The following is a 72,089-nucleotide window of genomic DNA, read 5'->3' as shown; positions in this document are numbered from 1 at the left end:
CATGGCTGACAAACCACCTGGAAAACACTGCAGAAATTAATTGTTTAATCATTATCTGCCACTCACATGAATTTTCTTTTCAAAGTATGTAATAACATTTTCACTGTAGGCAACAATGTCATTTATATTCTCAACAAAAAAGGTTGAATCTTCCTTGTCTGAATTCTAAATTCCAATTCACTGGTGGTTCAAGGTGGTACAACTAATTGTGTTTCCTTGCACTGCTTTTACTTTGTGTCCCCAATAAAAGGGTTGTCTGCTCCATATCTCTATCAGCTATGTTTAGAAAATGACATAGAGACTTCTTTTTTCTTTTTCTTTTTTTTTTTTGCTGATTTGTACAGGAGGGTTCAGACTACTTCTGGCTGGTGTCATTACTTGTTATAAACTGAACCGGGATTTCCCAGTCCTAGAAAGGAAGCCCCATAAACAATCAGGTATAAAAAAAGGTTTTCTTTACATGGAATGTATGTGCTTATTCTATATATGCACAAAGGTTCAGGCAATTCTCTTACCTGCTTTTCTTTCAGGTGAGAAATACAATTCCTTATCTGTATTTTTTCTCAGGTTCAAAAATCTGGAGAGACATTGCCCTGAATGAAAGCAGGGAGCTTTAAGCAGAAAGCTACCAGAGGTAGGTTTTCTCCCTCCAAATGCTGGCCATGGTCCATTCCAACCCAGATACAAGAAAGGAAGCAAAATATATTAAAATTACACACACACACACACACACACACACACACCCTTAGAAATCCTGCTTTTATTTAATAAGTGCCACTAACCAAGTTCTAAAATAATAAGAAAAGTTGTATGAGTCATGTGATGTAGTGGAGGTGTTTGGGCTTTTAAATTAGACACAATTATTTTTTTTGTACTGGGAATTGAACCCAGGGGCACTTAACCACTGAGACACATTCTGAGAACTTTTAAAATTTTATTTAGTGACAGGTTCTTGCTAAGTTGCTGAGTTCGACTTTGAACTTGAAATCCACCTACCTGAGCCTTACAATTTCCTGGGATTATAGGTGTGTGCCACCATGCCTGGCAACAAAATTTATCTTGATTCCAAGTTCACTTGCTCATTTAGGGCTTTCACCATAGGAAGAAAAATATTATAGACTGGTGGTTAGGTTTAATGCCAAATTGCAAAATAAGGAGTTGATCTTTAATCGTGAATCCTCATTTGCCACTCAAGTGGGGCATATGTCAGCAGTAGGCTGTCATCTTTCTGCAGAATATTTTCAGCCACTATCTGAACTTCTATCTGAGCACATATATGCCAGCATTCCAGCACATTCCCAGATTGTGTGGTGGATTGTGGAGAGAGAAGATCATCAGAATCACAACTCCATGTATTGTTTTCCTGCATGAGGAGAGTTGTGATCTGTAGTCTGTATATTTATCAGTTCTTCTTCTTCCTGAGCTAATTCTTCTGTTTTGGTGGGATGATGATACTGTGCTTTGAACCCAGAGGTCCTTTACCACTGAGATACACCCATGGAACTTCTTATTTTTAATTTGAAACAGATGCTGAGTCTGGCCTTAAACTTCTGACCAGACTCATAAAGTTGCTAGGATTACAGGTGTGTGCCAACCTGGTTGAATCCTCCTGAATATTCTAAATGTATGGGAAGCAAAATGTGAAATTCAGAACCCTGTCTCACAGCTTCAACCATTATATATATGTCAATAAAATCCTAAAATTTCAGCTCCCTGTTCATATTTTCAATGACAACTTCCCCTATCAATATTATCAATTATTTTTCCATATTCTATTTCAAATTAGCAGATTATTTTTAAATTATTATTATTTTTTTATCAAGAACTGGATAGGGGCTGGGGAGATAGCTCAGCTGGTAGAGTGCTTACCTTGCAAGCACAAGGCCCTGAGTTCGATCCCCAGTACCACAAAAAAAATAAAATAAAATAAAAAGAACTGGATAGAACTTTCTATAGGATTTGTTTTCTGGCTGGGTGCAATGCCAAATGTGTAAAATCCCAGGACTCAGGTGGCTAAGATTGTAGTTCCAAGGTCAACATCAGAAATTTAGGTTGAGCAGAGGCAACTTAGAAACACCTGTCTCAAATTTTTAAAACACAGACTGGGTATGTAGCTCATATTTCACATGCCCCTGTGTTAAATCCCCAGTATCATAGAAAAAAGACAAAAGCAAAGGCTTTTGTTGTTGTTATTATTTATGAGAATTTCTTATGATAGAAAAGTAGAGAAAAATCACTTGACCTTTGTAAAACTATGTGCTTGTATTCTCCTTTTGTTTCTCCAAGGCCAGATACCTTGTCAAAATATCTTTGTGCTGAAAGTTCCCCTGATGGCAATTATGTAAGAAAGTTCTCCTTTTCTCTCTGATATTTTCCTGGTATTGTGTTTCAGAACTATTTGATATGAGGATCCCACAGCTGGCACATCTAATGTCTCTTAAGAGTCTAGTGAATATCAGTTATGTGGTCCTTATCTTGTTAGACAGCAGACTTAATTTAAGGAGTATAGATTTTCAGGGAAGTAGCTGAGTGCCCTAAAGATGGAATAAATCTCCTAGGGTACCCTTTATCCAAAATGTACTTCAGTTGCTTCCTGACCTTGGCTACTGTGAATACTGTTACAGTAAAGATGAGAATGCAACCATTTATTTAATATACTGATTTCAAATACTTTGGAAATGCATCCAGAATTATTATTCTGTTAGTTTTTAAAGAACTTTCAACTTTCAAGACTTTTTAAAGATTGGTTTTACTAAATTCATTTCTAGCAGTTTAAAGTGTTTCTTTCTTCCATATCCATATAATTGGGGTACTTTTTATTCTTCCATTTTTTGATAGTAGCCATTCTAACAGTTGCACTCAAGTCACAGAAACTCTTATAGTTGAATGGTGCACTATATTTATGATGCAAGTTTGTTAGAATCGAGGCTGTCTTATCCTCATTGAAAGAAGGTGAATGTGATCCTATTTTAGAAATAAACAGGGATCTGTCCTTTTAACCCTTTTTCTTAGCTCCTTGTGGGGATTTTAGCTCATGGAAATGCTTGCATACCAATATGGGGTCTCTTCTTTGTGATATACTGAGATATGCACATGTGCATTTGTCATTGCTCCCAAAGCCTGGAGGTGTATGATGTAGTCCATTGAATGGAAAAATTAGAATTTCAGACAAATTCCTTACAGAAAGAATTGCTTAGTCCTGGAGTTATTAGTGAGGTGAGCTGAGGGAGAGGGCTCATGAAGTACTTCACTTCTACTTGGGCTGCCAGTCATGGTCTGTATTTCCCTTGTTAACTCTTTGGTGCTGAATAGAAAGAAGCTCAACTGTTAGCAACAGCCTTTTGCAGATTATGCTGACAAATGTCTTAGGAAAAATTGGGACCCTTGAGTTTTAACTCCTCTTCCCTGGTCCCATGAAATAAAACCCAGGACTCTTACATTTTCCTAGAAAACCACTCCTTTTCTCTGATCTTTATACTCATGTATATCTAGTCTCTTTCTCTGTGTGCACCAGTTAAATTAAAATTCAAACTACAGGAAATTTAGAATTAAATGTGCTATATTTATGATGCAAACTGTCTTCCTCTACTCAGAGGAACAGTGAATTTAAATATCCTGTCCCAGTTATAAGGGTCATTGCCCAAGAAATGCTAATATACTAGAATAACCCAACCTTTCCTACTTGTCTGATGGTAGATTTTTTTGCTTTATATGCCTCTAATTAATTTATAAATTTAAGACAGATTCAAAACAGGAGTAAATATTCATTTGTCATATCTGTGAGTGGATCAAGAGTCAGAAGGTTCATATTTTGCTATATTTTTATAATCATTCCTCTTAATATCTGCTTTCTGGTGGGTGGTGCTGGGGTATAATTCCAGTGTTGCACACATTCTGCACACAATCCCAACCAGTGGTCTGAGCCTCTAGTTCTAATATCTATCTTTTGGTTGGAATGTATTATTCATTCACATTAAATAATTTTCTTGATATGATTGTATTTATATGGGCCTTTTTATTGCACTTAATAATAAAACAATATTTAGATACATATGGATTTACCTATCTAATTTTCTCTATTATGCTTTCTTAGTCTTTATATTACTACAATATTATTTTTATAACATACATTAGTATCAGGTAATGATAGTTGGTACTTTGCTTTTATATTTCTGAGAGTTCTTGGCTAATTATTTATATGTAAAAACTTCCTGGAGAATTTTGGATGCTTTTGCATTGTTCCCTTCTTTAATTTCATTGAGGTATTATTATAGTTGACTTGGAGTAATGGTCTTCCTTATGATAGTTTTACCATCTATACATAAGTTGAGCAATTGATTCTTGATGTACTTCTGTGTATTTTTATTTTCTCATTCTGCACATTTTTAAATATTCTTACATATGAAATACAACATTCATGTGACAACTTTATAAAATATACATGGTGTTTTTTAGTATTTTTCAAACTGAATATAACAAAAAAGTGTCTAACTTCTAGAACCATTATTTTTCACAGCTTATTATTTATTTCTTCCTAACTATACATCCCCTTTAACCATGAACCTGGGTTTCAGCTCAGGAGGAATATGTTTATGTCTTCATATGTCCAGTTGTAATTTCAGTCTCTGTTTCTGGTGGTGGTGTATCATGTATGTTGGATTAAAAAAAAATTCTGCACATGGATAATAGCAGTTTAAACTATATCTTCCCTTTATGAGAATGCCTTTCTTCCACATGTTCATCAATACTATTTAATTTTATGTATATGATGTGATTTTATTTTACATTACCTAGTTTCTAAAGATTTTTAGTTTTTCATGATTATGGAACACTTATATATGGCCTATTTAAAGTGAATATTCAAGTCTCTTGCCTGCTTTTCTTTTTGCAGTTTGTAGTTTTCTTCTTATAAGTGTTTGATTATATATGAGGTAATTAGGTCATTTGTCCTTGTACCATTTCATGGAATCATTTGATGAATGAAATTTTTATTTTAATATTATACAATTTATGAACTTAAAAATATTATTTTGTGTAATTTGAAAATAATTAACTTTTTTGTTGTTCTTTTTCTCTTTTTGATATTGGGGATTGAAACTGGTGTTCTATTACTGAGCTATATCCTCAGACCTTTTTTAAATTTTATTTTCAGACACATTTTGATAAGTTTCTTGTGTTGGTCATAGACTTGTGATCCTCCTGCCTTAGCCTCTAAAGTACTGGATATTTCAATTGTGTACCACCATATGCATCCTATCTCACTTTTTATGTCAACTTCTGGCAGCTTCATATTTTCTTTTATAGTTCACTTTTCATAATTCTCATGTTTATATTTAGAATGTGAAGTGGGTTATGTGGTATGAGTAAAGCATACAATAGCATTTTTACTATCATACAAATATCCCATATCCTAGCATTTTTCTTTGGAAAGAGTGCCATTTTTTCTCTTTACTACACTACAATCTCTATGATTTGAAACTGTCTAAATAGCAAGACTTATTAAGAGATTTGTCTTGAGTTCCACCATGTATTAATTTTATCATGTTGTCTACACCAATTGCTTTAACTTTATAACATCAGTCTATTGTGGCATTATGGTGTTTTGGTCAGTGGTATACTTCATGTACAACAGTGGAATGAATATATCAAATGGCCTCACCATGTAGTAATCTGTCCCAACTAGATACTTGTCATTATACTCAGGTACTTGGAAAATAGCAGAATCATCTTACAATAAATTTCACAGAATATATTCACTTCAAATGAGACATCATTATATATATACATATGTATGCAATAACATAGTATATAATTGATATAATTTTTAATTATTGAATTATTGAATTTACCAGCATCTCTCTGAGTTACTAAGTGTTTCACTAAGTTACTGAGGCTGTCTTTGAACTCTTGATCCTCCTGCCTAATCCTCCTGAGTTGTTTGGAATACACGCTTACTGCACTACATTTGGCTCATTTGCTTTTCAAAAGCACCACCATTGACTTTGGTGATTCTTTGTTATGTTTATTTTCAATATCTTCTAATTTTACTCTTTTGCTTAGGACTTTCTTTACTCTTTTATAAATTTATTTGTTTCAAACTATTGAGATGGATGATTTGCTAATAAATTCCTAGTCATTTTATGGTTTACTAATTTATTGAGATATGATTTGTATTCCCAGTCATTTGGGTTTGTTTTTGGTTTTTAACTTGAGTTCATATCTCCTTTGATTGGTCTTTCCTTTAAGATAGTTCCTCCCTTTGCTGATCTACCTTGCTGTTTTCCATTTCCTCCACATGGAATATTTTGTTGAGAATGTTCTGTAGCACAGGATTTCTATTTGTAAATTCTTTTAACTTTTGTTTATCATGAAAGGATTTCATTTCATCTTTAAATCTGAAGGTTACTTTTTGGGTATAAGATTCTTTGTTGGCAACCACTTTCTTTTAGAGCTTGACACATGTTGTTCCAGGCCCTTCTAACTATTAGAGTCTGGGCTGAGAAATCTGCTGATATCCATATTGGTTTCCCCCTATATGTAATCTGATGATTTTCTCTTGTAGCCTTCAAAATTCTATCTTTATTTTATATATGAGGCATATTCATTATAATGTACCTTGGTGTGGATCTGTTGTAATTTTGTACAGTTGGTGTTCTGTAACCCTCTTGCATTTGATTTTCCATTTTGTTCATCAGGTTTGGGGAATTTTTTAATATCAAGTCATTGAATAGGTTGTTCATTCCTTTGGTTTGTATGTCTGTGCCTTCCTCAGTCCCAATAATTCTTAAATTTGGTCTTTTCATGTTGTCCCAGAGTTCTTGGAGGATTTGTTCATGATTTCTTACCATCTTCTCTGTTTGGTCAACTTTTTTTCAAGATTAAATATTTTGTCTTCATTATCTGAGGTTTTTTCTTCCTAGTGATCTAGTCTGTTGGTGATGCTTTCCATTGAATTTTTACTTAGTTTATTGTTTTCTTCATTTCAAGGATTTCCATTTTTTTTGAGAATCTCTATGTCTTTGTTGAAATGATCTTTTCCTTCCTGCAGTTGCTCTTTCAACTGCTTATTGGAGTGATCATTCCATTACCTGCATTTGCTCTTTTATTACATCCTTTGCTTTATAAATCATTTTAATTATGTATATTCTGAAATCTTTTTCTGACATTTCTTCTACCATGCTGTCACTGGGTGCTCTGAATGTAGAATCCAGGTTTGTTTGGAACATTTTCTTCCCTTGTTTTTTCATGTTGTTCATGTATCTTCCTCTCTAGCAGTGCAGATCTTTGGTGTTGCAGTTTCCCCCCTATAGGCTTATAGTGACCCTATAGGTTTCCAAAACCTCTTCTTTAAGGGGGAGATCAATATTAGCAGCACCCAGTACACATAGTGTGCAGCCCTAAAACAAATAGACCCTTTGAATTTATTAACAATATTGTCATAACAAACAGAGAGGATGAGTTCAATTATTATGTACAGTATAACAGATAGATTTGCAATAAGGTCTGCAGTTTCTAATGGAGGATAAAGAGGAAGGAAATTGATGTAGGATGTAACTGTTAATGGGATAAGAAAAGAGTATATAGAAGTTCTAGATTGTAGAAAGTGTGAAAGTGTAATCAAAAGAAGTTGGTTTTTAGTATGACAAAAGTGAGAGAAAGACTCTGAGGAAACAGGTAAACAAAAGGAAAATAGAACAAGAAAAGTAAGGAAACAAAAACTTATAATTATTCAAAAAGGAAAAAAAAAACCTGCACTATAACAGTTATGTATTATTCAAACTTCCCATTCTTTGGTAGCCTGCTGCATGAGAGGTACATGACAATGAGTTTCCAGTTTCCAGCAAGCTTCTCAGGATGGGATTTGTCCCACCTAAAGATGGAAGCTTCCACTTCTGAGATAATCCAAGATGGCCACACTGGCTTACAAGTATGTTGACAAATGGGGAGCTGCTGCTCAGGGCATGGGTGTGGTTGGCTGGGTGTCCTAGGGACAGGGTATCATTGGTTGGGAAGTGGTCCTGGAGCACAGCATGGTCTGTGTAGTTCAGGGGTCCTGTAGGTGGAGTGTGGTCAGTTGGTCTGGGAGTCCTGGTGGCAGGGTGCATTCAATTGGGCTGAGTGGTCTTGGAGATGGGGCTTTGTCAGTCCATCCACAGGTCCTACAGGTACTGGCTATTGTCTCAAAATTGTGGCAGCCATGTGTAATGAATCCTGTGGGTACTGTGGCAGTGAAATTCCAGGCAACAGCAGACAACTGGCATTCCCTTGGCGGTCTGCAGTTGGTCTGCAGGCTAACAGTAGACAATCACCTCTTCAACAGAGGTTCTCTGGGCAATCCAAGGCCTGATGCTTTGAAAGCCTCCTCCAGTTGATCCATGGTCTGCAGCCACTGTCAGATGAAATTCAGGCTGCTTCCTTCTCCTCTGTACTATTTATTTACCTATTCTTATTTCAGGAACTGTTGACATTCAGGGATGTGGCCATTGATTTCACTGAAGAGGAGTGGAAATACCTTCAGCCAGCTCAACAAAACTTGTATAGAGATGTGATGTTAGAGAATTACAGCAACTTGGTCTTCCTGGGTATGCATAACTTCCCTTCACAATTTTTAATTATGATTATTTAATTTTCTTCATTGATGAATATCTTCTGGGAACTTCTCTATGCAATGTGTTTCAGATTTGTGCTTTCAAGAAAAACAGGGCAATTTGGTATAAATAAAATGTTAATGACATTCCTGTTAGTCTTTAATCTCTCCTTTTCTTGGTATGTTATTTATCCTTCACTTTAGAAAACTGATACTGAGAAGAATTCAATGATATAAAATATTGTGACCTACACTTATAGGAAGACACAGTTGAGAGGCCCAAAATTTAAGAAAGAAGCCAAACTTTAAAATAGTGATGGAGAACTTATCTAGCAGAAAAAATTTTCAGAAGCTTAGGTTTATTTCTCCCATTACCATTGAATATGTACTGCCCTATGTTTATCATGTTTTAAATTTCTTTAAAATCTTCTGTGTGTTACAGTGATGTCCCAGTTCATTTAAATTAACCACCCAACTCCCCTTTGCTAGTGAGTGACAGCATGATCTAAAATATTTTCTATTATTTGTGGGTCTCCAGGTGAAAATGTGCACATATTTGGAGAATTCTATGTCAAGCCATTTTAATAAATTAATATCCTAAAGCAGTTTAGTATTATTCATATATTTATTCATTAAAATTCACTTACATGTGCTCTTCATAAATAAATACTTATTATGGATTTTCTGTGAAATGAAAGTCAAGTTTCACCATAAATGCTCTTTTTTGGTATGTAGTAAGAGTTGCAGATTGTAGTTATATAAAAGGGTTTGTAAATAATATATCTATGGTTGGTTAAATTTTTCTTTCCTTTATTCTTTCATTTTATAGACTACATTTCATTTTGTAGAAGAGGTTTCCTCACTTCACATAACACTGTTTTATTTTTGTCCATATTTAATGAATGTATGACAATTTCCATTACTTCACAAACTAGGACATTGTTGGAATTAAGATATGCATGATTCTTGTTTCTATTGTCAATAAAATTTTATATGCTTTTACTTGTTTGTATAAATAGTATACCTTTTTAAAATGAATTTTATATTTTATCCAGATTGATTTTTTATCCTGTGTATGTACATAGTAATGTAATTTTTTATATGTAAATGTAATAGGGATAGAATCCAAGGGTACTGTAATAATGGGCTATATCCCCAGCCACTTTCTATTTGTATTTGGAGAGAGGTTCTCACAAAGTTAGTGAGGATGGCATTGAAATTACCACCTCCCTACCTCAGAATTACAATAGTAATTCTGGATTATATGCATGCCCTTTATATATAATTCATGAATTTGTTTTTATTTATTCGATGAAGACCATAGTATTTTAAATGTACCTTTCAAACATTTTACAATTCTTTTTATTTTTATATGTTGTTTGAAATTTTAATTGTGATCAAAACCACAAAATGATACTTGCTCTCCCACTATATTATGCATACTGTTCAGCAATATTAATTCAAATTGTCACAAAATATATCTATAGAATGCTTACACCTCAAAAATCAATAAATATATTTCCATGTAAACAAGTGCTTATTTCTGTCTTCTATCATTAATGGCATTCTCATTTCTGTTCAGAAGGTTTTTTGAATGTTTGCTTTTTTTCTTTGTTTTTAGTTGTCTTATATATGTAGAGTTCTCCCATATTTTTCTTTGTGGTAGTGACATATTTCTGTTAACATAATGTACTGAAGATTTATCCTGATTATAGATTTTACAAAAATTTATTACTATTTAACTTGAAAAATATTCTGTGGTTTCTATATTCCAAATTGCTCCATCCACTCATTCCAAGTGATATTTGGTTTGCTTCCTCATAGTAGCTCTGTTGATTAATGCTGTCATAAAATTTTGTGTTGAAATGTCTTAATTTGTTGTATATGCGAGGCCTTTTTACACTCAGAATTCACTATGTCCATCTGTCTTAATTGATGTCACTATTACCAATCAAATTTTATAGTTTTTATTGTTCTCAAATCATGAAACAACATTCTCCCAATTTTGTTTTTATTTTGAATATTTTTGATATATCCATAAAATTTTGAGATTCCATAAAATTTCTAGAATAAGTTTTTTCTGTCTTTGCAAAAAATATCACTGGGAGTTTGAGGGATATTTACATGGAGTCTCAAGATAACTTTGAGAAGTACAAAGGTCTTTTAATTTCATTTTTCAGTTCTGGAAAAAGATTATGTTCAAGACTGTTCAATCAATTGCCACATATGTGTGGATTTTTGAACATCTTTTCCACTTTTGATTTCTAACATTATTCTCTGATGATCAGAAAATAATTGGAATCATCTAAGTAATATTGTCATCGGCTGTGCAAGGGTTTTATTGTCTCTCAAATTTGTTTCCATGTAAAATCTTCTAGACACATATATATATTTTCCTCTTTAAAATTTTGTCTATATTTCTTCTTAAGATTCCCTAACCTCTTAAAACTTGTTGACTATCCATTGTATTATCATCCAAAATCTACCTGTTATTTCCAGATCTCTGTGTCTTCGGAGACAGATACCAGTTTTCACACAATCTTCAAGGAAGCCAGAATTATTGTTTTATGTTTTATATTTCCCTTATTCTACTGAGAGTGAAGGCAGCTTATAGATTTTTTCCCTAATTGCACAGTGGTGTATAAGAAAGGAGGAAAGGCTTTGGTTGATAAAAGTAAGATACATTCATTCTCTATACTATATTGCTCTCCATAGAAATATAATCATCTTTGATATTGTGCTCTCTACAATAATTTGTGTAATTTTTATAACATATTTGTGACTGTACATATTTATGTAACATGTTTCTGAATTAATGATTACCTTGGTTTACTAATCTGCTACACTGCTGATGTCCTGACATTGCTAACTCTGCTATAATTTCTTGTTGTATATACAAAATATATTCATCCCAGTCTACTAAGTAATTTTCTTAAACTTTCATTTATTTCAGCAATGATGTCTCAAAATACCAAAGAATTTTCACCAGACCAGGGCATAAGACATATATTTCAAATAGTGATTAATGGAAAATGTGGAAAGTGCGACCTTGACTATTTACAACACAGGACAATATGGAAAACTTTAAGTGAGAGTGAAGAACAGAAATTATGTTATCAAAAACCATGCCTCATTCATCCAGCAGAGAATTCATACTGGAGAGAAGTTGTGCAAATGTAAAGAAGGTGGCAAAACTTTTAATGCAAAATCAGACTGTATTCACCATCAGAGAATTGATAATGGAAAGAAACCTGACCAATTTACAGAATGTGGCAAATCTTTATATCAAAGATCATACCTTACTCAACACCAGAGAATTCACACTGGAGAGAAGCCCTATCAATGTAAAGAATGTGGCAAAACTTTCTATCAAAGATCATACCTTACTCTACACCAGAGAATTCATACTGGAGAGAAGCCCAACCAATGTAAAGAATGTGGCAAAGCTTTCTGTCAAAGATCACAACTTACTCGACACCAGAGAAATCATACAGGAGAGAAGCCCTTCAAATGTACAACATGCAACAAAGCTTTTAAGGACAAATCATACCTTATTTGTCATCAGAGAATTCATACTGGAGAGAAACCCTACCAATGTGAAGAATGTGGCAAAGCTTTCTGTGAAAGATCACAACTTAATAAACACCAGAGAATTCATACTGGAAAGAAGCCCTACCAATGTAAGGAATGTGGCAAAGCTTTCTGTCACAGATCACAACTTACTAAACACCAGAGAAATCATACAGGAGAGAAGCCCTTCAAATGTACAACATGCAACAAAGCTTTTAATGACAAATCGTACCTCTTTTGTCATCAGAGAATGCATACTGGAGAGAAGCCCTACCAATGTAAAGAATGTGGCAAAGCTTTCATTGCAAAATCAAACTTTATGTGCCATCAAAGAATTCATACAGGAGAGAAGCCTTACAAATGTACAGCATGCAACAAAGCCTTTAATGAAAAATCATACCTTAGTCACCACCAGAGAATTCATACTGGAGAGAAACCCTACCAATGTAAAGAATGTGGCAAAGCTTTCTATCGAAGAGCAAGCCTTACTCAACACCAGAGAATTCATACTGGATAGAAGCCTTACCAATGTAAAGAATGCAGCAAAGCTTTTAATGTAAAATCAAACCTTATTTGACACCAGGGAATTCATACTGGTGAGAAGCCTTAGGAATGTTCAGATTGTTGCAAAACTTTTAATGAAAAAATATGACTAATTAACCACCCAGGAAATCATACAAATGTAAAGAATATGATGAAGCTTTTAATGGAAAAGTTTACATTTCTCACTAGCAGAGAAATCATACTGAAAAGAAGTCCTATAAATAAAAAGAATGTGACAAACATTTATTTGTCAATAATTATTTTTAATTGTTTCCAATTAGTTATATATGACAGTAGAATGCATTCAGAAAAATTGTACACAGAAGGAGAACAAATTCTTCCACAGACTACAAGTGTTGCAGACACAAAGGTAGTGTAATCACATATTTATTCAGGATAATGATGTCCAGATCATTTTACTGTTATTCCCCTCCTTACACTGATTACTTTCCCCTCACTACCCTCTACACAATCCAGACTCTTCATTCCACCTACCCCCCATTATGAATCACCATTTGCTTGCCAGAGAAAATATGTGGCCTTTAGTTTTTTGGGTTTCACTCATTTCACTTATTGTGGTAATCTCTAGATCCATACATTTACTAGAAAATGCCATAACTTTCTTTTTCTTTAAGTGTGAATAGAATTCCATTGTCTGCATATACTACATTTTCTTTATCCATGCATATGTTGAAGGCCATCTAGGTTGGTTCCCTAGTTTAGTTATTGTGAACTGAGCTGCTATAAACAATGATGTGGCTGAGTCACTGTAGTATGCTGGTTTTAAATCCTTTGTGTGTTTATATCAAGGAGTGGGATAACTGGGTAAAATGGTAGTTTCATTCTGTGTTTTCTCAGAAATCTCAATAAAATTTCCAGAATGGTTAAATCAATTTTTAGACCAAGAAGCAATGTATGAGTGTACATTTTTCCATATATCCTCAGCAAAACATTTTTTATGTTTTATTTTTAAAAAATTATCATTGTAATAGGAGTGGGATAAAATCATAAAGTGGTTTTGAGCTGCATATCTCTAATTGCTAGAGATGATGAGCAATTTTTCATGTTAGTTGATCATTTGTAATTTTTCTTCTGTGAAGTGTTGGTTCAGTTCATTACCCCATTTATTGATTGAGTTTGTTTGTTTGTTTGTTTTGTGGTGCTGGGGATTGAACCCAGGGTCCTGTGCTTGCAAGGCAAGCACTCTACCATCTGGGCTACATCCCCAGCCCTGATCTGGTTATTTTTGGTGTTAAGTTTTTTGAGTTCCTTATATATTCTGTAGATTATCGCTTTATCTAAGGTGTATATGGTAGATTTTCTTCCATTCCATAGGCACTCTCTTCATGTTACAGATTGTTTACTTTGCTGAGAAGATTTTTATTTGAGTCCATCCTTTTGGATTACTTGAATCTACTTCTTGTGCTTTTGGAGACTTGTTAAGGAGGTCAGTTTCTAAGTTGACTAGGTGGAGATTTGGTTCTACTTTTTCTTCTATTATTAGCAGGATCTCTGTTTTAGTGCCTAACTTTACTCACGTTTGCATTGATTTGTCCACAGGGTTAGAGATAGAGTTATGATTTAATTTTATTATATATGAATTTCCATTTTTCCCAGCACCATTTGTTCAATAGGCTATCTTTTTTTCAATGTATGTTTTTGGTGCCTTAATTTAGTATGAGAAAACCCTATTTATTTGGTTTTGTCTCTGTGTGTTCTGTACCATTGTACTACATGTCTATTTTGATGCCAGTGCCATGCCATTTTGTTACCATTACTCTCTAGGTCTGCATTGTGATCCTCCTTCTTTACTCTTCTTACTATGTATCACTTTGGATAGTCTGGTTCTCTTGTTTTGCAAATAAATTTCACAATTGCTTTTTTCAGTTCTGCAAAGAATGTCATTGGTATTTTAGTAGGAATCACATTAAATCTGTAACAGTCTTGGTAGTATGATCACTTTGACTATATTAATTCTGCCTATTTAAGAGCATAGGTGATCTTTCCATCTTCTAATGATTTCCTCCATTCTCTTATGTAGGATTCTGTAGTTTCCATGGTAGAGGTCTATCCCCTCTTTCATTAGGTTGATTTCCATTTTTTGAAGTTATTGTGAATGGACTAGTTTTAATAATTTCTCCTCCAGTTGATTCATCACTGATGTATAGAAATGCATTTGATTTATGGTATTGGTTTTATATCTTGCTATTTTTCTGAATTTCTTTATTAGGTGTAGAAATTTTCTGATGGAGTTTTTGGGTCTTTTAAATGTAGAATTGTGTCTTGGAAAATAATGATATGTTATTTTATTATTTTTCTATTCATATCCCTTTAATTTCTTTCATGTGTCCAATTGCTCTGGCTAAAATTTCAAGGACTATGTCAAAAAAAAGTGAAAGAGGGCATTCATTTACTCTTCCAGATTTTATGGGGAAGGCTTCATTTTTTTCTCTATTCAGAATAATGTTATCCTTTGACTTAGCATAGAAAACTTTCACAATGTTGAGCTATGTTCCTACTATCCCTTGTTCTTCTAGTGTTTTAAACATGAGTGGATCTGCATTTTGTCAAATGTATTTTCTCCATCTATTGAGATGACCATATGATTCTCAACTTTAAGTCTATTGATGTGATTAATTATGTTTATTGATTTCCTTATGTTGAACTAACCTTGCATCTCTGGGAGGAACCCCATTAGATTGTGGAGCACCATATTTTAATGCGTTTTTGTATGTGATTTGACAGAATCTTTTAAAAGAATTTTTGGGTCTGGCTCATCATGGATATTGATCTGAAGTTTTCACTCCTTCATGTGTCTTTGTCTGTTTTTTTTTTTTTGTATCAGCACAATACTCATAGAATGAGTTAGAAAGGTTTCTCTTCTTTTCTATGTAGTGGTATAATTTGAGGAGTATTGTGTTAATTCTTCTTTGAAGGCATTGTGGAACTCAGCTGAAAATTCATCTCTGGTACATGGCTTTTCTTGGTTTGTAGAATTTTGATAGCATCTTCAATTTTATTGTTTTTATTGGTTTGTTTACATTGTGCATGTCCTCTTGATTCAGTTTGGGTAGTTTATTTGTCTTGAAATTTGTCAAGGTCTTCATAATTTTCTATTTCATTGATGTATACATTTTCAAAATAATTTTATTTTCTTCTGTACTTAAGTAGTGTCCATCATGATATTCCCTTTACATCATAATTTTAGTAATTTGGGTTTTCTCTCTCTTTCACTTCAATGTGTAGCTAAGGATTTATCAATTTATCTTCTCAAAGAACCAACTTTTAATTTTCTGAATCTTTTCAATTGTTTCTTTTGTTTCAATTTCATTAATTTCAGCTCTGGTTTTAATTACTTCCTGTCTTCTACTACTTTTGGTGTTCATTTGTTCTTCTTTTTCTAGTGATTTGAGATGTAAAGTTAGGTCATTTATTTGTTGACCTTTAATTTTTTTAATGAATGAGTTCAATGCAGTGATCTTTACTTTTAGGCCTCCCTTCATAGTGTCCCAGACATTTTGATATGTTTTATAGGTGTTGTCACTTACCTCTAAGTACATTTTTAAATTTTCTTCCTGATTTCTGTTGCAGTCCATTTGTTATTTAGGCTCCAGGTGTTGGAGCAGCTTTTATTTTCATTTTATTATTGATTTCTACTTTCATTCTGTAATGATCTGATAGAATGTAGGGTAGTATTTCTTTTTTTTGTATTGGATAATTGTTGCTTTGTTTTGTAACATATGGTCTGTTTTAGAAAAGAATCCATGTGCTGCTTTTGTGTATTTGTTCGATGAATGAAATATTCTATATATGTCTGTTAGGTCTAAATTATTGATTGTATTATTTAGTTCTATGGTTTCTTTGCTTAGTTTTTGTTTGGAGGTTCAATCCAGGGGAAAGAAAGGTGTACTAAAGTAAGTGAGTATTATTGTTTTGTATTCTACTTGATTCTTGAAGTTGAGAAGAGTTTGTATGTAGATGCTCCATTTTGGGGGGAATATATATTTAGGATTGTTATGTCTTCTTGATGTATGATTCCCTTAAGCAGTATGAAATGTCCTTCTTTATCCCTTCTAAGTTTGACTGGAAGTTCACTTGATTGGATATGAGGATGGAAACCCCAACTTGTTTATGAAGGTCATATATATGATTTTTTTTTTTCCCAAACCTTCACCTTCAGTCTGTGAGTGTCTTTGAGTGTCTTGGTTGAAAAATCAGTTGAAATCCAAATTGGCTTTTCCCTATATGAAATTTGATTTGTTTTTCTCACAGATTTTAAAGTCTTATCTTTATTCTCTATGTCAGTTATTCTTATAATTTGCTTTGGTGTGAATCTATTGTAATTGTGTACACTTGTGGTCCTGTAAGTCTCTTGTATTTGATTTCCTGTATCATTCTTTAGATTTGGGAAATTATCTATTATGTCATTTAAAAGACTGTTCATTCCTTAGGTTTTTATCTCCATGCCTTCGTCTATTCTGATAAATCTTAAATTTGGTATTTTTATGTTATTCCATATTTCTCAGAAGTTCTGTCCATGTTTTTTTTCCATTTCTCTGGGTGATTTTTTAAGGGTATATATTTTGTCTTCTTTGTCTGTGGTTCCAACTTCCAATTGGTCTAGGCTGTTGGTGATGCTTTCTATTGAATTTGTAATTTGGTTTATTGATTCCTTCATTTCAAGAATTTGTGCTTGGTGTTTTTTCACAATTTCTAATTCTTTATTGATGTGATCTTTCATTTCCTGTATTTTTCTTTGATTTTACTCCCTACTCTATACTTTACTTCACAGATCAGTTTGACTATGTACATTCTAAACTCCTTCTCTTGCATTTCTTCTAATGTGTTGTCAGTTGGTTAAGCAAATAGTGTCCAGCCTGCTAACTCAGTTTCCTGTCCTATGATTTACACAGGATCCCCCTGTGCATAGTGAAAGCCTCAATGGCCAAGATTATTATAAGAATTTTATATTTTCTTAGACATTGTCAGGAGGCATGAGAAAGGCTGTCTCACAGGCAGTGTTAGACCAGGTTATGGCCACTGCTTGGCAGTAGATGAATGGTTAAGATTGAGGTCTGCATCATTCACTGGTGCAGTTGAAGTAACAGGTCTTTAGTATCTTCTCTTGGTGTCTGCAGTTAGCTGAAGCTGTGCTGCTATTGAAGGTGTGTGTGCGGTCAGGAATTATTTCTTTGCAAACTGAACAGCCATAGAATGGTGGACTCTAAGAAAGACTTCATTCCACTTCAGTTGACAATGTAGTGTTTAATGGCAACAGTTTAATATTCTGTGTACCAATTTTTCATTTGAAATAAAATGACAGATCTAGTGACATTAGGCATTTTTAAAGAAATATTAGCATTACATATCTTAAGTCAGTTGCTCATAATTGCATTTCACCAACTCTACTAAATGCTTTCATTAAAACTAGGATAATTAAAGTAGAGTTTTAATGAGCAATAAATTCTGAGGTTATCAATCCTGGAATGTTAGTTGAATCATACCTTTCTCTTTTTGAACTCTTAAATTTGTGTCCATGTAATGTTTTGAAATGGCAACAGTCATAAGCAAGAAGCATTTTAAGTGCTTTTATTATGTACTATAAAACAGTGCTTCTTTATTGCTGCCCTATCTATGTATACATGTTGCAATTCTGGGTTAACTGTACTAACTAATCCCTGGAGGCAAAGAAATGTCTCAGAAACTTAACCACAGTGATTGCCCATACTGAGCAGTGATTAATTATCAGATGAAAGATAAGTATTTCTTGAATTAATTAATAAATAAACAAGATAGCACATGACATCTGGAAATGTGGTGTTGAATGAAGTACACTGGAATGAAGGAATCTGTCTCAAACTTGAAAATAGTGACTTTGTGACCTTGGGCAAGTCAGATAACTATCCTCAACAAAGCTGAGATAATGGGATATCTCAGATGAAGGTAGTAGTAGCTGCCCTCCTAAGTTCTTGGAGTAATGATTGCAAGTATTTATTTGTTGAATAAAATTGTAGGTGGGAAAACATACTTTCACCTGTAAAGTAAACATCATGTGGTGACATTATTATTTCCATGACCATCTCTGCTGATTACACTCTAATTAGACACATGAATATAAATTAATATTCAGAGTCACTTGCTTCTTATGTCCTTCAGAACTGTTTTTAGGTAGATTTTGCAAAATAAATTTTCAGGCTTTTCTAAGTGCTGCCTACCTCTGCAGACTGTTAGAAATTGCGCTCCATTGGCCCTCCCCTTCCCTTCTCCCACTGTGACGATGTTCTTGGGAAACTGAAGCCATTCTAATATTGACTGGGTAATTAGGGAGGCATCACAACTGTGCATCTCATGTGCAGTTCATTACCTATTCAAATATGAGTGACTTTTATTAGTTTATTTGTTGGACCTTCAGTGTCAGATACAGGTCATTTCATCATTTGTTCACTCACTCATTTAAGAATTAGCTAATTATGCTCATGTAATCTATAGAATTTAACTCTTAAAACTCCAAATTTCCTAAATGGCAAATGTGTTTTGATTCTGGCCAGGGACATGTTGTAACAGGGAGTTGGGAAGATTTTGCAAGGCTATGTAGTTGAATCCAGACCTAGGCATGGCCCTTATGCACAACTTCTGATAATGCTCCAGGATGCCTGTCACATCTAAGGGAGAACTAAGGATCACTGGGATTCAATCTGTACTGGCACTTAAAAGAGTGTTCATCATGATGATCTGATCATATCTCTTCTTATCCCAGGTGTTTGGGGAGAAATATTGGACATCAATGTTTCAATCTCATACATAAAGAATGTGAGGAGAGGTTATTTCCCATCCCTGGAAAAGAAACCCAAGAGAAGAGCTATACTTGGAGCTCAAGGTGATGTGTATCTCATGCCAGGGCATTGGAATTCTTCATGATCAGGTCTGCCAGAAGCTTATAGACTGGAAAAAAGAAATCATTTTGGCATGGGTAGGGTCAAGTGTGTTAAGGAGATAAAGGTAGGCCACTAAAAGTTGAATGCAACAGCTGATGTATTTGGACACTCTTGTGCAGGATGGGTGGCCACTGAGGTAGAGTCCTTGGAAGTGGATGAGGCACATTACTGTCTCAGAGTGAATGGAAGTGTGTGAGATCTGAACAAGTATGGAGAGAATACTGGGTTGGAGTGATAAAAGTGACCTTGAGATGAAGTGGTCCTCCTCAATCTTTTTCTGATTTTAGAAAATCCTAACTTAATATTTTGAGGATTTTATTTTTTACATGTGAAGTGAGTATACAGCAGTATTTTGACTGTTTAATGTGAACACATCTTATTTTTAATTACATTTTTCCAGACTGCATTTTGATTCATTGTACACAAATGGGGTACATTTTTTATTTCTATCATTGTGCATGATGTAGATTCATAAAATTCATGTCATCATACATGTACGTAGGGCAGTGATGTCTGTCTCATTCCACCATTTTTATAACCCCTCCTACTACTCATTTCCCTCTACATAATCTAAAGTTCCTCCATTCTTCTATCACCCCATCCCCCACCCCCATTTTATATCATCATTCACTTATCAGGAAAAACATTTCACCTTTGGTTTTTTGGGATTGCCTTATTTCACTTAGCATGATATTCTCCAATTCCATCCATTTATCTGCAAATGCCATAATATTATTCTTCTTTATGGCTGAATATTATTCCATTGTGTATCTTTTTGTTTGATGTTGTGCTGGTAAGGATGGGATAGGGTGGCAGTTCCTTAGGAGAATGGAAACTGGAAGCAAGAGTGGGAGACATGCAGCCAATTGGAATTATGTGGAGTCAAACACTTCTTACTCACCTGCAGGACCACTCTCATTCTTCAAGGCATACTCTTAAGGAAAACAGATAAAGCCTTATCAGACAGATGTTGTGGATAACTGGATAGGTAAAGAAAATGACTAGATAAACTAAAGCCAAATTATATGTTAAAGGTGGATCTTGGGATGAACCTCAGCTCTTGAATGGGAACTTTCTGGTCATTTTTGTGAATGCTTGTGACATAGTTCATCTCCACTTTACACAAGAGTGGCAATGTGGCAGAAAGCACTTTGTGCCAGGTCTCTGGTGTTGTGATGCCATTTGCAGCCAGGGTCCAGTGCAGACTGTTAAGTTCTAGGAAGTTTCTTTTCTCCATTTGTGAAGATCAGGGATCATGAGCTGGACTGCCCACCACATAGAACTTGTATATATGTGCATAATTATCAAATACTGGCACAAATCTGGGAGTCTTTTGTGAATTACCAAATTTCTTATCTGTGAAATCATGTGTCATGAGGGCTCATGCTTTACTGTAATCAGAATGACCAAAACCTAGCTAGGTCTAGTGGTTTGATTATTTGCTTCAAAGATGGTCCCTAGTATCCAACCTTTATTCAGTGTGTAAGTCTCACCTATGTACAAGGCTCTGCAGATTAAAAGATCAATAAAATGAAATCAGTCTTTAGGACTTGTGGTCTAGTGAGTGGGCTATAGCTGCCTCACAGCAGTTCATCTCATGTACTGTTTTTCTAGACAACACCTTTATTGACTTGTGATCTTCCCACCATGAAATTGACTTTATTAGCACATCCACACTGTTGTGCATGTATACAACTGCCTATCAGAAATTTCCTGTACTCTTAAAGAAAACCCTGTTCCCATTTGTAGTTATTCCCATTTATAACTCTTCTCTAGTGCCAGAAGCCATGAGGCTTTGTCTCAATGATTTGTCCATTCTGAACACTTAATACAGAAGATATATTCAGTGCATGCCTTTTGACACCATTCATGACCTTAAGTCAGCTCTCTTTTTCTTTCCTCTTGCCTTTTTTTGGTCATCATTATACTTCACTGAGTCATTTCATTGGTCCATTTTCTGGTCTGAGATCTTTGGAGTAAGGAAAAGGCACTCATTCCTTCAACAGGTATTTGTCAGATGCCTCTTTTATGTCACATTCCATGGGTTTCTGTTCTCACTAAATTCACAATCTGCTAAAGGTACAGTGAGAAACATGAGCAAAACACACACATGAATGTAATCAAATGATCAGAGAAGCACTGTCCAAGGATAAAATATTTATACCAAAATTTGAAAGAGGACTCAGTGACACAAAAAGATTGGGCTAAACATTGGGTAAACCACTTGGAGCCAAGTTTGTCAGGAGTCAGATGAGTTCCAAGGTTTGAAAGGAAGCCAGAATGGCTGCATTGCTATTAGTAGGGTGTCCCAGGTGAGAGGAGCAGGGCCATGGTCACCTGGCTCTTTTTTGTGTGAAAGAGGTTTGGATTCTTCCAGGTGGAGTGCTATGATCTGATTTGGTTTAAGAAAACCTTGCTGCTCTTTGAATAATAAAATGCAAGGGTCAAATTGGAAGAAAATTCTTGGAAAGATTCTTCATATGTCCTATCCATTGGCATTGGCAGCCTTGGTTAAGACAGGATAGAAGAAATGAACCAGAGTGGACACATCAAAAAGCTATGCCAAAATGAGAATGGACAGGTATTAAAGTTGGGTTGAGTATAAAGTGGAGTCAGGGCCTAATTTGAGCTCTTTGGTATACATTAAAGTTAAGAAATCTGGATTCAAATGACTTTGAGACATGTATGAAAACCCTAGGCAGAAAGATTAACTGGACATTTATATACATGCAGGTATAGAGCTCACAGGAAAGCTGGGACTGGATGAGCAGATGTGGGATTCATCAGTGTGGAGGGAGTACCTGAAACCATGTTAGTAGACAAACCCTTCTAGGGTGAGATTCTAGAGAGAAGAGATGCAAGCTCAAATAATCTACATTCATAAAAGAACAGAGATAAGATTCCACAAAAGTGCAGCTGAGAAGGTATCAGGGGAGCCTGGTGGCATGCAGTCAACAGGATGCAAACTTTTCAGCTAATTCCACCTTTATTGAGGAGTCTTGAGTCAATAGGAGGTGAATTCCATATAAAAGAAATGAATAAGAAATCAGCAAATCAGAGGCAGAGTTTGGGAGGTATGAGGAAGAAAAGTGAGAAGAGAAGAGGGGACTGGGGAGCCTGTCTTTATAGCATTCATTATCTTTGGGTAAAACCTGAACATAACAGACTCAGCTCCACAACCTGGTTGAGAAAATGTCCAGCTCCACCCTTGGCAAAGTTATAAATTGAAAAGACCCTGGGGAAAAATGTGCTGTAGACTGATTAGAATGGTAAAAATAGACAACCATTGAAGCACTAGTTCATGCTTCATCCAGATTGATTTTTCATGTTTTAATGCTTTGTTTTATTGCTTGCTGGTGGTATGCACTGTTTTACCTTGGAAGGTTATAAGTGAGGGGGTATCCTTAGAATTTTCTTAGCTTTTGAGAGCACGGATCTTTCATTCTTCATTCTAGACTTGCCCATTATTAGAAAAGACAAATTATGATATCTGAGAGATAACTTATGTTCTCTAGTGATATACACAATGTTTATATTTTGTAGTTGGGGTCTATAGCTTAATGAATGAACCAATTTTGAGAATGGCCTATGCTGAGTTATTTTGGTGTTTAGAAAGTCACCTTTGTGAAGACTGTGCTCATGGTCTTCTTAACACCTATCCTTCAATCTGTGAAATCATTGAGAAACCATTATTGCCCAATTTAGTGATCTAAGTTATCATTTACCTGTTCTCTGTAGAATTTGGCATTCTCTCTGCAAATCTATCATTCCAAGTACATTGAACAACTAAGTCACTCACAATACATTTATTAACTTTTTCTTAATTTTAAAATGGACAAATAAAGAGAAATCATAATCTTGTTTGAAGCTGCTGTATGTGGGTTAACCTTACTGAGTTAAACTTCAGTTAAATTTAAGAATTTTATCTGTATAAATAAATGTGAAACAATACTCACATTAATTAAATTTGAGGAGAAAGAGGCATTGGTACCCTGCCTTTGACTTATCTTTGATGCTTTATTTTTGGTATACTGTCTAACTGTTTAGTGCTTGACCTTCACCTATTACACTCTTTATGAATTTGAATAAATTGTAAATGCCCTGAGTATCATTTAGTCACTTTTTTACATTTTAAAGAAGTAAATAATTGTGGCAGTCATGGAATTTTTGATAGCATCTAGTGACTAAATTTTAAAAAAATACAATTTCTGAATTGTTCATGGAAAATGTCCCTGATTTAGTACAATTTTGTTATCTTACTATTCTTCTTAACATCTTTAGGAATATATAACTAGTAAATATTCAAAAGAGTAAATGATCCAAATGGTAGCTAAGAATGTGATCTTGGAAATCAGACTGCATGGGTTTGAATCCTGTTTCTGACACATCACAGCATGTGTCCTTGGGCACATGACTCAGAATCTCAGGATAAAATCTTCTTCCATCTCTCTGAGGACATAAATCATACTTTTGACTGGTGTCTCCATACTGTATATGCTACCTCCATGTTATCAGATTGTTGCAGTATCACATATTTTTTATCAAATAAGCTTGTTTTATTTAATAATGGCCACAAAGCCTATGCATAGTGATGCAAAGGAGACACCAGGGCATAAATCATTAAGAATGGATAAATTCCAGTACTCTGTGGCAATACTGAAGCTACCTAGAAAAAATTACTGGGAGGTGGTGGTAGTGTTCATGGTTTTAGACATCCATTGGGGGGTCTTGGAACATATCCCTGGAGATCAGGGTTGGGGCCTCTATATTATTACTTCTTTGCATGTTTTCAACAAAGGTAGGGACAATGGTGGAATTATTCTGCTGTTAGTACAAGCAACTCTAAGAAAGAAAAAATTCATTTTGTATATTTGATTACCCTCATGCAATCTGGAAGTGTAAAAATTATTGCCTTAATCCTTTTGTGAACAAGGGTCCAAATTCTTAATAACGGTGTGTAGAAAGGAACTATTAGTACTGAAATTCTGTGAGATGAGTTGTAGTTTATGCAAGTTTTAAAGATATTATCTGAGCCAGGCTTGGTGGCACACACCTGTAATCTCTGTGGCTCAGGAGGCTGAGGCAGAAGGATCACAAGTTCATAGAAAATTCCTGGTATGTTCCTTGGTATGGAACTCGGAGTAAGAACCTTGCCTTCTCTTTGCTTCCTTTCCTTGCCTTACACATTAACATTGAAGTGAAGCAAAAAATGTTTTGTCCTCTGTTTCCTCCACATGTGTCTCATGCTAACATGTTAAAGCTATGTAATCTACCTGTAAGTGTGTGTGACTGCACAGATGCACATGTATGCATCAGAAAACAACTACACCCATTTGATTCTCTTTGCACTTTCATAATTAGATGTGATAGTTTTAATTTGATAATTAAATAAATAATGTTGTTCACATATTTTAAAACCTATTTGGGTGTAAAATTATTTGACACTTGCTGTGTCTCAAGTAAAATAATACTGATTTTTAGTGTATGATTTGTAATGAAAATAAATTATCTCACATCAGAGAAATGTAAATCCATGTTTTTGTCTCCAAGTGGAGTAGTTTCAGGTGGAAAATAAAGAGGCTGAAACTTGTTTCTCACATACCTTTACCCCTTTTAACATTTTTAACTAAAGAAAATGTTTAAGAAATAGGATTTATTCTTGGGACCTATCTCCTTTGTCTCCTGGTTTTGTTGCTTTACTGTGAATCTTTTCTATTAGAAATTTCTGCTGGTATTGAAGGATTCATTTACCACCAAAAAGGATAAGAAGATGAAAGAAAGACTGTTTGGACTATATGTCTAGAGGTTGTGTGTGTGAGTGCAGGGTAACCAGCTCAGTCTAGTTTGTCCTAGATTGTCTCAGTTTTTACAGTGAATTTTTTCTTAGTCCCAGGCAAACCAATGTGGTTGGTCAACCTTCCTGTTTATAGCTCCTGGGGGTACAAAACTTGCCTTATTGTAATTTTGTCTTTTCTTTACTACTGTTAAAAGTTCTACATCTTAAAGGAAGTAGGGAAGTAAAAAAAAATCTAATATTAGATAATTATTCTACAAATGCTAGGCAAGGCTGAAGTATTTTGTGAACAGAACTAAATTAATTTTCATAGCATTTCTCTTAGTAATGTATTATTGTCACTAATAAAAGAACTTGCTGTTGATTCCATTTATAGAACATTATTGAAATATGCAAATTGCAGGTTACTGGGCATTAGTGAAGTAATGGAGTGTCAAAGGTGAGTGGACTATAGAAAGGCAGATCAAAGGAGCCTTGTGGCCATGAAAATTCTCTGCCTTTACTCTGCACAGCAGCCTTCTGATCAGGTGTCCAGTGATGATTTTACAGGCTGTTAGAGCTTCAGGAAATTGTGTAAATGGGACACAGAATCTGTGAGTTATTATTACTTAAAACTCTTTGTCTGTCTGTGAATCTCCAGTTATTCAAGAGCTTAGAGAATGGGAATGGGAGGAGAAACATGATGCCTGCTAACACTATTAGAAAACATTTTATTCCAAAAGACTAGATGGTTCCTAAAAGGGAACTCCTGTAGAAACTCTTTGTAGCTGTTCTTGGGGGCAGGCAGTGTATTAAGAGCTTTAAGACCTTAGATGATTATTATGGTGACAGCACAGTCACTGCTAAATTCCTGTTTGAATCTGTGCATTCCAAGTTCATCATATCACTATTTCAAAACTGCAGATAATTCTGTGTCACTGACCATGGCAACAATTGCGCAGGTATTTATCGGAGGGGCCTGGAAATAAACAATTTTTCCTATCTTCACTAATTCATAGAGGAAGAGAGACCCTGAGAGAAAGATAGGCTTTGCTTAGAGGAAGAGAAACTTTGCTTATCAGGAAGAGAGACTTTGCTTAAAGGAAGACAAATTTGCTTAGAGGAAGAGAAACTTTGCTTATCAGGAAGAGAAACGTTGCTTAGAGAGAAAGTTTAGAGAAAGAGGCTTCTACGCTTATCAGAGATCTATTCTTCTTAGTTCTGCTGCTTCTTCTTAAAGGTACGTCCTGCATCCTGTGAACTAAGGGTGTGTCTACCTAAGGTGCTTCTTAGTGATGCATCCCCCGTACTGCGATCTGCCTCTCTGTGATATGCAACCTAAAGATGTGTTCCCAGTTCTCTGCTCTGTGATCTGCCTTCTGCCACTGCCTCTACTTCTCTCTGCGAGCTGGTTCTATCTGCTTGCCACTTCTTCTTCTTCCTTTCTGCTAATGGTGTCTACTCTGCTTCTTTCTGCTAGCTGCTGCTCTGCTTGCTGCCGCCGCCCACTGCCAGCTTATATTCCCTCCAGGAGGTGGAGGGCGGGTCATGCCAGTTGCAATCATGTGAGGAGCCAGCTGCCCTATCACCGCAAGGGTTAAAATGAGCAGGCCCAAGCAGGCATGCTCGGGAACACCTGTGCACGCGTTGTGCACTGGACTTAACTGAATACGGCCAGTGATAAATCACCTGAGTGCGCTTATGTTACTTAACCTCCTAACTGCCTATGTGATCAGGCACTGTTCTGGCTGGCACAGCCCCCAACAATTCTGAGTACTCCTTAGGGATGTTATGCAACTCCCTCAAGCCCTAAAGTGCAGTGAAGTAAACAGGAAGCCATAGTCAGTACAGTCTGATGGTGCAGAACCTGGGCTTAGAGAACAAACCAGGGTTCACATCTGAGCTCCACCTCCTCTTGTTTATATGATCTTTGGCAAATCAGTTATTGTTTTGGGCTTCATTTCTTACATGTTCTATGAGATCAGAGAAGTCAGTTTTGTCTCTATCATAGGGTTGTTATGAAGAATAAATGGGACATTTAAAGAATGCCATAAGTGCTCTGCAGATGCCAAAATTGCTGCTCTTATTACTGGAAGCATGTGTAGTAGTAGTGCACAGGAACCAAGAGATAGATTTCATTTTGCTTTCAACAATTGATTTTTAGAAAGCCTCTTAGCCTTCCATGACTTTGTCTCCTTCTGCAGAAACTCAGTATGTCTGAGTATATGACAGGTCAACAATCTTCCAGTTTCCAATTTCCTGGATAATGAGGTGAACATTTTAGAGTCAATAAAGGCATGAATGAAATCACAGGCTTGATTCTCCCAGGCCTCAATTTAAATTTTGCCTCTGCCTCAGTTCTTAGCCATGCATTGCTCACTGCCCATTCATAACTTGTTCCCTCTACTTTCCTACAAGAATGGGGTTTTGTTCTGAACAGCATGTGCAAATCACAATTACTACTATTTTTCTACTTCTTTTGTTACTACTACTGCTACTCTACTCAAACTACTGCCCAAAAGGCAAATCTACATTGCCCCACCCTCTGCCTGTCTTGTGTTTCTCTAGTTAAAATTTTACTGGAGTACATCACTGATTGGTTTACATCTTGGCTGAGATTCTTCTTCAGGTCTATGGGCAGAGTTGAGCAGTTGTGGAAGAGACTATGGAACCTGTAAAACCTAACTCTTTGCTATCTGGTTATTTGAGAAACATGTTTGCTGAACCCTCATCTAAGGAAATTATAACAGCAGTGTCCTTCAACTTCCTGTTTTCCCTCCCACCTGTGAGGATTATATGGCCTGTGTTTCCCTCCTCCCTTTTCCTGTTGGGTTGTATTAAGTTGTTTATAGATGGTATTGACATCAGATCTGCCATTTTGCTGCCACCATTGTTCTGCCCCTCCACCATCTTACAACCTAGATTGTTAGCCCACAAACTTCCTAGTCAATCATTGATCAGATTGTTATTACCCCACAAAATTCTACTACCTAAGAATATCTCCCCCACCATTCTCTCTCTCACACCCTTTTATGCAGACACTCTACCTCTCTGCTTAATAAAATCTCTTGTGTGTGTTCCCACATCAGGAATGGTTTCTGGGTGCTTTCATTTGTGCCATGATTTGGATGTGCTCTTCTACTGCCAATTAGATGAGTGGAATCCCATCTGTTGCCCCAGACCCTCTAATGCTGGTCTCACATTCCATTCCCCCTGATGCTTGGTTGCATATTCACAACCAGCTTCAGATTGGTAAGTTTCCTATAGGTCGATTTAAACACTACTCTGCTGAAGTGAGACATGACTGTTGGTCTAGTACCCTTGAGGCAGTTGAGGAATAGGGGTTCCACCTGCCACAACTTTTACAATTACAGTTGACCCCCTTAGTTGACCTTATCTGATGGGTGGATCCCTGTTTTTTATGGTGGAGATTCCCTTTCTGGATTGAGGCTCCTCTTTAGTTTTTCTCTCAAAATTCCTGCCACCAGGTCCTTAACCCCTTGCCTTTAGCCTGGCACACACTGATGGGGGTGACAACTCCCATCATGTGCTGTCTTCTCATCTCCAGTCAACTAGTCTGTGAACTTTGGATGCCTTAGACACTGACTTGGCTATTTATCAGTCTCCACCATGGGATCTGGGTCCTCCATTCTGGCAGATTTACCACTGGGGTGTCTAGAAGATAATCTTAAACCTCTTCACCTGGCCTACAGCCACCAAAACGTTATTCAGTTGTGTAATGATATTTGGCCACAGTATCCTTCAGATAATCAATCAAAATGGTCACTTAATGGCATACAACTTCTGTGAGTCTTTGCTGTTCCTGCAAACCTGAACACCTTCTTTTGGCTTCTTCTCCCCTCCTAATGCCTCCTCCTTCTCTGACTCTGACCCAGAAAATGATCTACCCCATACTGGTCTCCTGCAGCAGAGGCCCCACTGGACCTTGCTCCTTTGTCTCCTTTGCCCCACTCTGTTTTGACTTCTGCCCTCTCTACCCAGTCCTCTTGCCATGAGGTCTCAAGCACATGTTCTAGCTCCCCTGTGGGAGGTTGCTGATGTGCAGGGAGGGTTCAGAGTCCATATTTCTTTCTCCCTCTCTGATATTTCCCAGATAGAGAAGTGGCTAGGCTCCTTCACCTCCAAACTCTGCAAACTTCATTAAGAAATTTTAGTATCTTACCTAGTCTTATGATGTTAGATTTAAAAGATGCCTTTTTCTGTACACCCTAGACTCTCAATCACAATTTCTGTTTACCTTTAAGGTACCAGATGGTGGATCTCAATTAACTTTGAAAATGTTGCTTCAAGGATTTGGTAATAGTCCTCACCTATTCAGCCAAACCCAAGCTAAGAACTTAACAAGGATTAAAAATCCCTAGGCGGCAATTTCCTTTGCAATGGAATGTTAGCTAGCAGACTCAGCGAGGGACCAAAATGAGACTGAAGAAAAAAAATGTGTCCATTTAAAACTTCTGGGCTGAAAGACAGGAAAATGGTTTTAAGACTCTCTCTCTTTTCTCCATCTCCCTCTTTCTCCCCCTCTTTCCCTCTCCTCCCCCTTCTGCCTGTCTTGTTCTCACTCTCTCATAATGTAATTAATGGCCATTAACATTTTTTTCTAGGATTCTTGTTTTTTCTTAATGCTATATTTTTTGAGCTCACAATTTTGATCTTACATACCTAGGTTAATGTTTTTCTGATCAGTTCTTTTTTTTAGGATGGATTTTCTTTTTTAATTTTTATTGTAAACAAATGGGATACATGCTGTTTCTCTGTACATGCAGTAAAGACATACCTTTGTGTAATAATACATTTACATAGGGTAATACTGTTTGATTCATTCTGCTATTTTTTCCTTCCCCCCACCCCTTCCATCCCTCTTTTCCCTCTATACAGTCCCTTCTTCCTCCATTCTTGCCCCCTCTCACCCCCATTATGTGTCATCATCCGCTTATCAGCAAGATAATTTGTCCTTTGGTTTTTTGAGATTGGCTTATCTCACTTAGCATGATATTCTCCAATTTCATCCATTTGCTTGCAAATGCCATAATTTTATCATTCTTTATGGTTGAGTAATATTCCATTGTATATATATATATATATATATATATATATATATATATATATCACAGTTTCTTTATCCAATCATCAATTGAAGTGCATCTAGGTTGGTTCCACAATCTGGCTATTGTGAATTGAGCAGATATGAACATTGATGTGGCTGTATCTCTGTAGTATGCTGATTTTAAGTCCTTTGGGTATAGACCAAGGAGTGGGATAGATGGGTCAAATGGTGATTCCATTCCAAGTTTTCTGAGGAATCTCCACACTTCTTTCCAGAGTGGCTGCACTAATTTGCAAACTCACCAGCAATGTATGATTTTACCTTTTTCCCCACATCCTCTCCAACACCTATTGTTGCTTGTATTCTTGATAATCACCATTCTAATTTGGGTGAGATAGAACCTTAGGGTAGTTATGATTTGCATTTCTCTTATTACTAGGGATGTTGAACATTTTTTCATATATCTGTTGATTGATGTTAGAGCTTCTTCTGTGAAGTATCTGCTCATTTCCTTAGCCCATCTGTTGATTGGATTATTTTATTCTTGGTGTAGTGTTTTTTGTGTTCTTTTTATATTCTGGAAATTAGTGCTCTATCTGAAGTATGAGTTGCAAAGATTTTCTCCCACTCTGTAACCTCTCTCTTCACATTGCTGATAGCTTCCTTTGCTGAGAGAAAGCTATTTAGTTTGAATCTATCCCAGTTATTGATTCTTGCTTTTATTTCTTGTGCTATGGGAGTTCTGTTGAGGAAGTCTGATCCTAGGCCGACATGTTGAAGATCTGGACCTACTTTTTCTTGTATAATTGCAGGGTCTCTGGTCTGATTCCTAGGTCTTGATCCATTTTGAGTTGAGTTTTGTGCAGGGTGAGAGATAGGGGTTTAGTTTCATTCTGCTACATATGGATTTCCAATTTTCCCAGCACCATTTGTTGAAGAGTCAATCTTTTCTCTATTGCATATTTTTGGCACCTTTGTCTAGTATGAGAAAATTGTATTTATTTGGGTTTGTGTCCATGTCCTCTATTCTGTACCATTGATCTACCTGTCTATTTTGGTACCAATATGATGCCATTTTTGTTACTATTGCCTTGTAGTATAGTTGAAGTTCTGGTATTGCAATGCCCCCTGCTTCACTCTTCCTGCTAAGGATTGCTTTAGCTATTCTGGGTTTCTTATTCTTCCAGATGAATTTCATGATTTCTTGCTCTACTTCTGTAAGGTACACCATTGGGATTTTAAATGTAATTGCATTGACTCTGTATAGCACTTTTGGTAGTATGGCCATTTTGACAATATTAATTCTGCCTATCCAAGAACATGGGAGATCTTTCCATCTTCTAAGGTTTTCTTTCATTTCTTTCCTTAGTGTTCTGTAGTTCTCATTGTAGAGGTCTTTCCACCTCTTTTGTTAGATCGATTCCCAGGTATTTTATTTTTTTCAAGGATATTGTGAATGGGGTAGTTTTCCTATCTTCTCTTTCTGAAGATTCATCACTTATGTATAAAAATGCATTAGATTTATGAGCATTGATCTTATATCCTGTTACTTAACTGAATTCACTTATGAGTTCTAAAAGTTTTCTGTTGGAATTTCCCTGTTCCTCTAAATATATAATCATGTCATCAGCAAATAGAGATAGTTTGAGATCTTCTTTTCCTATTCGTATCCCTTTAATTTCTTTTGTCTGTCTAATTGCTATGACTAGTTTCGAGGACTATGTTGAATGTTGAATAGAAATGGAGAAAGAGGGCATCCCTGCCTTGTTCCAGTTTTTAGGGGGAATGCTTTCAGTTTTTCACAATTCAGAATGGCATTGGCCATGGGTTTAGCATAGATGGCCTTTACAATGTTAAGGAATGTTCCCACTATCCCTATTTGTTCTAGTGTTTTGAGCATGAAGGGGTGCTGTATTTTATCAAATGCTTTTTCTGTATCTATCGAAATACTCATGTGTTTCTTCACTTTAAGTCTGTTGATATGGTGAATTACATTTATTGATTTCCACATGTTGAACCAACCTTGCATTCATGGAATAAAACCCACTTGATCGTGGTGCACTGTCTTTTAATCATATTTTTGTTTGTGATTTGCTAAAATTTTATTGAGTATTTTTGTGTCGATGTTCATTAAGGATATTGGTCTGAAATTTTCTTTTCTGGATGTGTCTCTATCTGGTTTAGTTGTCAGGGTGATATTGGCTTCATAGAATGAGTTTGGGAGGGTTCCCTCCTCTTCTATTTCATGGAATACTTTGAGAAGTATTGGAATAAGCTCTTCTTTAAAGGTTTTGTAGAACTCGGCTGAGAACCCATCTGGTCCCGGACTTTTCTTTGCTGGTAGACTTTTGATGACCTCTTCTATTTCCTTCTTGAAATTGATCTATTTAAATTGTGTATGTCCTCCTCGTTCAGTTTAGGTAATTCATATGTCTTTAGAAACCTGTTGATGTCTTTGAGATTTTCCGTTTTGTTGGAGTATAGATTTTCAAAATAGCTTCTGATTATGTTTTGTATTTCACTCATGTCTCTAGTGATAGTTCATTGTTCATTCCGAATTTTAGTAATAATGAGTTTTCTCTATCCTTCTCTTTGTTAGTGTGGCTAAGGGTTTATCAGTTTTGTTTATTTTTTCATAGAACCAACTATTTATTTTGTTAATTTTTTCTATTGTTTCTTTTGTTTCAATTTCATTGATTTCAGCTCTGATTTTAACTACTTTCTGTCTTCTACTACTTTTGGTGTTGTTCTGTTCTTCTTTTTCTAGGGCTTTGAGCTGTAGTGTTGTCATGTTTTTGTTGATTTTTTCTTCTTTGATTGAATGCGCTCCATGAAATAAATCTTCCTTTGAGTACTGCTTTCATAGTGTCCCAGAGATTTTGATATGATGTGTCTTTGTTCTCATTTACTTCTAAGAATTTTTTAATTTCCTTCCTGATGTCTTTTGTTTTCCATCATACAATAGTGTATTATTTAATCTCCAGGTGTTGGAGTAGTTTCTGTTTCTTATTCTGTCATTCATTTCTAATTTCAATCCATTATGATCTGATAGAATACAAGGTAGTATCTGTATCTTCTTGTACTTGCTAACATTAGCTTAGTGGCATAAAATATCATCTATTTTAGAGAAGGATCCATGTGCTGCTGAGAAGAAAGTGTATTCGCTCTTGGTTGGATGGTATATTCTATAAATGTCTGTTAAGTCTAAGTTATTGATTGTGTTATTGAGATCTATGGTTTCTTTATTCAATTTTTTTGGAAGATCTGTCCAGTGGCGAGAGAGGTGTGTTAAATCACCTAGTATTATTGTGTTGTGGTCTATTTGATTTCTGAAATTGAGAAGAATTTGTTTGACGTACATGGATAAGCCACTGTTTGGGGCATGGATATTTATGATTGTTATGTCTTGCTGATTTATGCTTGCCTTAAGCAGTATGAAATGTCCTCCTTTTTCCCTTCTTAATAACTTTGGTTTGAAGTCCACATTATCTGAAATGAGGATACATACTCTAGCTTTTTTGCTGTGTCCATGTACATGATATATTTTTTCCCATTCTTTCACCTTTAGTCTGTGTGTATGTCTTTCTATGAGGTGAGTCTCTTGCAGGCAGCATATTGTTGGATCTTTCTTTTTAATCCAATCTGCTCATCTTTGTCTTTTGATTGATGAGATCAGACCATTAACACTCAGTTTTATTATTGAGATATGATTTGTATTCCCAGTCATTTGGCTCATTTTTGTTTTTTGACACAACTTGGTTTCTCCTTTATTTGGCTATTCCTTTCAGGCTAGTTCCTCCCTTTGCTGATTTGCATCATTGTTTTTCATCTCTACCTCATGTAATATATTGCTGAGAATGTTGTGTAATACTGGCTTTCTTTTTGTAGATTCTTTTCGCTTTTGTTTATCATGGAATGATTTTATTTCATGGTCAAATCTGAAGGTAAGTTTTGCTGGGTATAAGATTCTTGGTTTGCATCCATTTTCTTTCAGGGCTTGATAAATGTTGTTCCAGGCCCTTCTAGCTTTTAGGGTCTGGATTGAAAAATCTGCTGATATCCATATTGGTTTCCCCCTGAATGTATTTGATTTTTTTCTCTCATAGCCTTTAAAATTCTGTCTTATTTTGTATGTTAGATATTTTCATAATAATGTGCCTTGGTGTGGGTCTGTTGCAGTTTTGTATATTTGGGGTCCTATAAGACTCTTGTACTTGATTTTCCATTTCATTCTTCAGATTTGGGAAATTTTCTGATATTATTTTATTGAATAGGTTGTTCACTTCTTTGGTTTGTTTCTCTGTGCCTTCCTCAATCCCAATAACTCTTAAATTTGGCCTTTTCATGATATCCCATAATTCTTGTATATTTTGTTCATGATTTCTTACCATCTTCTCTGCTTGGTCAACTTTGTATTCAAGATTAAATATTTTTTCTTCAATGTCGAAGGTTCTATCTTCCAGGTGTTCTATCCTATTGGTTATGCTTTCTATGGAGTTCTTAATTTGGTTTATTGTTTTCTTCATTTCAAGGATTTCTGTTTTTTTTTCAGTATCTCTAACTCTTTAATGAAATGATCTTTTGCTTCCTGTATTTGCTCTTTTAACTGTCAATTGGTGCAATCATTTAATGCCTGCATTTGCTCTTTCATCACATCTTTCAATGCCTGCATTTGCTCTTTCATCTCCTCATTTGCTTCCCTGATCTTTTTAAATATATACATTTGAACTCCCTTTCTGACATTTCTTCTGCCATGCTGTCATTGGGTTTTATTGATATAGCATCTAGGTTTTTTGTGGACATTTTCTTCCCTTGTTTTCTCATATTGGTCAGATATCAGTGGGACTTGAGATACTGCAGATTTTCTCTACTGGCTTATAGTTTCCCTGTAGATATCCAGTATATCACCTCCTAGCTTTCAGTAGCCTGAAGTCTTGGAGGAACTTGATAATGCCATGCTCCCAAAGAAAGCTGCTGCTCGGTCCAGGGATGGGATCTGGGTGTACACGGAAAGCCTCTCACTGGGTGGGCCTGCTCTGTGCAGCTGCTTCTGGGCATGGCCTGCCACCAGATGGAGCCTGGCTGCTCAGAAAAGTCTCTCACTGCCCTGCTCTTGTCCAAGAAGCTGCCTGTGGACCAGGGTCTGCCACTGGGTCTGGGACTGGGGCCTGGCTGTGCATGGAAATCCTCTCACTGGGTGGGCCTGCTCTGAGCAGCTGCCTGTGGACTGGGCCTGCTGCAAGATGGAGCCTGGATGCTTGTGGAAGTCTCTTGCTGCCCTGCCCTGGTCTGAGAAGCTGCCTGCAGACCGGTCCCCACTGCTGGGTCTGGACTGGGGTCTGGCAGTGTGTGGAAAGCCTCTCACTGGGTGGGCCTTCTCCAAGAAGCTGCCCACTGTCCAGGCCTGCCCCTTGTCCTGAGCTTCACCCAGTGGGAGAGACTCACCCAGCAACTCTGAGTTGGTCCGAGTCTCTCAATACCTCCTCTTATTGAATCCTGAGTTCTGGAGCGACAGAAGATGCAGTCACTCTCTAGTCTGCCATCTTGGAATATTTGACAGAACAACTCCAACTGCAAAATTGTACAATTGTTGCTGAAAACTTGCTCCTTGTCTGTAATGCCAATCCAATAATTAGGACATGGTTTTGAGAAAAAGGAAAAAGAAGGTTTATTGCTTTACTAGCAGAGAAGAAACACAGGGAACACCTGTCCCAAAGGCTGTGATCCTCTCAGTTTTATTTTTTATTCAACTCTAAAGTTCATTTTCTAAAACATCTATAATATTGCAATGGAGATTCACCTACAAAAAACTAGAAGACTTTCCTTTTGTTATGTATATATCGTGTCTGATATTGTGTTGTCTGTCTATATATGTGCATCAAAATATGTACATGATATCAAAATTGACACAAATAATGAGCACTCATGAAATTAAAATTTAGAAAATGGATGGAAATACCTTTAATTCATGTGATTTTAAAAGGTTTAATTTAAATTGGGTAAACAAATGAAGGTAAAATATCTTTAAAATTACTTAACTCACAATTCTCTCTAGGTGGTTCTAGGTGGTCAAACTAATAAAATGTTGATGTTTATAAAATGTCTAATCCATTGTTTCTATGACTTTTCTTCAACAGAATAGAGATGGCAAATACTGTTCAATACACTTGTCGGCTATTTGGTTTTTGCAGTAAAATAAGTAGATTTGACACATATGACATTACTCCAGTGTGTTTGTTAGAGACATCTGATTAATTTACACAATTAAAATGCTAACTTAAATAACATTGAGTATTCTTAACTCCTTAAAGTCCATGGGTTAACATGGTAAATAAAAAGGGTTTATAATTGCTTTGTGTCATCACTAAAAACAAGGTTATTAGGAGTTAAGTCCTAACAGGTAGAACTCTATATACAATGGGGATCCAAAGTTTCAACTGTGTTTCAATTAGAATACTGTAAATAAAATAAAATGTCATCTTATTAAATTGGAGTAGTTTATCTACATTCAAAAATTTCATAAGAGGTTTTTCAAAATGTGAACAAAAAGGGGTCAAAAGATAGTAAAGAATGTAAAAGCTTTTAAGTATGAAAATATATTTAGTTGAAGGAAAAAATGTTTCTCAGTAAGTCTGTGTGTGTTGAAATATATGAGGGTCTAAGTAAGTGCTAAGAAGTCTATGTGTAAGTAAAGGGCAAATTTCTACAACTATGTGTAACTAAGTTGGTTAGATGTATGTGAGACAATACATTAAATCTTAGGGCTTTTCCCTAAGGTCAAATATTAATGGGTTAATATTAACCAATGTTAAATCTATATGTTAAAATGACAAGGATTTCTTAAAAACACTAATTTACTCTGAACATTTTGTCTGTTTTTATTCTTTAGAACAATTAGTCCTAAAATTTAGGGTTTATGCAATTATGGTTAAACAACAACAGTTGGAGTATTCTACTATGTTACAGAGCTTAAATTTTTCTTTAAAAGTCAAACTTGGTTAACTTAAAAATGTCAAGGTAATTGTGGAATGTCCACTCTTCTCTGTATATTAAATGTGTTCATATTTTCCAGGTATACAGATCTTTAAAGCAGAAAATTTATCAAGCTGCTGTTTTCCAAACTAAACTTGTCTGTAATGGTAATTTTAAACTTATAAGAATAGTAAATTTTATTGGGAACATATTTATATCATTTAATGTTCTATAACAGGACCTGTTATCAATAGGGTATATGGAAAATTTATGTTACTTTTTACACTGAGATAAAAAATTTAAATGTAAATGTATTTCTAAAAGTTAGTGAGAGCCTGATTTATTTAAAGGTTAACATCATGAAACATGAAAACAAAAATTATTTTGCCACACAAAAGGAAAGTTAAAAGCTTTCTCAGCCTCTCCTTGATTTATGTTTTGAATGTAATGTTATATTATGTTAATTAACAATTCATGTAGACTCTGGAAAAATATGTAAATTTTGTAAAATCATGTTTAAAGAGAAGGCAAAGATCAGCTTCAGAACTAGAACACTTTAACTAAGATTTGTGAAGAGCCTCACCTTACCTGAGATAAGTTTCTGCCTCCTACCTTGTTATGTATCAGAGTGACTCCAAAATAAGTCAGACTTCAGCTCATTAAAAGTTATATTCAAAAGATTGTTTTTTATCTGTAGAATTACTGTTATTTCAAACAGGGAATATAATACATAGCTCACCAAAATTCAAGATACCTTATTAGACAAACTATATATACTTTTAATGTTGTTAATTCCACTTTGTATTTTTCTTGTAAAACTCTATAATTGCTGCCTGATTAATGTTTCCAAGAAATACTGCTTCAAGAACAAAGAACCTAAATTAGAGATAATAAGCCATCATGTATAAGACAGATAATATGGACCCCAATTAAGTAAAATGGGGTAGGGCTGTAAAGTCATAAACATTGAAGTTAAAGCCCAGTACTCTTACTTTATGACTGGTGAGACTGGCTTGCTTGATGTTTAAGCTCAAACTCAGAGATTGACATTAAAATACAGGTGCCAAGAAAACCAATATTTGACTTTTGCCCTCTGAGTCAGCCTAAGTACAGGGAAGGGGAGAACTTCTCTAACAAGCTTTGTAACTCTGGGTCACATGACATCCCAATCAGGGAGATTAATGAGACCACTAGAGGATGAAAAGCCAATCAGTTCACCTGCTGCAAAGAGGAGGATCATTGAAAAAGGGAGACATTCCTGATGCTTCCAAAGGAAGCCACTCATCAAGGAGATTCTACCTAGCAAATGGAACTAAATTAGTTAATAAGCTGCTCACAAGTTCTCCATGAGTGTCCCCTGTGGGAACTCAGCTGACTCTTAACAGCAGATAGGAACAAAGTCTGTTTGACCAGCTTTATCTTGAAAACCTAACAAAACAGTTAAACCAAACATAACAATTCCTGGACATTTAAAAGAAGAAACAATAGTCAAATGTAACTTAAGATGTATATTTGTGTTAAACCAAAGAATAAATAAGACTGGAGATGACAAAAGAGATTCTCAGGCAGGCAGAAGTGCCTGATAACTATCAAGAGAAACTGCAAGGGTCAGAAATTTTTGGTTGTTTCAAGGCCTACAGATCTTTCTAAACAGGATCAAGCCTGCTAAATTGCCTACAGAATTTCCTACAAGATCATATACACAAGTTTACCAACAAGTTAAATGATTGCTTCTCCTTCAAGATTACCAGCCTCTGACACACAAAGCTGATACATGCAATTTACTATTGACAGTTCTGACTCCAAAAACTCTGCTTCCACCTAAAGACCTCCCTAATTTTCTTTTACAGGAATGAGACTCTTCACCCCTCACTGGCAGGAAGAAGCTACAGAAGAAAGACCATTGTCCCACCCCTGGTATCTATAAAAACAAAAAGTGATGAATATTGGCATCAGATCTGTCATTTTGCTGCCATCATTAATCTGCCCATCTACACCATTTTACAACCTAGATTATTAGCCCAAGAATTTTCTAGTCAGTCATTGGTTCAGATTGTTAGCCCTCAAAATTTCTCATCAGTCATTGGTCACATTGTTATTAGCCTATGAAATTCCACTACCTAACAATGACTCCCCTGCCATTCTCTCTCTCACCCTTGTGGTCAGGCTCTCTGCCTGTCCACTTAATAAGTCTCTTTTGTGAGTTCCCACATCAGGAGTGGTTTCTGAGTGCTTCCAGGTGGGATGCTTACAGATGTGTTAGCCCTTATTATATACACAACAAACTGAATGAATCACAAAAGAATTACAATATTTTTTAAATCAGTAAATGTTCCATAGTATATTTCTGTTTGTAAAACATTCTTGAAATGATAAATTTATAAAAATAGAAAAGACTTAATGGTGGCCATGAGTAGTATGGAGGGCAGCAGGAGAAAATAGGTGTGGCTCAGAGGTCAGCATGAGGGATATTTGAGAAGGAAATGGTCTATACCTGAGCTATATCATCTTTAATGTCACAGTGTGAACCCTGGGGGGGTTCTATATAAAGTTAGCAGATGATGTCTCTCTTTTTCTCAACACAACTCCATATAAATCTACAATTGTTTAAGAATAAAATTACCTTAATTTAATAAATAAAACTTTAAATGATTGAAACATAGTGAACCGATATACAAGTGATTATCATTCTAAAATTATCCAAATTTTCATTAGAAGCCTGGTAAAACAAGCATAGAAGATGAAAAAATGTAAACAAAAATCACAAGATGTACTTTCTAGATAGTTTGTAAAAATGTCTTCCAGAAACAAAACTGGTTGTACATCCATGTTATTCTCAGTAAATATTGTTTTCCTCAAGTTAATTATACACTTAAATACTACTTCACAGTGCACAATGCTCACATAAAAATACATGCACATTTATTTTCTATAAATTAATAAATTTGAAATCATGTGTTCCTTTAGAAGTTCAGGAGGAAAACAATAAAATATACTTGAAAATATTTAACTCTTAATATTTTAATAGAGTTTGTAATGATACAGAAAAATATGAAAAAAGTGTTCCTTTAATTATGGTGACTCCAAGAATAACTATGAATTATTCATACCACACATTATATTTTATAAAATGATTCAATTATTTTCTCACAGACTAAATTATTAAGCAAAAATCACAGATACATGAAATAAACTTTTTATAAGTAATGGAAGAGTTAACTAGAAGTAGAGCAATTTATTTTCATGCAGTAAAACATGAAAAGATGCATTCATGAAAGCCTGAGGGAGGAAAATGACTCCAAAACATAAGATAAACATTAATTTAAAAGTTATGTTGTCAAGCTATCTGACCATAATTGAGTTCAGACCTTTAAAATGTTATCAAACAGAAATCACTGACTCACCTGAATCACATTCACCTGACATAGAACAGAGCCAATGCTGGCAATTTCCATTAAACCCAGAGTAAGCAGTTTCTTAGTGTGGCAGTATTTCAGGATACAGGTAATGAATATACTACAGTTAAGTTTTCTAAAGCAGCTAGCAGCAAAACAAGTTCACTTATATGTTTCCAAGACTCCATTAAATAGAATTATTAACATTTTTAAAGAGCAAATTTCTGGGAAAGAAGATGCTACCTAGCAGGTTTGGTAAAGTTTACGTGGGAAATTCAGATTTAAGTTGGAAAGCTCTTGCACAAGAGATTGCATCTCCATTTTCAAAAGGTCATTTGAAATCAGGAAATCCTCCTTCCCTATTTTAGAGCTCACCTCTCTGTTTTCTAAATAGAAGTCAACAGAGGGAGAAACAGTGGACTGGCAAAACTGCAGACACTGAAAGTTTTGCTCCAGGTATTACACAACACCCACTTGGGATAGGGAACAAGGCATTGGGGGACATGGAGGACAGGGTCCAGTGGAGAGGACTGAAAGGGTGGGTTGCTGTGACTGGCACTTGACATTTGAAGTTCACTGAATATCAGTCATCCTTAGATAACAAGTGTGCAATGCTGAGACTCAGACACTAATAAATCCACCATTAATCAGAGTAATGGGACCGGGTCTCCAATGTTCTTTGAAGGAGCAGAGGGTGGGGTCATAGCTTTAAAGGTTTTTCATGACTTTGATTAAGGAAAAAAGCAGCAACATGGCGCACACTCACTAGCTCAGTTTTCCTCTTGTGGATGCCTCAAGGATTAAAGGCATACCACATTAACCAACCCACTGCCTCCAGACCTAGCGATGCTCCATCCTGACCCAGTGACTCTGAGGAAAAGGTGAGAGCCCAGAAGCTCGTGCTCGCCAAGTTCTTGATGTTGTGCCCCAGAGACCACCCCAGATGGGGAGTCCACCCAGCCTACACCCACCCTACAACACTAGGGTGATGCCCTGGCCTGTGACACCACCCCTGTCCACCATGCCTGGCCCACAAACTGGTCCAAGCCCCATGGTGGCGCCAGTGTCAAGCACACACCAACTTTCCGAGGGCTCCCAGAACAATAGCAGTTGAAGTGCCAGCAGTGCTCAACATCCGCCACTGGCAGGGCCGAATTTGGCCACCCACCACCTCGCACCAGCATCCCAGGTGTTGGTGCCAGGTTGTGGCTGGGAGGGTCCCCAAAGCCTTCCCAGTCTGCTAGTTCAGGGTACACTGTGCTGTATAAACCACGGAGGACCCTGCGCCTGTTGCTGGAGTGAGCAGGGATGCAGTGGCTGCCCTGCAGCAGATCAAGTTGCCTGGCCACTCCTGGTGGCCACCACTGACCCACCCCCTCCCTGACCACACTGAAAATAAAGAGCACTGGCTCACTGTTGCCTCTCCCTGGGCAGCAGTCACCACTCCCCATTCAGGGTCCCTTCACAAGTGCCACTTGAGCCAAAGCAGATGGCCCAGAGAGGCGGCTCAAGCCTGGATTCAGTCCCTCCCACCTGCCTACAATTTTGCACTGATCTCACAGTTTTCCATGCAGGCTTGGACCCTAAGGAACTGGGGCAGACACTGCAGAGAGCTGCATCTCAGGACGGGCTCAGGGTGGGGCTTGCAGGCCTGGCTTGCATGGACAGGGTGCTCATGTGCTGTGGGCCAGGTGGGACCCATGCAGGTAAGGTAGGGTGAGGGAATACTGTGGGTCTTGGACCCGGAGTATGTGGATTTTACCCTACATGTACACAAGGAAGTGCCCTGCACCCACCCGCAGTCTCTGTGTTTGGTAGTGACACACAAAGTTGGTGTAACTGTTCATGAGAAATTAATGCAAATGTTTTTTTTCATTCCTAGCAGCAAGAGGCACCATGGGGCCCAACCCCTCCTGTGAAGAGCTGTGACAGAGGATGGGAGAGCAGTGACCGAGATTGTCTCTGATAACCTCATAGCTGTGGCACCAAGAGCCTGGGAATGGTTCTGTGCAAGGGCACAGGATGCTTAGCTACTATGGCAATGCCTTGCAAGAGCTGGCTCTGTTCAAGAGTCCTATTAGCTCTGACCTTCATCTCAGGTACACAGTTCCAGGAAAGGAAGGAATTCTTATGCTAGACAACCACACTATTTCACCAGCTCTGATTTCCAGGTTCCTGCCTGCCTTATAGTAACTTTTAACAATGGACTTTCTTGAGAGCTATGCAAAGCACTATCATTGAACTTTCCAACTATGGATTGCAACTACAGAAAAACTACATAGGATGTCCTAATTTCTGAAACTTTCCTGAATATAAAGAATTGCATAGTCTTTAATCTGATAATGAGATGTATATAAAGATTGCTGGCATAACTCTTTAGAGCTGCATCTCCATCAGAGAGCAGAGCTCCACCTAATCCCAGCTTAATCTTCAAGGTCTGTGTTTGTGAATCTTTATTTTCCAATCCCCCTTCACCCCTCGCCAGACCAGAGAGTTTGGTTGCACCCACCCAAGTTCCCAGGAGTGGACATGGCTTTGATAAACTTTGTTACAATTTAAAAACCTGGTCATCTTTAAAAGGACTGTAAGATAAAAAAAAGGGGGGGGTACTGCAAAAACAGCCCAATCAGAAATATCCAATTTGTCATAAGGGATTCATTGGACTAATCAATGCAGATCTAAAACAGATATGTCAGGAAAACTAATTATGGGTCACCTCCCAACTCAAGACCAAAGGAAGAGAAACCCTTCTCATCTGCAGATGCAGATGTCTCCCTCACAGATGTTTATAGTTCAAACAGAAGCTCCTTCTACAAATCCTTTCATGCTACTAGAGGGAGCACAGGGTTAGATTTGCTTACTACTGAGGATGCTCAAATATGTCTACCTGGGGAAGTTTATAAAATTCTTACCCAAACTCAAGGGCCGCTACCCAAAGGTAACTTTGGCTTAATTTTGCCCTACTCTCACAGTGCTAAAGAAGGAAAATCTATAATTCCAGAAGTGATCGATTCTGATTACACTGGTGTAGTATACATTCAAGTTTGTCTCATATGCCTTTAATTCTCCCCAAAGGATCCTCCATAGTTCAATTAATTGTCATTCCTTATATTACTGCCCAACAACCCCTAAATTAAAGAGGAAATACAGAATTTGGTTATAATATTATAGAAGCATGTTTACCTATTACTGAAAATAGAAGAAAATTAACCTTTTTTTTAATGAGTAGTCAATCACAGGGTTATTGGACACCAGTGCTGATGTAACAGTTATACCTGTCTCAATGTGGCCTAGAGCATGGCTCTTTCAGAGGGCCATCCCAGTGTGGGGTATCAGAGGAAATAATAAACCCATGTCTAAAAGATTCTCTATGTTTGCAGTGCTTCACCCCTTCCAACTCACAAGTTATTACTCACATTCAACCGTGCATTATGGCTGTTCACTTTTCTATAAGGGGCAAAGACACCTTATACAAGTTACAAATGCCTATGGATTTGCCTTATTTATAAGGTCTCTGTGGAAATGACCACCTTGCCATTAAAGTGAAAGGTCACCACTCCTGTCTGGGTAGAACAGTGGCCATTGTCTAAGGAGAAGGTGGCAGCTGCAGAGGCTCTCATTCAAGATCAGTTAAAATTGGGACATATTGAACCTTCTACCAGACCATGGAATACACCCATTTTTATCATAAACAAGAAATCAGGGAAATGGAGATTATTACAAGATTTAAGAGAAATTAATAAATGTATGCAACATGTGGGTCCACTTCAATGTGGATTGATTGCCTAATCCTAATTTAATTCCTCAAGATTTTTCTTTATATGTAATAGACTTAAAAGACTTACTTTTACTCTTCCTCTCTTTCCTGATGATTGAGAAAACTTTGCCTTCACAGTTCCTGTTTTCAATCATCATAAGCCTGCTGATAAATATCAGTGGTAAGTTCTTCCTCAAGGTATGTTCAGTAGACCCACCTACATCAACATTTTCTGAATAATGCTCTTCAGTGTTTCTGACAATTATTCCCGCATTTTCTTGTTTATCATTACATGGATGATATTTTGATTTCTGGGCCAATACTTACAGAACACACTTTAACTAAATTACAACACATTCTATAACAATCTGGCCTCTATGTGGCCACAGAAAAAAATTCAATGACAACTCCCTATTAACTAATTAGGACATAAAATACTCCAATTTTATTCCATTCTTCATGTTCCAAAACTAACTCTTTCTCCCAAATTCTTCTTAGTTCATTTACAACAACTATTAAGACATTTTAATTGGGCTCCACCATATATTTCTTTAACTACTGATATGTTGTCACCTTTTTTTAGCTGTTGAGAAAACAACATAATCCCACCAGTTTTTTTCAGTTAACTTCTTCACTCACTGCCACTTTTCAGCATGTTAATGAGAAGTTATTTACAGTTCTTATAGACTCCCAACACTCAATGTTCTTTTATCTCTAATAATCTTAACAGGAAAGCCTTATGTCTTTACTTCAGTTGTTGCCATTAATCATCAAATCTTGTATATAATACAGTGGTCATATTCTCCTCAATTTTCAGGAAAAAATGTTCTCTCTTATGCTGATTTGTATGTTCAAATGATCTCAGAATGTTGTCATCATATTTTATCTCTTACAAGAACAGATATATTCATGTTCTTTATCTTACTTATAGAAAGACTTAACATTTACAGTATTTAAATTTTTCTTCATATTCTCAAACTTTCTTAACTAAATTTTAGTTCCTATTGCTTTTCATGCACCTCAGGATGAATGCCTTTCCTTGTGTCAAGTCTCTCATGCTCCTTCTATAATCTCCTCCGTTCCATTTTACAGTGGGATTACTGTCTATACTGACAGAGGAAAACAACAAGATTATTATGTATATTCACTGATAAAAAATGAACTGATTATTACACATTGCCTCAAGCTTCTTCTCAGTGAGCAAAATTAGCTGCAATTATTTTGGCTCTTCATTTGTTTCTCACAACATTAAATATCATTACAGATTCTCAGTATATAGCCAAACTTATACCTCATATTTTCTCTGAAATTTGGTCACCTCATTTGGACTCTAATTTGTTATCCCTGCTTATGACTCTTCAATCTCTTTTACAGGATTATACAGCTCCAGTATTTCTTCCTCATATATGTAGCCACACTAAGATTTCTGGACAACTCACTGAAGAAAATGCTCATACTGATGCTGCTATAAAATCACTTTATCCTCTCTTTTCAGATGCTATGTATCACACACTTTTTTCTTTGAAATGTTTATTTTTTAATGAAATCCTTTTCTATTTCCTCTCAACAGGCCCATATCATTGTTAATAATTACTCTCATTTTAAAACCTTTTGTTTCCCCACTTGGGAAATGGTAAACCCTCGGGGTTTATATTATAATGCCCTTTGGCAGATAAATATAGCTCAGTTTCCTCCTTTTTACCCCTATTTCTTTTCACATGTTACCAAAGATACATCCCCAGGTCCTATATGGGCCAGTGCACATTGTTCAGAGAAGGTTTCAGCCTTTATCTTCATGTGCTCCTTTGCACTGCCACCATGGGACCTCATAATTTTAAAACTGAGAATGCCCCTACTTATACTTCTAGTTACTTTGCTAAGTTTTGTAATCAATGGAATATAATTCTAACCCATGGAATTCCTCACAATCCTACTGGGCAGGCTTTAGTAGAGTGTGCACATCACACACTTAAAATGTGCCTTTTAAAAGAAAACAAAAAAGGGAATATAGCCTTGATCATGTTAATAATTCTCTCAATATTGCCTTGTTCACAAGAAATGCTCCTAATGTACAGTATGAAGACAATACACATCATTGGTCCTCTGTCTTGGACAGGTACTTTTCCTCTAAGAAACCCCTACCAAAGTTTTAGGTAAAATACCATAACCAATATGGCAGGACCCTGCACCTTTAATTACATGGGGAAGGGGATATGCTGCTATTATTACTTCTACAGGTTCTGTCTGAAATCCTGCCAGATGTGTGAGATCCATCCATCATCATGAGTTGGCATCAAGGACTTCCCAAACTGATTCCCAAATTCTATTTGATCCTGGATAAAGAGGACCCTAATTCAAAGAAGGAACTCCAATAAGAACAAGAGGCCCAAAAATCCCTCAGTCTTCTAATCATCTAGTGAATTGGGGGGATATAAAGTTTTTAACATCTACTCAACATTTGCTAGCCCAGATGGATTTAGAATGTACCCTGGGAAATTTGGTTACAGTTCTGTTTGCCAAACTTACCCAGAATTCCACAACTAAGCTGACTATTATTATGTTATTTCTGTGTTATTGTATCCTTGTTGGTGGTGATCCAGTACTTAGCAAAAATTGTTAATTCTTTTGAAATTTGTATCATCAATCTATTCTTGATAATACAGCAGCTATTGATTATTTTCTGATGTTACAACATAAGGGATGCCAGAATTTAATAATATGTGTTGTTTCCATTTAACTAACAATGCTAACTCCACTTAAAGGAAATTGGATCATCTTAAGGACTTTGTAAAGAAGGTGCAACAAGATGATGGCAGATGGGATTTATTAGATTGGTTAACCTCATGGCTACCAAATTTTACATAGAACAAAGAGCTTTCATTGGAGAATGTTTATTGATATCTGCCTTATTATATACTGTGCATGTTTTTGCCAATATTTGCCCTGCTTTCTTTCTCCACCTTCCTTGAACAGAAGAGAAGTCATGTCTATTCTAAAGACCATACAAAAAGGGGAGCTCTAGGGGTCTCAGATTAGTCAAAGTACAGGGGAGCAAAAGTCTTTCAGTTGAGCAAATGCCTCAGGGACACAACAGGTGCTCTATTTGAATGACTTAGAAATACCCTGCAACTCCTTGGTCCTTGAGGCCTGGAGACACTACCTTATTATAATAACCTTTGGTCCTAGTGGACTCTGAGAAGCAAGTAAGTTATGTGATCTGGACATGAACAAAGATAACTGTACTATATAACCTAGTGTAACTTGATATGACCCTGAAATCGATAATAAACTGAACTGACTTTCCCTCAGGAGCCACTTCTTGCTCTTCACCATCTTGTATGCTTGACTATTTATTAGCTCTCTCCTTAACTCATATAGCTGGACCCCAATTAACCTTTACACACCACCCTGCACATGTCTCAGCAGAAAAGGAAAAGTGGGGAAACTGAGGCCTGACGACAGTAGCCAAGTGGAGCAGATGGATTAGGAACTACATATGACCCTAGTCTCATCTTTGCCCCCCTCTCTCACTTTAATAGAAATGAGACAAGGGTTAAATGCAGCACAAGGGAGCCCTGTTCTTTGAGAACATATTGAGGGCCCCTAAGGGGAACTGGCTCGCAGAGATAGCCCAGTTGTGCCCTTTCCAAGACCCTGGTATCCTGAAGATCTATGAATGTGATTGGACATCAGGAGAGGCAATTTTTATTTTCTGTTGCCAGCCACATGGGTTTCTTCAATCTAGCCAGTAATATGAAAACCTAGAGGGGAAAATAAGCAATACCTACTAAGAATTGAGTACTCACTATGCCCAGTCTTTCACAGTAGCACCACCTTACCCATGACAGATGAATGTCATTGATACAGATGGGAACACTGAGACTTACAGAGCCAAAGTATCTTTCCCAAACTCAGAGTCTCAAATACTGTACTCTTCACCACTAACCATCTCTGCTTTTCTCAGCGATGGAGTGTTGAAAGATGTATAAGGGGAGCAGATTGGGACTTGGAGGAATTAGCTTTTTCTTTAAAATTAAAAAAAATTGTGCAAATTACTGGCAGTTAGGAGAATGTTTTGTGGCAACCGACTTGGAAATTGGAAAACCATATCAATATATGATAAATTTTAAGAGATCAATGACATCACTGCCATTAGAGAGAATGTCTGGAGACACCTCTGGGAAAATTTTATTCCACTATCATCCTGGGGAAGTAAAACTCTATCATTGTCTCCATTCTTCATTCAAAAAAGACAAAGCCAGGAAATTTTAAAATATGCAAACCAACTATGTTGAAACCAGAATGAGAATCCACATCTCCAGTGTTCTGCTCCAAGATATTTCTTCCACCTGGATATGTTGCCTTTTACAAGACCCATCAGATTACTATCCTGAAGAGTGCTTATCCTGAGGAGGAGATATTATCCAAAAAATAAAAAGTAAGAAAATATTAGAAAATCCATTTATAATACTGGGAAGAGGAGCTAGCCAGGGCTGGAATATTTTTACCCCAAAATTAATCTTTCATCTTTATTTTACCCTGCTGAATATTGCTTCAAAAAGTGAACATTTTATATAGACATTGTAAGAAAAAGTATTATGGGGTCTTTCTGGCCCTTATTCAAACTGCATTTTATTGATTATGGTGATATTTAAGGCATTCTCTATCTTTTAAAAATTTGTACTTATTGTGATTTTACTCATTCTTTATATTCAATTCTGTATTTTTAAAAAGTGAATATTCTGGCCTTCAGAACTCCTGACCCAACAGGAACCAGCCCTGAGGACCCTGCACCACATAGAGGAAAAAGTAGACCCAAATCTCCATCATATTGGCTTAGGAACAGACTTCCTAACAATACACCCAGAGAGCAAGAAATTAATGCAAGAAACAAAAAATGGGATGGATTCAAACTAAAAAACTCTTTCTCAGCACAGGAAACAAGAACGTGAAAAGAGAGTCTATGGAATGGGAGAAAATCTTTTCCACAGGGACTTCAGATAGAGCACTAATCTCCAAAATTTTGAATAACTTAAAAAATTGACAACAAAAACACAAAGAACTCAATAAATAATTGGTCTAAGGAACTGGACAGACACTTCACAGAAGAAGACATACAGGTGATTAAAAATATATGAAACAGTGTTCATCATCTCTAGTAATTAGAGAAATGCAAAGATTTTATCTCACTCCAATTAGAATGGCTATTGTCAAGAACACAAGCAATATGTGTTGGCGTGGATGTGGGGGAAAAGTCACACTCATAAGTTACTGGTGGAGTTGCAAATTGGTGCATTTGCTCTGGAAAGTAGTATGGAGATTCCTCAGAAAACTTGGGATGGGCCCACATTTTGACCCAGCTAGCCCACTCCTCAGTTTATACCCAAAAGATTTAAGATCAACATACTACAGTGGCACAGTCACAGCAATGTTTATAGCTGCTCTATTCATGATAGTTAGATTGAGGAACCATGAAAGAGAGTGCTGTTACTCCATGAACACTTATCGCGCTCCCTCTGCCCGCAGAGAGAGACACGACAAACGTCTGAAGTTTGGAAGTTTATTATGTACAGTCCCTCTCCTACACTTCCCTTACTCCTAGCTTCTGCGCACTCCCAGCTTCTCTTCTCTCAGCTTATTCTTACTCCCAGCTTCCGCACACTCTCAGCTTCCAGCTCAGCTTCAGCCTCCGCCTCCGCCGATTCTTCCGCTTCTACCTCTCCACTCTCCCACCCACCAGGCTTATATACACTTCAACCAATCAGGGGAGAGTACACGAGGTAAACGCGGACAGCTGCAAGCATAGGATAGGTACACGAGGGGGGCATGCTCTAGTAACATCGTTAACTAAGCCAATCATTGGAATTCGCTGGTTGTTTACTGTATAGCTGGCCACTTTTGGCTCAGTGTCAGGCGCCATCTTGACCATACCCAAGGCTGGGGGTCCTGGAAACCCCAACAGATCCCCCTTCTTTACTATTAAACTAAGGCTCGGGACCGTGTCTGTCTTAGGCTGAGTGGTCAGCATATGTCCTTACCCGTCATCAGAGCCTGCAGAGCATGCTGCAGCTCCTGTCTTAGGTTGGTACACAGCCACCTCCTTCATTACCTGTCTTTGACTACCGGTCCAGCATCAAGAGCCATACTAATGGGGGGCTGTCGGCCTTTAGGGCAGTCATGGCCTGATGAAAGATAATCTGATCTCTCTATTGGCTAGCTCGTAGATGCATGCCAAAATGAATGAAGAGAAGGAGGGCCAAGACAGAGGAGTACCACCATAGCTCCTAAGCCTGCCCGCTGTTTGACAAATCTATAAACAGAAGAAAAACCATATAGCCATATTAAATACAGAAACAATATACATCCCAGTAGAGTTACAATACGGGCAACACAAAACAGCTCTCAGGGAATAAACGCATCCCAGTCCCAAAAGTTCTTGCAAGGTATCCACTTGTTCTTATAGTGAGTCCACTCTCTGATAGAGTCTCTATGGTCTGTAAGGCTGCAGCTGTATCTTCGACCAAATGATCATTGTTATGGTTCTGTCAATGCTGCTACTGCAAGGACTGTGATGACAATGATCACGGCTGTTGCAATGTCAAAGCCTCTCCTGCTTCTCGACAATAGAACTGGCAATTCTACATCTGCAACAGAAACTAGAACTGGTAGGAAGATAGAAATGTGCAAATTGCACGGGTGGCAAAAGAACCATTCCAGCATTGTGAGAGATAGCACACAGTTAGTGAACAGTTAAGAGGTGTTATTAGAAATGTTAGTTGGTAGAAACATAAAAGGGAGGAAATACACAAGCTGACGTGGGAGGAAAAGCAATATCACAGCTAGGGTCAGCAGAACGAGTTGCTCTACTCTGGGTCTGATTTGTAGTATGATTCCAACGGCAAAGTGCAGAAATTCCTTCTGTTAAAGCAAAGAAAGACTAGAGATATCCTTGTCATCAAAAACAGCATGACCTGAAAAATCATCAGTAGAATTGACAGGCTTGTAGAGGAATTGGTGAAAAACAAGAAAAGGAAGGATAAAAAATGTGTTAGTTAAAAGTGAAAAATATGGCCAGGCTAACAATGGCCCATAGGTTCCGGGTTTGCCTTTCCGTCTGAGTTTTTGTTATTGGAGGAAGGCTCAGGCTCGCCATTGTGAGGAGGAGCAGCATCACTTGCATGCTGTAAAACTCTGATTAGCCTTTCTGGAATCCAGACTGGAGTCTGTTGATCCTGTGGGAAAATACAAACAGACCCTCGAACCCAACGAAGGACTGGATCCAGTCCTTTCCAACAACCTGTCAGGATATCTTTCCATTTTGCCCATACTTGAGGAGTATCATGGGGATTATAATGTCGATCAGCTGCAGAGTGGCCGTCCCTATCCAGAGTTAAGAAATTTAGAATGAAAAGAACTAAATTAAGTTTATCTTTAGGAGACTTGTAGGAGGCTCCTATTCCCCCTTTTTGTTTATTTAGACAATTTTTTTAAAGTAAGATGTGCTCTTTCCACAATGTCCTGTCCCTGAGGATTATAGGGGATGCCAGTGACTGATTGGATGTTAAATGTTTGTAAAAACAACCGGAAGCTTTTGGAAGTATAAGCAGGACCATTATCTGTTTTAATAACTTTAGGTATGCCCCAGTCAGCAAATGCTTGTAGGCAGTGTTGAATGACATCTTTTACCTTTTCTCCAGAATGAGCGGAAGCCATAATGACCCCTGAAGCAGTGTCTACTGACACATGTACATACTTAACAGTACCAAATTCAGAAATATGGGTTACATCCATCTGCCAAATATGACCAGGCAGCAGTCCTCTGGGGTTAATTCCAAAGGATTGTACTGGGATTAAAGGAGCACAATGTTGACAATTTTTTACTATTTGTCGAGCCATACATTTAGATATAGGAAATTTTCTGCTCAAAGTAGTGGAATTTACATGGAATTTTTCATGAAAGAGTTTTGCTTGTTCCTCTATGGAAAAAACAAAAATTGATTTGGTGGCCATATCTACCAAGTCATTAGCATTGGCCAAAGGTCCTGGTAAATTAGAATGAGCTCTAATATGTCCTACATAGAATGGATGTTTACGCTGTAGGATAAGGTTTTGTAGCGTAGTAAAATAAGAAGCTACCGTGGACATGGAAGAAATATGAGGTACCGTTTCAAGAACCTGTAAAGCGTTAACGATATATAAGCTATCGGATAGAAGATTGAATGGCTGATTATCTGCTAATTTAAAGGCTACTATTACAGCTGCAAGTTCAGTAACCTGTGCGGAGTTGGGTGGAACTATTATGGTGTGAAGTTGTTTACTGATAAGTACTGCACCTACTCCATTTTTGGAGCCATCAGTAAAAATGGTTACACAGTCTTTAAGAGGCTGGACACTAGTCACTTTTGGAAAAACTATGGGAGTATTTTTACAGAATTGAATCCAGGGATGTTGGGGATAATGGTTATCGAACTAAGCTGAAGTGGAACAATATAATACTGACCAATCATCATCATTATTAATTAGCCATTTAATTTGCTGAGTGGAATAAGGAGTTATAATAATAGACGGATGGATTCCAAAAACAGGAATGCAAGATTCTATTCCCTTGAATATTACCTGAGCAATAGCTTGGGGATATGATTGTAATGTTTTAGCTGGAGAGCTAGGGAGATTTATACTTTGCAGAGGTCCTCCTTGCCAAACTATGCCAAAAGGGGTATGCTTCTCTGAGATTATGATTAAACTTAATGGTTGAGTAGGATCACAACGATCAACGTAACACTGCTGAAGTCTATTCTCTACTAGCTGTAAGGATATCCGTGCTTCGGGAGTAAGTTTCCTAGGGGAATTCAAGTCAGGATTACCTTTTAATATATCGAATAAAGGTTTTAATTCCCCTGTGGATAATTTTAAATAGGATCTGATCCAGTTAATGTCACCTAAGAGTTTCTGAAAATCGTTCAAGGTATTCAATTGATCTGTCCTGATGGTCAACCTTGTTGGTCTGACTGTAGTAGCAGTGAGCCTTGTACCCAGATATTCTTGGATCTCCTCTAATTGTAATTTTTCAGGAGCTATCGTTAGTCCTCTCTTTTCTAATGCTTGAGTTATACATTGTAATGCTTCTAACAAAACTTCTTTTTCTGGATGGCAAATAAGTATGTCATCCATATAATGATAAATCAACAATCTCTTAAACTTTTGTCTAGTAGTTGTTAACACTTTATCTACGTATATTTGACATATAGTAGGACTGTTAGCCATACCTTGAGGCAACACAGGTCCATTCGAATCTCTGGTCAGGCTGAGTGTGATTAAGAGAGGGCAAAGTAAAGGCAAATCTCCAACAATCATTTTTGTGTAAGGGTATAGAGAAAAAGCAATTTTTAAATCCAGAATAATAGTAGGCCAATTTTTTGGTAGCGCAGTGACAAGAGGGAGTCCACATTGGATGGGTCCCATAGGGTACATTTGTTCGTTTATGGCTCTTAAATTATGTAATAACCTCCATTTTCCTGATTTTTTCTTTGTTAAGAATATTGGGGTATTCCAAGGAGAGGTAAATGTTGTAAATGACCTGCTTGTACCTGCTCTTGTACTAACTTATGAGCTGCCTCTAGCTTCTCTTTTGTTAGGGGCCACTGTGGAATCCAGCGAGGCTTATCATCTTTCCATATTATAGGGATTGATGGTTTATCAGTGGCCCCTAGGAAAAACCCAATCCATGAGAATCATTTTTTGGTGGAAGTAAAGGCAGTGGTTGGGTAGATCCTTGACTATGTCTTCCTAATCCTTTTTTATCATCATAGTTCATATTTTGTAACATATTTCTTACAGGAGTCCCTTGGTAAGTCTGATCAGTGGTGAGTTTCATATCCATTTGCTGCATGACATCTCGTCCCCATAGGCTAATAGGAACATTACAGACATATGGCTGGAATATTCCTGTGTGTCCCTCTGTATCTTTCCACGATAATGAGGAAGCACTTTGATTGAGGCTTTCTGCTACTCCTAAGTCTCTCAAGCTCTGAGCTGCTGTGATCAATGGCCAGTGCTTTGGCCAGACCATTGCGCTAATAATACTTTTGTCTGCTCCCGTATCTAATAAACCTGTAAATTCCATATTTCCCACTTTTAATTTTAGGAGGGGCCTCTGTCCCATACCCATAGTAAGGTTTATTAAAGTGGTTCCTGTTGATCCAAAACCTCCTTGTCTTTTATTTGTATTTTTACTGGGCCACAAAGAATGTCGACTGGGTAATATAAGCATTTGTGCAATGCGATCCCCTGGAGAGATGACCGTAATTCCTTTTGGTGAAGAGACCAAGGCTTTTATTTGTCCAGTGAAATCAGGATCAATAACCCCTGGGTGTACTATTAGTCCTTTTAGTGTTGAGGAACCTCTACCTAGTAATAGTCCTACACTGTTCTGTGGGATTTTTTCATGCCAATCAGTATCAATCATCTGCACCCCCATATCTGGGGTTAGTATGAGTCTGGAGGTGGCACAGATGTCCAATCCGGCACTTCCTGAGGTGGCTCTGCTCTCCCCTCCTCTGTGGGAGGATACCACCATCAGGGAACTTGTTGAATTACCCCGTATATTTGTTGCGGGCCCCGGGGAGGGCCCTGTCTCCCGTTTATTTGAAGTTTAGGATTCAACTCTAGGAAATAATCCTCCCTATCTCTAATAGGTTGACAGGCACTATTCCAATGACTTCCTCTTCTGCATCTTGGACATAGCCCAGGTCCGGTTCCCAGGTTATTCTTTGTATAGATGTTCCCACCCCGGGCAAAGGGTGGCCTTTTGTTTGGACACGTGGCTTTTAGATGTCCCTTCTGTCCGCACACAAAACATGATCCTAAAGACTCTTTATTAGTTCTTGAAGGGAACCTCCCCTGGGCTTGTGCAAGTGCAGCAGACAACAAAGTGGTTTGTCTGTCTATGGCTGCTACAAAAGCACTGCTCTGCGCCTAAGTATCATTTACATCTCTACACACGTTTAAGTAGGCGGACAAGTCTTTGTTTCTCCATGGTCTTATGGCCTCCCTACACCACCTGTTAGCTTGTTCGTAGGCCAACTGTTTTACTAGGGGCATGGCTTGCTCTGCATCTCTGAAGATGCGTGATGCTGTCTGAATTAGCCTATCGACAAAATCCGCATAGGGCTCACTATTCTCTTGAGTTACCTTTGACAACTGGCCCTGCAAATCTCCTGCTCCTTGTAATGTTTTCCAGGCCTTGGTTGCAGCCACGGCAATTTGCGCATAGACTGCTGGATGATAATTAAGCTGTGCCTGAAGGGTTTCATAAGGTCCTACGCCCATAAGCATGTCCCTATCGACTTGGGGATTCCCCGCTGCTGCATTTCGGCGGGCGGTATCCGTAGATATTTCTTGCCATGATGTTTTCCACATAAGGTACTGTCCCCCAGACAGAGTGGCCCTAGCAAGATTATTCCAGTCCTGGGGCCCTAAGTTTAATGATGTCAAGGTATCTACTAAGGCTATAGTAAAAGCTGACTGAGGACCATATGTGCTAACTGCTTCTTTTAACTGTTTCACTATTTTAAAGTCTAAGGGTTGGTGGAATCTTTGATTTTGAGCATCCTCAAAAACAGGATACACTACAGATCCAAGATGACTCCATTCTGAGCGTAACCCGAAACCGGACGCTTCATGAGGGGTTCCCTATTTATGGGAGGTGCACTAGGCAACACGGGCACTAGAGGGGGCTTTTTATCTAGTCTTAATCTTTGTACTCTTTTTTCCAGTTCCTCTCCCGATAATTCCCCTTCCGATAGTTCCTCATCTGAGTTAGTTCCTTTTTCTGAATTTTGAGAAAGATATGAGCGTTCCTCTTTTATTTCTTCCAAAACCTGTCTTCCCTCAGCTAAAGGCTCGGTGAGTGAAGATTTTTTGTTTTTATCTTGCAGACAGGATTTAATAAGAGACCAAATATCCATAGTGCCTACTGGCAAAGGATTTTGCCTATCCGCTATACGAAGGTCTTTCCCCAGCTGTTCCCACTGTAGGGTATTCAAAAGGCCCTCATCCAAAAACCAAGGGGAAATCCTTTCCACAGTATCAAGAAATACTTTAGCTGTTTTTTCCTTCAATGGCATCCCATGGTTTTTTAATAACTCCCTGAGGGGTTGCTGCATTCTGAATTTAGACGTTTCAGATCCCATTGTTACTAATTTGAATAGCTTTAGTCATGGCAGTTACAATAACAAACAGTGGCCTAGCTGCCAGGAGCAACAAGATTACTGAAAGGAAAACTATCAAGTGTGCATTAGAATTTTTATAGCGGCTTTTCACGTACTACCTATACCCTAATTGGACCGCTTCAAGCGTGTTTCTACTTCACTTTAATTAGACCGCGTTCCACGCGTCAGGACCGCCGACGGCGCATCCCGATACCTTTTAACCCGCGTTCTATGCGTCAGGACTGCTGATGGCGCGTCCCGATACCTTTCAACCGGACCGCACTCCGCGTGTCCCCAGGACCGCTGATAGCGTATCCTGATACCCTTTAACTTTTTTATAACCGGTTTAACTTGTATACAAAAAAAATTTTTCAAATATCTTACATTGTTTTCTTTTATAAGGCCTTCATCTTCCCTTCATGTCCCGGGTTTCGGCACCATTTATCGCGCTCCCTCTGCCCGCAGAGAGAGACACGACAAACGTTCTGAAGCTTTGGAAGTTTATTATGTACAGTCCCTCTCCTACACTTCCCTTACTCCTAGCTTCTGCGCACTCCCAGCTTCTCTTCTCTCAGCTTCTTCTTACTCCCAGCTTCCACGCACTCTCAGCTTCCAGCTCAGCTTCAGTCTCCGCCTCCGCCGCTTCTTCCACTTCTGCCTGTCCACTCTCCCACCCACCAGGCTTATATACACTTCAACCAATCAGGGGAGAGTACACAAGGTAAACGTGGACAGCTGCAAGCATAGGATAGGTACACGAGGGGGGCATGCTCTAGTCACATCGTTAACTAGCCAATCATTGGAATTCGCTGGTTGTTTACTGTATAGCTGGCCACTTTTGGCTCAGCGTCAGGCGCCATCTTGACCATACCCAAGGCTGGGGGTCCTGGAAACCCCGACAAACACTGAGGAATTTTTCATTTAAAAATGAGCTGTGGTTGTCTCCTACTGTCGAGAATAAGAAATTGAGAATAATAAACTTAGAGAACAGAGGGTTTGCAAATAAATGATAATGTGGTATTAGAATGATCACTGAACCCTAATATTTTCCCACATGTTACAATGTAGAGTCCAGGTATTCCAATTATAGTCCATGAACCATCCAACTCATCTGGCAGTAGAACTGAATGGACATTCTCAACCTTGACATGGACCTACCGAATCCAGTCTGTACTTTAACAACATCTCCAAGTGATTCCTATGCAAGTTAAAATTTGATAGTCACTAAATAATCCCTTCATGACTGTTAGATATTTTTTATAAGCATGATAAACATCAATGTCCTGTGTCCTTTTTATTTCTCTGTCTTAATTCTTCTATGGCTCATGAGATAAAAAGAAAAATTTTTTTCTAAATGATAGACGTATAAATTTATTTTTAAGAAAAAACATGCAGCTTTCTAAAATACTAATAGAGCCACATATTTGTAAACTGATACATTCTGATCCATCATTCCAGATGTGGAATACCTATAAATACATAAATTGTTCAACAAACATACCACTTGTGGTAACTTCGAGAGAATATGTGACTATTATGTTCACAGAATTGAATACTTAGGACATAATGAGCTAAAAAACAAAATCATCTTTATGAAACTCTAGGAAAAAACCTGGAAAAATATTAATATTTATATAAGTAGCTTTCCTCCAATTAAAAAAAAAAGATGAACAACTCCTATAGAAATAAGCAAATAAGATGAACAGGCAACTCTCAAAAAATAAAAAGGGAAATAAATGTTTGAAAAAGGCACAAAGAAATTAAGCCATTCAAAAATGAAAAGGATAGTCATAATAGGCTTTCTTCATATATCACTGAATAGAATCTAAGAAGTTCACCCAGAAGGGAAATGGCAATCAAAAATTGGCCCTGGCAGGTTCTTGACTTCCACAACAGAAAGGAATTTTAGTGCATATCAGAAGAAACACAAAGATTTGTAAACAAGGAGATTATTTAGAAATGTAAATAAAAGAGCCAGATATACACTCAATGTTAGAACTGGTGCACATACTTGAGACTGAGACTCACTTTAGGGGTAATGAGCTCATTTTTTCTTTTCTTTTTTAATTGTAAACAAATGGGATATATGTTGTTTCTGTGTTTGTACATGGAGTAAAGGCATACCATTTGTGTAATCATAAATTTACATAGGGTAAAATTTTTTTATTTATTCTGTTATTTTCCCTTCCCCCCACCCCTTCCACCCCTCTTTTCCCTCTATACAGATCATCCTTCCTCCATTTGTGCCCCCCTCCCTAATCCTAACTCTAACCCTAACACTAACCCCTCCCACCTCCCAAATGTGGCAACATCCACTTATCAATGAGATCAATAGTCCTTTGTTTTTTTCAGATTGGCTTATCTCACTTAGCATGATGTTCTCCAATTTCATCTATTTTGCCTAGAAATGCCATGATTTTATTATTCTTTATGGCTGAGTAATATTCCTCTCTCTCTCTCTCTCTCTATATATATATATATATATAAAACGGTTTCTTTATCCATTCATCATTTGAAGTGAATCTAGGTTGATTCCACAATCTGGCTATTGTGAATTGAGCAGCTATGAACATTGATGTGGCTGTATCTATGTAGTATGCTGATTTTAAGTCCTTTGGGTATAGGACAAGGAGTGGGACAGCTGGTCAAATGGTGGTTCCATTCCAAGTTTTCTAAGGAATCTCCACACTGCTCTCCAGAGTGTCTGCACTAATTTGCAAACTCACCAGCAATGTATAAGTGTACCTTTCTCCTCACATCCTCACCAACACCTACTGTTGCTTGTATTTTTGATAATTGCCATTCTAATTGGGGTGAGATGGAATCTTAGGGTGGTTTTGATTTACATTTCTCTTATTACTCGAGATGTGGAACATTTTTTCATATGTTTGTTGATTGCTTGTAGATCTTCTGTGAAGTGTCTGTTCATTTCCTTAGCCCATTTGTCGAGTGGGTTATTTGAATTCTTGGTGTAGAGTTTTTTGAGTTCTTTATAGATTCTGGAGATTAATGCTCTATCTGAAGTATGATTGGCAAAGATTTTCTCCCACTCTGTAGGCTCTTTCTTCACATTGCTGATAGTTTCCTTTGCTGAGGGAAACCTTTTTAGTTTGAATCTCTCCCAGTTATTGATTCTTTATTTTATTTCTTGTGCTATGGCAGTCCTGTTGAGGAAGTCTGGTCCTAAGCCAACATGTTGAAGATCTGGACTTACTTTTTCTTCTATAATCTGCAGGGTCTCTGATCTGATTACTAGGTCCTTGATCCATTATGAGTTGAGTTTCCTGTACGGTGAGAGATATGGGTTTAGTTTCATTCTGTTGCATATGGATTTCCAGTTTTCTCAGTACCATTTGTAGAAGAGGCTATCTTTTCTCCATTGCATATTTTTGGACCCTTTGTCTATTATGAGAAAATTGTATTTATTTGGGTTTTTGTCCATGTCCTCTATTGTGTACCATTGATCTATCTGTCTATTTTGGTACCAATACCATGCCGTCCTTTTTACTATTGCTTTGTAGTATAGTTGAAGTCCTTGTATTGTGATACCCCTAGCTTCAATTATCCTGCAAAAGATTGCCTTAGCTATTCTGGGTTTCTTATTCTTCCAGATGAATTTCATGATTGCTTGCTCTATTTCTCTAAGGTATGTCATTGGGATTTTAATTGTAATTGCAGTTGTATAGCACTTTTGGTAGTATGGCCATTTTGACAATTTTAATTCTGCCTATCCAAGAACATGGGAGATCTTTCCATTTTCTAAGGTTTTCTTTCATTTCTTTCTTTAGTGTTCTGTTGTGTATTGTCCGCCTGCATTTGCTCTTTCATCTCATCGTTTGCTTCCCTGATCATTTTAATTATGTACATTCTGAACTCCCTTTCTGTCATTTCTTCTGCCATGCTGTCATTGTATTTTATTGATGTAACACCTAGATTTCTTTGGGGCATTTTCTTCCCTTGTTTTCTCTTATTGTTCAGGTATCAGTGGACAGCTGAGATATTGCAGATTTCCTCTATTGACTTAAAATGTCCCTGAAGATTTCTAGTATATCCCCTCTTATCCATCAGTAGCCTGAAGTCTTGGAGGAAGTTGATAATGTGGTGCTCCACAAGGAATCTGACTCTCTATGGGTCGTGGCCTTCAGGTGGTGTATATTCCCTGTTAGTGGGCAGAGGTGACTCCATTTCTTGACCAATGGTCATCCAAAGGGGAACTCGGCTGTGGGATAAGTCAAGGCCTCTTTGGGCCTGTGTCTCTGGTTTTACCATCCTTGTGGGAAAGCCTCACCCAGCGGGGGATACTCACCCGGTGGGGAGGTCTCGCTGGTCAGTTCCCCTCCCAGAGGTTCCCCTCAATCCACAACTACTGCCTGGGCTGGGCAGTCTTCCTCTGCAATGTTCCCAGGGGTCCAGACATACCTCCTGACCCTAGGAGCCTTGTCCTTCACAGAAGAGCCTCCTTAGGCTGCCCCTCCTCAGAGAAGCTGCCCGCAGTCCTGGAACCTTCACTCCACCCCTCTGCTTGTCTCTGTGCAGCTCTTCCACCAAGAAGCAACCTAGGTCCTGGACCCTGCTCTGCATTTAAATGCCTGGCTATGTGGCCCCTCCTCTGAGCAGCCACCTGGAGCCTCGAGTCCCAGCGACCCACCGCACACCTCCTCCTCCTCCTGGCAGCTGCCTGGAGTTTGGGTGTGGTTGCCACAAGTCCAAGCAACTCACTGCACACCTCCACCTCCTGACAGCCACCCGTAGCCCTGGTGCAGACACTCTGAGTCCAAGAGACCTGCTGCGCTCCTCCTCCTTCTCCTCCAGGTAGCCCCTGGTGTTAAGGAGCAGTTGCTCTGAGCCCAAACAACTCACCACGTGCCTCCTCCTCTGGGCAGCCACCCAGATCCCTGGTGTGTCACTCTGAGTCCAAGTGTTGTGCTGAGCAGCCTCCTCTACAATGCTCCCAGTTGTCCAAGTTCACTGCTCCAGTGGGGGGGAGTGTCTCATTGGGCAACTCTACTTCACAAAGTTCCCTGCATTCCAGGACTACCACCACATCTGGGAGAACTCCCCAATGGGAGAGACTCACCGAGCAGCTTTGAGTTTTTCCCAAGTCCCTCAATATCTCCTCTTCTTGAGTCCTGAGTCCTGGAGCAACATGAAATGCAGCCACCGTCTAGTCTGCCATCTTGAAAATCCTTTTCAAAAGAAATTTTGTAGATAGTGAACATGAGACATGGCAAGAGGTTGATGGTACATCTATATGTTGAGCTCAAAACTTAATCATGGAGCATGGGGTTCATTACAGTTGCCTGCTTCTCTCAGGGTCTCTATGTGGATGTCATCCAGTCAACATATAATGTGTAGAATATACTGATGAGTCTCTAATATTTCCCCTTTACTTTATTTAGTCTAAAGGAAATTTTGTGAAAACTAGTCACAAATATGAACATTAATTTGACTCACAATAGTCTAAGATTCAAGTTCTTTTAAACTGTTTCTGGAGGAGAATAGTCTTGGGGAGGAAAAGTGAAAATGCTCATAACAGCTTCTCAGATTTAAATTTGTGATATCTTTTTTGGTTTCCCTTCTACCTATCCTTGTTTATTCTGTCTCTACCTCAAGGGGCATCAAATCATGTTTTCCTGTTCTTCTAAAATTTCAAATGTGAATATATATTTTATAGTAAACTAGTAAAGTTTTTTTTCTTAAAACAGCAGGTGGTGATGAATCTAATAAATCACTTGTTACCTAACTCATTAAGAAATGTCCCTAATGAATTCTCAGTAGGTTCTCTGAGAAAAATAATCTCCAATACCATTAGAAGGCAACTTACAATATAAATGTGTCCACAAAGGAATATTGTGCATCTTTCATGTGCAAACAAATGTCCCCACTCCCCATCCTTGTGGTTGTGTTACTTACACATGGACCTGTGGACCTCTCCCGATGAGAACTCTCCCTTCCAGAGGCTTCAGTGTTTCACTTTCAGATTCCTGCCAATATCTAATTCCAGCCTTACCATCAGCACAACCCCAAACTGTTGAACAGAAACTCCAGGGGTAGAGCAAGAAGGCTATGGTTTAGTAAGTATTCCAGGTGACTCCATAGCAACTCAAGTTTTATCATCATTGGTGGAAAGAAATTGCTTTCATTCTAAATTTTTAGGAAGTGTTTATCAGACTCTTTTTTCCAGCCCTGGGGCCAGGCAAGAGAGAAACAATTACAGTAATTGTATGACAAGCAATAATACTTCCTGGAACAAAGGAGGAACAAGGAATAATGTTCCAGGAAATTAATGTTTAAAGTGAGACCTAGAGAATAAATAAGAGGGAATCAACAGCCAGGACAAAGGGTGTTCCTAGTGAAGAGAATGCCACATGCAAAGCAGAGTTTTAATTTTAACATAAAAAACAGAGTACCATGAAAATTTTTATACAGGGGATTACCCCATACAAAATGTCTTTAGAAGTATCATTCAGACAATGCACTTGGTTGTGGCTATGCATGAGTGGAAAACAGAAGAGCTACTAGGAGGTGACTGCCACAGTTTAATTAAGAAATTACAGTGACAGTTTGGATAGCACAGAAGCAGCAGCTGAAGGAGCTGTTTAGGAGATAGGACGTGTGTGATTTGGATCTGCAATATACTGCAAAACCTCCTAAACCTCGCTGGTACAACAATGTTCAGAAGCAGGGTTTTCAGGAAGCGATTGGATTATGAGGGCTGTAATCTCACCAATGGATTAATCTATTGATGAATTCATAACAGAATAAAATTTTGGGAGAACTGGAAACTGTAAGATTTGGGGCCAGAAGGCAGTAGTTCCTTGGAAGTCTTTCCTGAGGACAATACTTTTAATCTGACCCCATCCCTATATCTATCTCCCGCCTCCCCCTCACCTTTCTTTCAACTATGAAATGATCAGATTTGCATTACTACGTACTCTCCACCATAATATTCTGCCCCCTAGAAGCCAAGAGCAATGGGGTCAATTCATAAGCCAAATTATATCTTCCCTCTTTTTAGTTGGTTCTTCAGGTAATTTGCCACAGCAATGGATATCTGGCTAACATAGGACCCATAAATAAGAAAGCACATTGCTAAGGGTGCGTCCTGTTTTCCAGTTAGGAGAAGACATTTCATTTCTGTACAGAAAGATCACAGGTGGAGAAAATAAAATAAAAGTATGGTGTGCAGAAGACCCTATTTCAAATTTGAATCTATTAAACTTTATGTGTGTGTTGGACTTACACACACAAAAGTGATCATTAGACATGTGGATGTTGAATATAGAGCAGAGCAAAAAAAAAAAAAAAAGAACTTCAAGCTTTCTTCAATAGCAAAATGTCAAAAAGTTAAGGACAGAAAATATGACCTCTACATTTTATTATGAAGGTGTCCATACAGACCTTAGGAGAGAAGTTTTGGTGGGAATCTGAGCCAGTCCCGGGATAATAGAAGAACAAGGATGTGGTAGAGATGGCAGAATTGGCTTTGGGAAGAGGCAACTTGACAAGGTGAGGCAGAAGATGGCAAGAAGTGTACAGGCATGAGAGAAGTTTGAATCCTAAAGAAAGGTGCACCAAGAAGGAGGGGTTCATATTGAATCCTTTCATTAAATTTTCAGTTTTTGAAATTTATCCATGCTTTTGCATCTATCAATAATTCACTTCTTCATATTGCTGAAGGATAGTCTACCATATGGACATACTATGACTTCTTAATCTCCAATTAATAGACATTCATATTATTTTGAATGTTTGGCTGCTGTGCACATTTATGGTTTTTTCAAGTACTTTCTATTTTAGTATATTTTTATTTATGTTTTTCAATGCTCTATATCTAGGAGTAAAACTGATTTTTCACAAAACCAGTTATTTTTTTCATACCATGAAGTGAACATAGTGGTGGTTAACCTCTGAGCCAAATTACCATCTCTTTATTTTTTACTTTAAAACAGGATCTCACTAAGTTGCTTAGAGTCTTGCTAAGTTACTGAGGCTGACTTTGAATTTTGGATTCTGCCTCTGAAACTTAATAAAAGTTTTCTACCTATGTTGTTGCAAATGTTTTTTAATGGACAAATACTATTCCATGTGTGTCGGGGTTCCCGGGACCCCCAGCCTTGGGCACGGTCATGATGGCACCTGGCACTGAGCCAAAAGCGGCCAGCTATACAGTAAACAACCAGCGAATTCCAATGATTGGCTAGTTAACAATGTGATTAGAGCATGCCCCCCTCGTGTACCTATTCTATGCCTGCAGCTGTCCGCGCGTTTACCTCGTGTGCTCTCCCCTGATTGGTTGAAGTGTATATAAGCTTGGTGGGTGGGGGAGTAAAGCACGGAATCTGGGAGTAAGAAGAAGCTGAGAGAAGAAGCTGAGAGTAGGAGAAGAAGCGAGGAAGAAGAGTGCGAGAGAGGACGTGAGCCAAGCGGGAGAAGCGGAGCGACCGAAGTAGGCGTGAGCCAAGCGGGAGAAGCGGAGCGGCCGAAGCAGGTGTGAGCCGAGCGGGAGGAGCGGAGTGACTGGAGCAGGCGAGAGTTAAGCAGAGGGAAAGAGAGCGAGAGAAAGAAAAGAGAGAAGGGGATAGAAAAGAGGGAAAGAAAGGAAGACTGTGCACAATAAACTTCCAAAGCTTCAGACATTTGTCGTGTCTCTCTCTGCAGCCAGAGGGAACGCGATAACTGGTGCCGAAACCCGGGAAGATGAAAATTTTATAAAGAAAACAAGGTAAGATATCTAAAAAAATTTTTAATAAGTTAAACCGGTTATAAAAAAGCTAAAGGGTATCAGAATACGCCATCAGCGGTCCTGGGGATACGCGGAATGCGATCCAGTTAAAGGGTATCAGGATATGCCATCAGCGGTCCTGGGGATACGCGGAATGCGGTCCAGTTAAAGAGTATCAGGATACGCCATCAGCGGTCCTGGGGACACGCGGAATGTGGTCCGATTAAAATAAAAATAAGGACACACCAAAGGTGGTCCGGTATCGGGATACGCCAGCAGCGGTCCTGACGCGTGGAACGCGGTCCAATTAAAAGTGAAAGTAGAAACACGCTTGAAGCGGTCCAATTAGGGTATAGGTAGCACGTGAAAAGCCGCTATAAAAATTTTAATGCACACTTGATAGATAGTTTTACTTTCAGTAATCTCGTTGTTCCTGGCAGCTTGGCCACTGTTTGTTATTGTAACTGCCATAACTGAAGCTATTCAAATTAGTAACAATAGGGTCTGAAACGTCTAAATTCAGAATGCAGCAACCCCTCAGGGAGTTATTAAAAAACCATGGGACGCCATTGAAGGAAAAAACAGCTAAAGTATTTCTTGATACTGTGGAAAGGGTTTCCCCTTGGTTTTTGGATGAGGGCCTTTTGAATACCCTACAGTGGGAACAGCTGGGGGAGGACCTTCGTATAGCGGATAGGCAAAACCCATTGCCAGTAGGCACTATGGATATTTGGTCTCTTATTAAATCCTGTCTGCAAGATAAAAACAAAAAACCTTCATTCACCGAGCCTTTAACTGAGGGAAGACAGGTTTTGGAAGAAATAAAAGAGGAACGTTCATATCTTTCTCAAAATTCAGAAAAAGGAACTAATTCAGATGAGGAACTATCAGAAGGGGAATTATCAGGAGAGGAACTGGAAAAAAGAGTACAAAAATTAAGACTAGATGAAAAGCCCCCTCTAGTGCCCGTGTTGCCTAGTGCACCTCCCATAAATAGGGAACCCCCTCATGAAGCGTCCGGTTTCGGATTACGCTCAGAATGGAGTCATCTTGGATCTGTAGCGTATCCTGTTTTTGAGGATGCTCAAAATCAAAGATTCCACCAACCCTTAGACTTCAAAATAGTGAAACAGTTAAAAGAAGCAGTTAGCACATATGGTCCTCAGTCAGCTTTTACTATAGCCTTAGTAGATACCTTGACATCATTAAACTTAGGGCCCCAGGACTGGAATAATCTTGCTAGGGCCGCTCTGTCTGGGGGACAGTACCTTATGTGGAAAACATCATGGCAAGAAATATCTACGGATATCGTCCGCCGAAATGCAGCAGCGGGGAATCCCCAAGTCGATAGGGACATGCTTATGGGCGTAGGACCTTATGAAACCCTTCAGGCACAGCTTAATTATCATCCAGCAGTCTATGCGCAAATTGCCGTGGCTGCAACCAAGGCCTGGAAAACATTACAAGGAGCAGGAGATTTGCAGGGCCAGTTGTCAAAGGTAACTCAAGGGATTAGTGAGCCCTACGCGGACTAGGTCGATAGGCTAATTCAGACAGCATCACGCATCTTCGGAGATGCAGAGCAAGCCATGCCTAGTAAAACAATTGGCTTACGAACAAGCCAATAAATGGTGTAGGGAGGCCATAAGACCATGGAGAAACAAAAACTTGTCCACCTACTTAAACGTGTGTAGAGATGTAAATGATACTTTGGCGCAGAGCAGTGCCTTTGTAGCAGCCATAGACAGACAAACCACCTTGTTGTCTGCCGCACTTGCACAAGCCCAGGGGAGGTTCCCTTCAAGAACTAATAAAGAGTCTTTAGAATCATGTTTTGTGTGCGGACAGAAGGGACATCTAAAAGCCACGTGTCCAAACAAAAGGCCACCCTTTGCCCAAGGTGGGAACATCTATACAAAGAATAACTTGGGAACCGAACCTGGGCTATGTCCAAGATGCAGAAGAGGAAGTCATTGGAATAGTGCCTGTCAGTCTATTAGTGATAGGGAGGATAATTTCCTAGGGTTGAATCCTAAACTTCAAAAAAATGGGAGACAGGGCCCTCTCCGGGGCCTGCAACAAATATACGGGGTATTTCAACAAGTTCCCCGATGGTGGTATCCTCCCACAGAGAAGGGGAGCACAGAGCCACCTCAGGAAGTGCCGGATTGGACATCTGTGCCACCTCCAGACTCATACTAACCCCAGATATGGGGGTGCAGATGATTGATACTGATTGGCATGAAAAAATCCCACAGAACAGTGTAGGACTATTACTAGGTAGAGGTTCCTCAACACTAAAAGGACTTATAGTACACCCAGGGGTTATTGATCCTGATTTCACTGGACAAATAAAGCCTTGGTCTCTTCACCAAAAGGAATTACGGTCATCTCTCCAGGGGATCGCATTGCACAAATGCTTATATTACCCAGTCGACATTCTTTGTGGCCCAGTAAAAATACAAATAAAAGACAAGGAGGTTTTGGACCAACAGGAACCACATTAATAAACCTTACTATGGATATGGGACAGAGGCCCCTCCTAAAATTAAAAGTGGGAAATATGGAATTTACAGGTTTATTAGATACGGGAGCAGACAAAAGTATTATTAGCGCAATGGTCTGGCCAAAGCACTGGCCATTGATCACAGCAGCTCAGAGCTTGAGAGGCTTAGGAGTAGCAGAAAGCCCCAATCAAAGTGCTTCCTCATTATCGTGGAAAGATACAGAGGGACACACAGGAATATTTCAGCCATATGTCTGTAATGTTCCCATTAGTCTATGGGGACGAGACATCCTGCAGCAAATGGATATGAAACTCACCACTGATCAGACTTACCAAGGGACTCCTGTAAGAAATATGTTACAAAATATGAACTATGATGATAAAAAAGGATTAGGAAGACATAGTCAAGGATCTACCCAACCACTGCCTTTACTTCCACCAAAAAATGATTCTCATGGATTGGGTTTTTCCTAGGGGCCACTGATAAACCATCAATCCCTATAATATGGAAAGATGATAAGCCTCGCTGGATTCCACAGTGGCCCCTAACAAAAGAGAAGCTAGAGGCAGCTCATAAGTTAGTACAAGAGCAGGTACAAGCAGGTCATTTACAACATTCTACTTCTCCTTGGAATACTCCAATATTCTTAACAAAGAAAAAATCAGGAAAATGGAGGTTATTACATGATTTAAGAGCCATAAACGAACAAATGTACCCTATGGGACCCATCCAATGTGGACTCCCTCTTGTCACTGCGCTACCAAAAAATTGGCCTACTATTATTCTGGATTTAAAAGATTGCTTTTTCTCTATACCCTTACACAAAAGTGATTGTTGGAGATTTGCCTTTACTTTGCCCTCTCTTAATCACACTCAGCCTGACCAGAGATTCGAATGGACCGTGTTGCGTCACAGTATGGCTAACAGTCCTACTATATGTCAAATATACATAGATAAAGTGTTAACAACTACTAGACAAAAGTTTAAGAGATTGTTGATTTATCATTATATGGATGACATACTTATTTGCCATCCAGAAAAAGAAGTTTTGTTAGAAGCATTACAATTTATAACTCAAGCATTAGAAAAAAGAGGACTAATGATAGCCCCTGAAAAATTACAATTAGAGGAGATCCAAGAATATCTGGGTATAAGGCTCACTGCCACTACAGTCAGACCATCAAGGTTGACCATCATGACAGATCAATTGAATACCTTGAACGATTTTCAGAAACTCTTAGGTGACATTAACTGGATCAGATCCTATTTAAAATTATCCACAGGGGAATTAAAACCTTTATTCGATATATTAAAAGGTAATCCTGACTTGAATTCCCCTAGGAAACTTACTCCCGAAGCACGGATATCCTTACAGCTAGTAGAGAATAGACTTCAGCAGTGTTACGTTGATCGTTGTGATCCTACTCAACCATTAAGTTTAATCATAATCTCAGAGAAGCATACCCCTTTTGGCATAGTTTGGCAAGGAGGACCTCTGCAAAGTATAAATCTCCCTAGCTCTCCGGCTAAAACATTACAATCATATCCCCAAGCTATTGCTCAGGTAATATTCAAGGGAATAGAATCTTGCATTCCTGTTTTTGGAATCCATCCGTCTATTATTTTAACTCCTTATTCCACTCAGCAAATTAAATGGCTAATTAATAATGATGATGATTGGTCAGTATTATATTGTTCCACTTCAGCTCAGTTCGATAACCATTATCCCCAACTTCCCTCGATTCAATTCTGTAAAAATACTCCCATAGTTTTTCCAAAAGTGACTAGTGTCCAGCCTCTTAAAGACTGTGTAACCATTTTTACTGATGGCTCCAAAAATGGAGTAGGTGCAGTACTTATCAGTAAACAACTTCACACCATAATAGTTCCACCCAACTCCGCACAGGTTACTGAACTTGCAGCTGTAATAGTAGCCTTTAAATTAGCAGATAATCAGCCATTCAATCTTCTATCCGATAGCTTATATATCGTTAACGCTTTACAGGTTCTTGAAACGGTACCCCATATTTCTTCCATGTCCACGGTAGCTTCTTATTTTACCACGCTACAAAACCTTATCCTACAGTGTAAACATCTATTCTTTGTAGGACATATTAGAGCTCATTCTAATTTACCAGAACCTTTGGCCAATGCTAATGACTTGGTAGATATGGCCACCAAATCAATTTTTGTTTTTTCCATAGAGGAACAAGCAAAACTCTTTCATGAAAAATTCCATGTAAATTCCACTACTTTGAGCAGAAAATTTCCTATATCTAAATGTATGGCTCGACAAATAGTAAAAAATTGTCAACATTGTGCTCCTTTAATCCCAGTACAATCCTTTGGAGTTAACCCCAGGGCAACTGCTGCCTGGACATATTTGGCAGATGGATGTAACCCATATTTCTGAATTTGGTACTGTTAAGTATGTACATGTGTCAGTAGACACTGCTTCAGGGGTCATTATGGCTTCCGCTCATTCTGGAGAAAAGGTAAAAGATGTCATTCAACCCTGCCTACAAGCATTTCCTGGCTGGGGCATACCTAAAGTTATTAAAACAGATAATGGTCCTGCTTATACTTCCAAATGCTTCCGGTTGTTTTTACAAACATTTAACATCCAATCAGTCACTGGCATCCCCTATAATCCTCAGGGACAGGGCATTGTGGAAAGAGCACATCTTACTTTAAAAAATTGTCTAAATAAACAAAAAGGGGGAATAGGAGCCTCCTACAAGTCTCCTAAAGATAAACTTAATTTAGTTCTTTTCATTCTAAATTTCTTAACTCTGGATAGGGATGGCCACTCTGTAGCTGATCGACATTATAATCCCCATGATACTCCTCAAGTATGGGCAAAATGGAAAGATATCCTGACAGGTTGTTGGAAAGGACCGGATCCAGTCCTTCGTTGGGTCCGAGGGTCTGTTTGTATTTTCCCACAGGATCAACAGACTCCAGTCTGGATTCCAGAAAGGCTAATCAGAGTTTTACAGCATGCAAGTGATGCTGCTCCTCCTCGCAATGGCGAGCCTGAGCCTTCCTCCAATAACAAAAATTCAGACGGAAAGGCAAACCCGGAACCTATGGGCCATTGTTAGCCTGGCCATATTTTTTACTTCTAACTAACACATTTTTTATCCTTCCTTTTCTTGTTTTTCACCAATTCCTCTACAAGCCTGTCAATTCTACTGATGATTTTTCAGGTCGTGCTGCTTTTGGTGACAAGGATATCTCTAGTCTTTCTTTGCTTTAACAGAAGGAATTTCTGCACTTTGCCGTTGGAATCTTACTACAAATCAGACCCAGAGTAGAGCAACCCTTTCTGCTGACCCTAGCTGTAATATTGCTTTTCTTCCCACATCAGCTTGTGTATTTCCCCCTTTTTATGTTTCTACCAACTAACATTTCTAATAACACCTCTTAACTGTTCACTAAGCGTGTGCTATCTCTCACAATGCTGGAATGGTTCTTTTGCCACCCATGCAATTTGATGCACATTTCTATCCTCCTACCAGTCCTAGTTTCTGTTGCATATATAGAATTGCCAGTGCTATTATCAAGAAACAGAAGAGGCTTTGACATTGCAACAGCCGTGATCATTGCCATCACAGTCCTTGCAGTAGCAGCATTGACACAACCATAACAACGATCATTTGGCCGAAAATACAGCTGCAGCCTTACAGACCATAGAGACTCTATCAGAGAGTGGACTTACTATAAGAACAAGTGGATACCTTGCAAGAACTTTTGGGACTGGGATGCGTTTATTCCCTGAGAGCTGTTTGTGTTGCTCATATTGTAACTCTACTGGGATGTATATTGTTTCTGTATTTAATATGGCTACATGGTTTTTCTTCTGTTTATAGATTTGTCAAACAGCGGGCAGGCTTAGGAGCTATGGTGGTACTCCTCTGCCTTGGCCTCCTTCTCTTCATTCGTTTTGGCATGCATCTACAAGCTAGCCAATAGAGAGATCAAATTATCTTTCATCAGGCCATGACCGCCCTAAAGGCCGACAGCCCCCCATTAGTATGGCTCTTGA

Source organism: Sciurus carolinensis, unplaced genomic scaffold (genome assembly GCF_902686445.1).
Source record: "Sciurus carolinensis unplaced genomic scaffold, mSciCar1.2, whole genome shotgun sequence".
In the NCBI taxonomy this organism is placed as follows: Eukaryota; Metazoa; Chordata; class Mammalia; order Rodentia; family Sciuridae; genus Sciurus; species Sciurus carolinensis.
Note: the sequence above shows the minus strand (reverse complement) of the source record.